Genomic DNA, 60,599 nt, shown 5'->3' with positions numbered 1-60,599 from the left:
CAGGATGCTGTAGTGAAAAATTTCCCCATGTTTATGAGTTTTTCAAGAGACCAAATGAAAGTACTTGAATCAAGATACTTGATGATGAAAGCACACCTTGATGAATCAAGATACTCCAGGTGATGAAAGCACACCTGGAGATGTGAGGTCCTGACCAGCAGCATGTGGTAGGCCTGCAGGAGAGAAATTAGCTAGAGAGGAGAGTGAAGGAGAGAGCCAGGCAGACTCACTCATGTTATGTAGGTGAGATTGGACATGGCGGTACTGGGGGGAAAACATCACAGTCCATCTTTTCCTGGTTCACACAAGATAGCGTGTGATTCTGACAAATGTCACTCAAGTCCTTCCCAGCTTTTTTCCACTGTCAGCAATCAGTGAAGAGATTGATGTATCATTAAATAGATATGAGCTATGAACTCATTGGAGATAATAAAAATAGAATGTAGAGAAAATCTGAGAGAGAAAACTGAGTTAGCAAGAGTGGGGTTGAAGCAATGAGCCCCATGAAACACGCCCTTTATCTCCCAGGGCCCTGGAGGTTCTCTGTCACTCGTGTTCTAAATCTATTTCAAAGGCAACATGGCTCAGACAGAATTACTAATTTCCTCCTGTCACACCGGAGGACCACCTGTCCCTCTGTTTCTGAAGAGTACTAAGGCCTTCAAATGCATTAAAATGTAGAATCCATCTGGTACATCAAATCATTACTCCCCTGTGTGGTTGGAAAATTGAAGTGAGGTTTACCAGGTGAGCTGCTTAGCCTGTGCTGGCCAGAGTGAATTGCATCAGGCCCTTTTGCTCTAGAAAGCATTATTGTGTTAATGAATTGACTAAGCATTTTTGAGATATAAGTAGCAATAAACAATACATTAAATTATAACCTTAGCATTTAATTAAAGTATAACCTTATCATTTGGGATACAAAGGAAGGAGATAAAAATCAAAGTCATCCTTGGCTTCAAAATAATTTTGAGGCCAGTGTGGGATACATGAGGCCTTGTCTTCAACAACAAACAAGCAATATCAAGCCAAGAACAAACAATCATAAACAAGAAGTTGTAAATTAAAAAAATTAAAAATAAAAGAGAGCATTAGAGCAGATACCAGTGAAATCCAGAGGATTACTGAATGGTATCCCAGCATGTAGAGGGGAAACAGGTATGGAAGTTCATCCCTACTTGTAGAGCTATTGGCAGCTTTCAACTTCTGAGAAAGGAAGGGTCAGTTTTCTCTAAGAGTATTGTCCTCTGTAATTTACTGTGCTCTTTTGGAAGGCTACATATCTAAGAATATGTGCAGCACAAAATATGGCTTAATGGGACACACACACACACACACACACACACACACACACACACACACACACACACAAATCATGAATGCATAAGTAAGTGAGTTTAGAGGATGACTGGTATTAGAAAGAATGGAGGAATATAGTTTCAGAGATGCATATGAGAAAAGGACAGTGAAATGTATGTATGAATATATCAAAGCCAAGCCACTTCTTTGTATGATACAAATTTGAAGTAAAAAGCATAAGAATAAAAGATTAAAATTATGTTGCTTTCATAAAAATGTATATAACATGGGCATCACCATCTTAAGCTAAATAATCTAGTCCTACATCAGTGCACATGCATATGAACTCAATATGTCTCAAGAAAGAGGATGTGGAATTATGAAAAAATATCAGTTGACTGGATAGCTAAGAAATTAGAGAGGAGCAGAAAAATGATGGTTTAGATCAAAACCCATTATATACATGTATGGACTTCTCAAACAACAAAAATAAATGATCCATAAATAAATAATTGTGCTAAATATTAAAAAATAACAACAAAACAAAATGTTTATAATGACTGACATGAAGCTGACACCTGCCCATTTCTTCATCCCCATCTTCCTCCCTGATAGCTTTGCTTGTGAGCTCTTCCGTAATCTGGTTTCATGGTGTCCATTGAGTTCTGAGGTGATATTTTTCTTTCATGATACATTACCCTCTTCACTCATTGCTGACAATGAAGAAGGTCAGGCAAGGGAGCTGAGCCGAGTGACATTTGGCAGAAGCTACTCCGTTTCAGGACACATCAAGCCAAGGTCAAGGCTGACTTTCCCCAGGACTTCTGCTTCCACAGTATGAGAAGTGCAGCCTGCTTCTTCCCCTGGCTGTTTCTCTCTACCTTTCCCACTTGAAGCTTTTTTAACCACCCTTTGAAGACCTCTCAGACCATTCTCACTTTCCATTTAGTATCTGGAGAAATAAGACAGTGTCCTGGCCTAAATATAAGGGATGCCAGGACTAATCACCTTCCCTTTCTCCATTAAAGCCAATCAGTCTAGGGCGAACTACAAAGTCATAACTGGAGTAGTTTTGCCAAGTCCTAGTATCTACTCTTTAGAATACACACCCACTAAAGCCTGAATAAATTATATTATCATTGTTGGTCTTTATGGGCTGCATCATCATTGGCTAACATAGTTTTTTTTAGGCCTACCTGTAATAATCTCTGTACCCTTTGCCCTTCATAGGCAGAGCCCCAGACTCCATGATTTACAATGGTTGAGGGAGACTTCTTAGAGATTTCTACCCATATGACCTTAGATGCCTTATCTCAATCCAAAGTCCCTCACATACCACCACCCTGCAATAATCCGAACATCATGCAATTCCCCATAGAGTGTTGAATGATACAGGCAGCTGTGCTTACTGACCAGTATGAATTTCCAAGTGAAATATGAACAAACAATGTTAGGTATAATAAAGCTAATAATAGGAGAGAAAAGAGCCATCAGACCATTCACCCAAAGAAGAGTCACTGCACACAGAATACCTTGTGTTCAAAATTAAGAATGAACATAATTTAGGAAAGGTAAAATTAGCAATATCATTAGAAGGCTAAATGCAGAGATTGTGCCAGAATAAATGTGATACATGTGGAAAATTAAATTAGTTCATGGCAGGAAATATCAATAATCTATTTTCACAAGGAAAATGTACAATAACAAGAATCAGTATTTGACAGAAAACCCTCTATTAAAAATCAACCAGAAAGCATCATAGAAGGAGGCTGTATACAGTGCAGGCATGACAGACACATAATTCCTACTTAGAAGCTGTGTATACCATCCTAAGCACAGGTTTAATGTGGTCAATCACATATCATGACTGATAATAAAACTACTCCTTAAGAGAAAGAAGAACACTCATATTCAGCCTCATGGAACATGATGGAGAAGGGAGTACTCTTACAAGAACTCTCACAACATGAAACACATATTAATTCTGGAAAATATATATTCACATCACTGTCTGAATTCCTTTGAAGGTCTTGGCCATTTTTACTTTACCAACCTTTAGAATTGGAATAAAAATGAGACTTTTTTAGACCATGTAATCTTTTGTTTTTTAATTTTTTATTCATTTTACATACCAACCACAGACCCCGTCTCAACCCTCCCTCCCTCGAACCCCCTTTTCCCCTCCTCTAAAATGGTAAGTTGGGCACGGACAGCTAAGCCTAGTATATACAGTAGAGGCAGGACCAAGCCCCTTCCCAGTGTATCAAACGTGAGCAAAGTGTCTGACCATAGGTAATGGGATCCAGAAAGCCAGCTCATGAACCAGGGATAGATCCTTATCACACACCAGGGGCCCCTCAAACAGACCCAGCTACACAACTGTCTCTCATATGCAGAGGATCTAGTCTGGTCCTATTCAGGTTCCACAGCTGTCATAGACCATGCAATCTTTATCAACAGGGCATCTCTGCCTAGAATCAGATGGTTTGAGATTGAGAAATGTTTTGTGGGCCTGCACAGACCGATGGTCAATCTTCTAAATCTAATATCAAAGTAATATCCTAACACATTAGAGGCTTGGGTAGGAATCACACCCATATCACCAAAACAATAGTTAAGTATCACACACAAATGGCACATTTATTATGATTGATGGAGATCTGGCTGTAGTCATGATGGGAGATGCAGTGCTTACTGTGTTCTTTGAATGCTATATCGTCTCTATTGGTACATCTCTACACCTCCTCCACTCCAGAACACACATGAACAACACTGAGTGTGATCAAGCACTGTCAACTAGACTGACATTAAAATAATGAAGAAAATTTAATTCAAATACCTAGGCTTGTTACAGAGAAAATATTCCTGTTTTAAAAATTTCTATGAGACTTTCATATGTGAGTATTTTAATTGCATAATTTTTATCCTTTCCTAACCTAAGTCTTTTTCTCCTCTCACATTTCCTCTTAAATCCATGACATCTGATTTAATGATTATTGATACACACATACTCACACATGCTTCTAAATATCACTGGCTGAACCTATCTAGTTTTGCCTGTATGTGTATGTGTTTAGGGCAGGCCACTTGAAATTGGATATACGCAGGCTCATCCTAGTAGAAGACTAAGATTCTCTGCCTCAGAAGTCATTAATTTACTGTATTTCTTTATCTATGAGTTTGGCCTTATGTGATTTCCACCGACTATGTGGGCATGCCAAATAGTGTGCACATTTTGCCAGTTGTCTTTAGGTAACGCTCATTGAGATTTCAGGGGTGCAGTTTCCTGTCATGTGTAAAAGACACTATCTTGCAGATGTCCTAGTCCTCTGTATTTTACAGTCATTCTGCTTCCTCTTCCATAATGTTTTCTGAGCCATATGTGTAGGGGTTGTGGTGTAGAAGTATAAAGTGTGGATGGGCACCATGAGGTTGTTTTTCTGGACTCTGACCAGGTGAACATTTCTGTATATTGTCTTCCTGCTACAGCAGAAGGTTTTTTTTTTTTTTTTTTTTTTTTTTTTTTTTTTTTTTTTTTATGAAAGTAAAGAGCTACAGTTGTCTGTGTTTATAAAGCTAAGTATTGAGAATATAGTTGGATTTCTCTAGGGACACTATTGACCTCTTTTCTTCCTTAGCAACACTCTCATAACTTTTGGGATGCTATGGAAGCTAGTCTTCAGGCAGGAAGCTTCCAGAATTTTCAAACCTGATTCCTCCAAGTCCTATTTCCAAAAGATGTAGTGTCATCTGTAATAGGCTCTTACCATCATGTTCTGGAAGGCAACCCAGTACAATGGAAATAGCTGATATTGTTTGGAGGTCTTTTGGACCCACTATTCTAAGGGAAGTTTCCCACGCTCTCCTTTCAGTTTTTGTTAGGTTGTCCATGCCTCTTGGTGGAGGCATTATCTACCAAGAGGTGTAACTTCATTTAAACTATGTATGTACTTGTTTGGATACATATACATTTATGTTTTCTGCATGTATTTTAAATAAAAATAGAATATATGCTTTCCATATCATTTTCCAATATATTTAGTGTTATTTACCCCTCTTTGGTCTCCGCATTTTTTCTGTTTCCCCTCATAGCACCATTATCCTACCATTGTCCTCTCTAGAACTCTTTCTCTTCCTTAATGCCTTTTGATCTTTTTACTTCCCTGGTTACTGTGGTAACTCCAGGTTCGGTTTATTTATATCTAAATATTCAGAGGTATGATCCACATACATAAGAGAATGTCTAGCATTTCTTTTTCTGTGTGTGGATTACCTCACTCAGTATAATATTTTGTAGACCTATGCATTTACCTGCTAAAACTTCTAGAAATCATCAGCACTTTCACCAAAGTGGCAGGATACAAAATCAACTTAGAACAAAATAACATCCTTCCTATATACTGTGAACAAAAAAACAAACAATCAATCAAACAAACAAACAATGAGAAATGGCAAACTAGAAATAATTCCATTTCCAGTAGCATCAAAAACTGTCTATGAAGAAACTTGACTAAAGTTTTGTGAATTTTCTACACTGAAAACTTCAAATCTCTGAAGAGAACACATTAAGGAATGCACTAGAAGATGGAAAGATTGTTCAGGATCATGGTTTGTTATAACTAATATTGTAAAAATGACTATCCTAATACAATTTAGAGATTCAATGTAATCCCATCCAAAATATTCTTGAGATTTTTATAGAAATAAAAAATAATCCTAAAATTTTTGTGGAACCATAGAAACACTCTGTATAGTCAATAACTTCTGAGAAAAAATAATTCTGGAGGGATTACATTACCACATTCAAAGCTGTGTTATACACCTATTCTAATAAAAACAGCATGATACTAGCAAAACCAGACACATGGTCAATGGAATGAAATAGGAATCCCACACAGGACTGTGTCTAGTTACAGCCTTGTGATATTTGATAAAGATCCTAAAAATACATAGTGGCTCGAACTGTTTGAGGGGCACCCAGGCAGGGTGATTGGGATCCTTCCCTGGTGCTTGGGCATGCTTTTGGGAATCCGGTAACTGTGGACGCCTTGTGCATCCTTGGTACAGTGGGAAGGAGCTTGGACCTGATTCTCCTGACTATCTGTGGGAGACCTTGATTTTGGGTATGCGGGGATGTGGAGTGACTTGGGAGAGAGGTCTGGGAAGTGGGAGGAGGGATGAAGGGGGTTCTGTGGGTGGTTTGTAGAGTAAGTAGAAAATTTCTTAATAAAGAAAAATGAAACCAAATAAAATAAAAAATACATAGTGGAGGGAAGACAGTATCTTCAACAAATAGCTGTCTAAACAATGTCTACATGTAGAAGAATGAAATTAGATCCGTATTTACCACCCTGTAGAGAAAATCAACTCCAAATGATTCAAAATCTTATGTGAACTCTGAAATCCTGAAACTTCCAGAAGAAAAAATAGGCAGCAATCTGCAGGATACAGTCATAGAAAAAGACTTTCTGAATAAGACTCCCTTCACACAGGATTAAGGATAATAACTGATGAATGGGATCTCATAAAACTAAATATCTGTACAACAAATGAAATAATAAAGTAAAGATGAAGGTCACATGTTGAGAGAGACTCTTTTCCAGCTATACTTTTGTGAGGAGATTAATATCCAGAATGCACAGGGAACTCAAAGCAAATGAACAATCAAATAACCAATCAAGAAAGCAAAAAGCTCAAATGAAAATGGGCAAGGGACCTACAGAAAGGGTTCAAAACAAAGAAATAAAATGGATAACAAGTACTGCAAAAATTGTCAATATTCTTAGGGTTATATAATTCCAAAATAAAAATTCTTTGATATTTTCTCTTACACCATTCAGAATGGCCAATATCAAGAAAGAAGTTGACAACAAAAGATTGGGGGGATGCTTGAAAAAGGAAACCCTCATGTATTGTGGGAATTATCTCTGCCAATGACCTTGGACCCATAGAGGTGTGTGTCTGTGGTTTTTTTTCTGGGTACATGACTGCTTAAATCTTAGGAGGAGGCAAACACTCATGCTCTCCCTTGGGTGGTGGAGAATGAGTCATGCAGTGTGAACTGACATGTGTCTATCTCCATCTTTCCTGGGCAAATTGAAGGGCTCTGCAACTAGATCTACCTGATCCTGTAACCATGATTCTTTTTTCTCATAGCATCCATTAATAAATTGATACATGCTCATATATATACCCTTTTGGCTCTCGTTTCACTCATCCACCTTTGGTGGGTGTGCAAACTAGAGTAATCAATATGGGAATAGAGGTGGAGAATTCTGACATCCTAAATATACATTAATCTTACGACCCAGCTATATCACATATACATATACCTCGGCATATGTTCAAAGGAGTCAACGTCCTAATTCACAGATACTGGCTCATCCATGTTCATTGCCATTCTCTTCACAATAGCCAGGTAGGGAAACAACATATATCGTACAACTACTGAATGGCCTGAAAATGTGGTACATACATAATGGAATATTAACTTTCTGTGAAGAGACAATGTTCCTTTAACCACATCACCACATTACATGTTATTCCTTCCAGATAGGATATGTTGACAATCTCCTCTACACTCCACCCTGCTGGGCTATAGTCCCAAAGAGAAATAATGGAGCTAGGTCTTCCAATTGTGGATCAAAGATTCCATTGTTATGCTCCTTTTTATAAAGGGAATGGCCTTGAATATCACAACACTTGAGAACAACTCCAGAGCCTCCTCCAAGATGCTGGCAGTTCTGTTCACAGCGGCCTTGCTGGTCCTGAGCTCAGCTCAGAGCCCCAATGAAGGTACAAAGCCTTATAGGGTGGGAGATGGAGACTTTCAAGAGAAAGAATGAAAAAAAGAGAGGATAAGGGGGGAGAGAAAGGACAGAATCAGGTGAGAAGAAAGACAGTCCAACAGAATATCTGTGATAAGGGTTAGAACAGTTATATCCTCAGCACACAACATACTCTTTTTACTTAATATTTAATCTGGAAGGCATAAAAGGCTTGAGCAGAGGAACAAGATGGCCCATTTGTGTTTAGAAAAGTGCTGTCCAGCTCTAAAGAGGCATGGAAAAATGTTGAGATTATTGAGCATCTTCTGATAATCAGAGTGAATATTGGGATCAGCTGTTCTTGCTGCACAGTGGATGCCAGACACATGATATAGATAAACACACCACGATGAGTTCAAGATCAAAAATTACAGAGTAAATTCAATGCTCTAGACACTTAAGTACAAGTATTGGAGCCCAATCTAAATATTTTACTCAGGCCTACATTCAGAGTTTTAGTATGCTTCAGGCAGTATGTGTTACTTTGTATCATGTGTACTCCTTGATTTACCTCTTGAGAGCTCTAAGAATTAATGAAGGAACAAACTGTGGGACATAGTCTTAAGGTGACTGAAATATGCAGCATACTTAGGGAAAGGGAGCTGTTTGTTTTGTAGATGTGCAGGGAGGATAAAAGGTTTTCTATTTAGAGCTAGTGGGTGGCAGCACAGGGAATCCGTACATGCTCTTGCATCCCAGATCCTTTCCAGGAGTGTCTCAGAGGTTGACTCATGAGCTCATTCATGCTCAGAAGCTTGATTCTGGAAAGTCACATTTTCTTGCAGGACATCTGTAAGCTCTGAAAGATTGTGATCTGAATTTTCAGTTCATCCTATGCCACATTTGTAGAGGATCCTTCTGTTGTTTCAGCTGGTAAAGCCCAATCCATCATCCTTCCATGTTGTTCAATGGTCTGTGTTTCAGTATGTTGTCTTACCATATTTGCTGTCTCTGGAATGAATAAATATTGGTTTCTCTAAAGATATAAACACATTCCCCGACCTTGATACTTGGAATGTGATTGAGTTCAGTTAGCTGAATGATAGAGAGACCAAGCTTCCATAATAGCAGAATGAATATGTCTGCTTTCCATCCAGAAATGATCTCTGTCAGATGAGGCAGAAACCAAAAGTGCCTTAACGCTGCCTCCCCTGGTAGTGGGAGGGTCTGTGGCTTCCCTCTTCCTCAGTGTTCCTGTCTATCATTACACAGTTCATGAACAAGATGGAGAAATACTTGGCTTTCCCTGTTTTCTCTCTGCTGTTTTCCCCATTCACCATGTAACTGTCTTTGATTTAAAAAGAAATGACAAATTGTCCCCAGACTTTTATTATTGAATTTGGTGGTGGCCATTTTGTTCTCTTCTCTCAGGGTTTCAGTGTGTAGATGTAAAAAAATTGAAAAGCTAAGTCAAATTTCATCCTAGGGTTCAGAAACCAGGGCTAGAAGCCCTTGCATATGCAGGGAGTTCGTAAAGTGTCCTTGATCACAATAGGAAACCTTCCTCATGTTAATGTATTCTTCTTTTGCATTACTGCCTTTTTGCCTTTGGGGACCTCTCATGTGATAAATAAGGGTCCCCAAACTTTCATGTTTTTCAGCTGTAGGGGCACATGCTTGTCCCAGGATACAAACACCAAATCTTCTGTCTCATTGGGATGTAGATTTAGAAAGCCAAGGACAAGGATGTGTGGAAGAAGAAGTTAGCAGTTGGCAGACAGGTTCTGGGAGAAAGGATTGTGTGATCAGGTCAGGGAAAGAAAACAAAAGGAAATTCTTTCACCAATGTGCTCTTCTCTTCTGTCCCCACCCATACAGATACTGAAAGCCAGAGCCCAGTCTCAGTGGACTCTGCTGCTCCTGAGGCTGAAAATGATCCACAGAGTGAATCTCCACCAGGAGAGGAACAAGTGTTCTCTGATGCTGTTGAGAATGAAGTAAATAATCCACAGTAGTAACCATCTACAGAAGGGCTTCAGGATCAATCTTCTACTCTTCCTGAAGACTCACAAGGACCAGTCCAACAAGAAGGCCAGAAGCATGACTTTCCTCCTCTTGAGTTTCAACATAGACCTCCTTCTCATGGTCCTTTTTCAGGCAACAAAAGGAATCCTTCCCATATTGGCCATGAAAAACAAAGACTACCTTTAGGTAGAGGACAAAATATGAAAAATCCATCCTGTCATCCTTATTTTAGACAGTTTCCTTTGGTGAGTTGCTTTTGAAACTTATCTTCCCAGTAATCCAGATGTCAGTGACATGTATTAGTCAAATTATTAAATAGAAATCCTTCCCATCTGTATTTCTCAAAGCATAGTGCAAAAAGTAGTTAACTGGAGAGACATCCTCCATGGGCCCATTTCTAATCTTTGCATTCAGATAGTATAAGATGGCATATGTGTGTTGTTATAGGCAGACCATGGACAAGCTCTCCAAGGTATTTCTGGCTTTGAGGAATATAGCTCCACAGCTCTTATTATCTCAGTGATTGTCTGTTGAATTTGGTTGGTTTTTAGAAGTACAGCAGCAACCTCTCTTTGGTTGCCTGTCTCCTGTGTTCAATATCACTGATCTCTCATCTCCAACCTGTACATTCTGCCCTACTCACACCAGGGATGTTCAGATCTATTGTCTCTAAGTGATACCTTAGAGATACCTCTGACCTTGTCCAGACTTTTAATACATTCTTCTAAATTTGTGTGTGCCCAAGTTCCTCATAACGTACCTTTCTAGGAGGGTGCAAGGTTGAATATTATGGTTATATATTTTTCTCAGTTCCCATGCTTTCTTTTTTCTGAGTTTCTGGGAGCCACTAGTTTTAATCCTATCGCAACCCTTTAGAAATATTACTTTTTGTATGTGTGCTATTATGTAAACGTAGCATTCAAATTTACATGAATGTCCTTCTGTGTAGTACTTTAGGTTATTTATCGAAATAACTACATTTCTTATAAAACTGCATTGCTTCATACAAGTATGTTACATGGATCTCCCTATAGCATGCTTCACTGATGTTCTTGGTTATATGTTGCTGTTTGTGTACTGAGAATTTTCTTGTGTTAACATTGTATACTACTGCATTGCATGGTCTGCCTTGATCTCCTTATTTGTCATTCTTTTAATAGACATTTAGGCTGGTTTCAGTTTTTCATCCAGTTAGGGTGCATTTCAGTGAACACCTTTCAAAATAAATCCTTGAATATTTTAAATCAGATCCAAAGGATGAACAAGCTAAGAAACATTATTCACTTCCATACTGTAAGAAACAGCTCAGTTCCATTGTATTGTCTGTGCCTGCCAAGAGTAAACCTGAGAAAATGAGGAAGGAGAGAGAGGAAGTAGTTGGGAGAAGAAGAGGGTTGGGCTCCCACCTTTCTCACTTCAGTGGTACCAGGAAGAGTTGAATCTCCAGCATGTCCCAAGTTTCCACTAACTTTCCTCCTTCCTTTTCTGTTTCAGAGAGTGCCTAAGAAGACTATGTACTTCCTGAAAAATAGGCCAAGAAGTCATTGTTGACTGACTACCTGACCCTAATAAAATTTTCAGCATTCGATTTCTGAGTGTTGTGTATAATTCTTAGCAATGGAGGGGCTAGAATTTGAGTGGTGTGGTTATAATATAAGAACATCCAGAAAAGCACCCCATGGAAATTGGGAAAATTATCCGTCTTTTTGTCCACAACACAGATAGCAAATGAAAACACTGCATGGCCCTGTATCTCCATGCTTTAATTTTAACACAATCTACAGTGAATAGATTTTTTTAATCATAAAAGTTAATATGATGGAATTATGGAAAGGCACTGGCAACTTAATTTTTTTTTTTTTTTTTTTTTTTTAGTATCTAAAAATATCACTGAAAACTGACTGAACAGCTAGACAGCAAACCCAGAACATCTTGGAAACATTTCCATCAACCTACACGTTATCATACTGAATCCAAAGTATAGCAGCAGCAGCTGGGAGTCAGAAACCCAGTTTGTTCCTGTAGCACGAATCCTAACTCGTCTTTTCTTTCTTTTTTCTTTCTTTACTTTTTTTTTCATTTTACATACCAATCCCCTCTCTTCCCTTCTCCTTCTACCCATCTTCTGCCAATCCACCCTTATCCACTCTTCCAAGAGGTTAAGTCCTCCCTTGGAGGATCTACAAAGTCTGACATAGTAAATTGAGGCAGAACCAACCCCCTTCCCCCCAGTGTCAAGGCTGAGCAAGGTGTCCCACCCTAGGGAAAGTGTTCCAAAAAGCCAATTCAGCCGGGCGGTGGTGGCGCACGCCTTTAATCCCAGCACTCGGGAGGCAGAGCCAGGCGGATCTCTGTGAGTTCGAGGCCAGCCTGGGCTACCAAGTGAGTTCCAGGAAAGGCGCAAAGCTGCACAGAGAAACCCTGTCTCGAAAAACCAAAAAAAAAAAAAAAAAAAAAGAAAAAAAAAAGCCAGTTCATGCACCTGGGATAAGTCCAGGTCTCACTGCCATGGCTCCCCAAACAGATCTAGCCACATAACTGTCACCCACATTCAGAGGGCCTAGTTCCATACCATGCATGTTCCCCAGCTGACAGGCCAGAGTCCATGAGCTCTTACCAGCTTGGATCAGCTGCCTCTGTGGTTTTTTCCATCATGATCTTGACCTCACTTGCTGCTGTGATCCCTCCTCCCTTTCTTCAACTGAAGTCCAGGAGCTCAGCCCAGTGCTTGGTTGTGGATCACTGCATCTGCTTCCATCAGTTACTTAATGTAGGTTCTATGATGGTAATTAGGGTAGTCATTAATCTGATTATAGGGGAAGGTTAAGTCCAGACACCCTCTCCATTACTGATAGGCATCTTAGCTGGAATCATCCTTGTGGATTCCTGGGGATTTTCCTAGCCCTAGGTTTCTCCCTAACCCCCTAATAGTTCCCTCTACCAAGATCTCTTTCATTGCTCTCCCTCTCCATCCCTCCCTCCACTTGGCCATCTCAGTCCCTTCTGTTCCCATCCCCCATCCCTTCCCTTCTACCCACCCCTCCCAGTTTACCCAGGAGATATTATCTATTTTCCCTTCCTGGGGCCCTCCATGTGTGTCCCTTTTAGGGTTCTCCTTTTTACCTGGCTTCTCTGAGGTTGTGGATTGTAGCCTGGTTATACTTTGCTTTGTGTCTAATATCCACTTAGAGTGAGTACTTACCATGTTTGCCTTTCTGGATCTGGGTTACCTCACTCAGGATGATTCTTTCTAGTTCCATCCATTTACCTATACATTTCATGATGTCATTTTTTTAAACCACTGAGTGTTTCTAATTGGTTTTAATAAAAACCCAGAGCCAGATATCGGGGTAAATGCTGAAAGATCAGAGAGACAAAAGAAATAGCCACAGCCAACTCTCACTTCATCAGTTCCTTAGCCAAAAATACTGTACTCCTGTCTCCTCCTGTATGTATTCCTTTCTCTGTCCAGCCATATCACTATCATTTCCTGTCTCAACTTCTCTAGTGCTGAGATTAAAGGCATGTGCCTCCCAAGTACTGGGAGCAAAGGCATGAGATCCCAAGTGCTGAGATTAAAGGTGTGTGCCACCACTGCCTGATCTCTATCACTAACTAGTGGCTGTTTTTCCCCTCTAATCTTCAGGCAAGCTTTATTTGTTAGAGCATACATAAAATATCACCACATGTTCCCAGCTGTGCACGAGAAGCAGTGGGAGCAACAGGAAATAATGAACAGCCTGTGAACAGGGACAACCTGTTCTCACTATGGCAAGTGAAAAATCGAAGGCAGCAGAAGTCAAACCTCAGAGGATTTTGTTCACTCCAGCTCCACCTAGCACAGGGTTTGAAGTGAGACCTTTGATACATGAGAGCAAAGCCCTAGGGCTTCATAGTGAAGAGGAACTACTCAATGAGTTATCAGAATGGATCACAGGCAGGAACAGAGGAACAGAGAAGAAAAAGTTCATGAGAAGAGTGGAGGCCAGAGTCACAGGCATGATGCACAGTGAAAATTTGTTGAAATTTAGTAGCAATTATTCCCATGCTTTTCAGGAGATGGATAGTATGTGGGAGGGGATTTGGAGTTGAGTGGTCTCAATTAGGGGAACATGGTAGATCTTCAGTTGTGAAATTAGCTAGAGAGAAGACTGAAGGAGAGTGACAGACAGACTTATTTGTGGTATGTGGATGACCTTGGACACGGCAGCACTGGGGGGAATCTACAAAGTCCATTGTTCACAAAAGATAGCTTGTGATTCTGCCAAATGTCACTCAGCTCAAGTCCTCCTCAGGTTTTTTCCCACAATCAACAATGAGTGAAGAGATTAAGGTCTCACGGAATAGAAATGTGAGCTATCTGCTCACTGGAGAAAATAAAAATAGAATCTAGAGAAAAGCTGACAGAAAAAACTGAGTAAGGAAAAGTGGATTTGAAGCATTGAACACCATAATGATAATGGACTAAACCTCGGAAACTGTAAGCCACCCAATTGAATCAGGTTCCTCTGCAATTAAATCTACAAAACAAATTTAATGCTGAATAGATCTAGCACAAGGATGAAGGAGTCACAATCAGATTTCTACTTTCAAATTGCAACTAGGAGTCACACTACTGAAGAAAATGTATGAATCTTCAGAAAATTTATAAAGTCACAACTAAAGGACAAATTTCAACCAGGTTGAACATCAAAAAAATTTGGAGGAAGCTTTATGGTTTTTTGCAAATAATTCACTGCTGCAAAGATATAATTTACTGAGCCAGGCACTGTGGCATACAACTGTAACTCCAGTACAAGGAAGATAGGGAGGAGATGGTTTAGGCATTCATAGCCCAGCCAAGGTCACACAGTGAAGGATTAATCTCTTGATTAGGTCAGGGCCTTAAGGACTCAATGGGTTCCCTAAGCCCCTTCAGTTAGGAACTCAGTCCCCAACTTTTCATATTCAAACTGTAGAATCAGATAATAGTGTTAATGTTATAATACTTAATGTGTAATATTTCTTTGAATAGAGAGCAAACAACTGGGAGAAAATCCTGTAGGTTTCTACAGGCCATCTTTACATTTGCATCCCACTGCTTACTTTGAAAGAACAATTCTTTCTCTCCCTTTTTCAATGGGCCTCAAGTTAAAAGCAGACCTTTTAAGCAATGCAGTCTTTATTTATTCTTCAATCCTCTACTCTGGAGCTTTTAAAAATTGTGGCCATCAGTTCTTTACAACTATCTGTACCACCCTTTGCGATGAACATACTGGTAATCTTTGAGTTTCCATGCTCATTTCTGTTTGCAGCTATTTATTAGCCCAAACATATTTATAAAATGTTTATAATTACTCTCCTCAACATATCCTTCCTTTCTGGTTGATAATCTGGTCAGTGTATTGTCTCTTAGGCACAATTATGATAAAAATTCCTCATATTCATCATTTAACTTCATGGCTACCAAAGGCCCTAGAGTCCACAACTCAGCATCAGAAGAGAAAGCAAACAGTTGAAGAACCAGATGCTCAAACATACAATGTTTTAATCATTCCCACTTTTCCCTCAGGGTCACCTCCTACTCCTCATTCAAACTAAACTTGGTGCTTCAAGGAAAGAAACATTGTTACATCTTCAGCTGTCTTTAGTCTATGTGTGCTCAGTTGTGTTTCTTTTCATGTTGACGCTCTTTCAATCCATACTCTGTACTAGCTACCTTTAGCAATTCTTCACAAATTCCTAGTCCTCAATTAAGTTCTTTCTGTTTTTTTCCATAAATATTATGAATTCTTACTTTTTTGTTTTTCGAGACAGGGTTTCTCTGTGTAGCTTTGCACCTTTCCTGGATCTCGCTCTGTAGACCAGGCTGGCCTCAAACTCAGAGAGATCTGCCTGCCTCTGCCTCCCGAGTGCTGGGATTAACGGCGTGTGCCACCACCTCCTGGCGAATTCTTAGTTTTAAAAGTGCTTGTTCAGAGACTTTGACTCAAAGGTCAATGTAAATCTTGTTAACTTTCATTTTCTTAGTCCAGTTTCATTTATACCATTTAATAATAGTTGCACTAAGAACTGAAGGTGATCTAGGCTATTTGAAATTTTTCATGATTTAAAATTCTTTTTTTTTTTTTTTTTTTTTTTGGTTTTTCGAGACAGGGTTTCTCTGTGTAGCTTTGCGCCTTTTCCTGGAACTCACTTGGTAGCCCAGGCTGGCCTCGAACTCACAGAGATCCGCCTGGCTCTGCCTCCCGAGTACTGGGATTAAAGGCGTGCGCCACCACCGCCCGGCGATTTAAAATTCTTAAAAATTGCACCTTTGCCATGTTTCTACGCCAAGTACTTCTACTTTTAATAAATATTTAATTGTTAGAATAATGACAAACTTAAGGAAATAGGTTTGAAATTCCCTGTTTTTTTTTTTTTGTGGTGCAAAAACAGTTTTTAAGACACACTACCTTCCTACTCTTTGAAGATTTAAAATGAGATTTAAAACAATGAAGAGAAATTATTTGCATTCATGATTATGAGTCTTTATGAATGTGATACATTTGTCAAGTAATTGCATTAATATATTAGTCAACAAACTAAATACTCATGAGCAAATCTTCAGTTATTTTTTCTTTCTCTCTCTCTTTCTTTCTTTCATCTGTTAATGTGTGTCGTGTGAGTGTGTGTGTGTGTGTGTGTGTGTGTGTGTGTGTGTGTGTGTGTGTGCATATGCCATAGGACACCTGTGGAGGTCAGGGAACAACTTTTAGAAATTGTTCTCTGTAGATGAATTTTAAAGGTCTTATTAAATAAAAAACAAGGAGCCAGATATAGGGGTGAAAACTTGAGAGATCAGGGAAATAGGAAAAGCCACAAGCTAACCTCATCTCACTAACACCTCAGTCTCCAAAAAGACCTACTTCCTGTATACCTATGCCTATATGCCTTTCTGTTCTGCTATCTCATTTGCTCTCTGTCCAGCTACATCACTTCCTCTTCCTGCCCAGCTCTGTCACTTCCTATCTGTTTGTACAGACCTCCACAGCTCCATGGTTAACTAGTGTTGGAATTAAGGCATTGCCACCATGCCTGGCTCTGTTCCCAGTATGGTCTTGAACTCACAGAGATCCAGACAGATCCCTGCCTCCTGAATGATAGGATTAAAGATGTGTGCTACCATTGCCTGACTTCTATGTTTATTATAGTGGCTGGTTTTTCCCTCTGATCCTCAGATAAATTTTATTGGGGGACACAGTATATTGGGAGATAAAGTACATCACCACATTTCTCCTTTTTGTCTAAAATAAAAAAGTTATAACTAATATAAAAAAACTATATACAATACATACAATAACTATACACAATATGTACAAGCAATAAATACATCAATAATGTCTAATCCATTTGCATTTGACAAATTCAGTGAAAATATTCCATTATTGTGGTGGTATTTTACTTATACTGAAATGTGATTTTAATTGCACGTTAATAAATAAAGTTGCCTGGGGGTCAGAGCTATTAGAGCCATAGCAAGTGCATGGCAGTGGTGGCGCATGCCTTTAAGGACCTGGAGGGCGGTACATACAGGCAGTGATGAGGCAGTCACGTGTTTGGGTTTACAACCAATGAGAAGGCAGAACAGCTAGACTATATAAAGACATACACACAGGAAGTAGGCCCCTTTTCGGAGAGCTCTCTTGGCTGAAGAGGATCGCTGAATCAGGAAGGGTGAGACTCTTAGCTCTGACCTCTTGGCTTTCTTCTCTGAATCGGCTCTGTGTTTCTTATTTAATAAGACGGTTGGTTACATCTACACATTATCTATACTATTTTGGTAAGTAATATACCTGAATCACTTTCTATCCTACCTTATATTACTAATAGAGAGCTATCTTATAATGTCTTTCAAATTTACACACTTTACATCTCTTAGTGAGTCTATTTTCTGAAATTTCTTAACAAGGAAAAACTGTAACTACAACTATCTAATCTTCAACTCCCTCAGAGACCTCAGAAGGAAATAATATTACCTAGTAAAGAATGAAATGTAAACAAGTAACTTCCAAAAAATGTGAGTTATGACAGAAACAGCCAGCTTCCTAGACAGTCACCCAAGTTTTTTCTGCAATGTTGGGGCATCATCTTCGGCCTACAGGCTTAGCCTATCTGACAGACTCATTTGTGAAGTAGGTTGTACGCAAGGCCTATAGCTCAACCCCACATTTGCTGCGAGTATCCCACGTATCAGAGAAACCTGAATTCCACCAGTGTCATGTCATGATTCAGGATTTTAAATTATGGAAATTGCTGGTATTTTTGGAATTTGGCTTTCCATTCTTCTTGGCTTGTGGGTGGCTTCATCTCTTTTATTAAATGCCAGTCTACCATTGAGAGGTTAGACTCTGTCAGCCTAGTTACTCCTCCAAGAATAACTGTTCCAGGTACTGTTCCACTGCACACCAGGAGCCATCAGCCTCCTGCCTGCTCAGCTGCCTTCAAAGGAAGGGGTACTGTACCTTTTCTGGATTGCAAAGCCACTTCAGTTATGGTGATATTTTAATTGTACTGAAACGTGATTTTATTTGTATGTTAATAAATAAAGTTGCTCAAGAGGTCAGAGTGATAGCAAAGAGCTGAAAACCTTACCCTTCACTGCTGCTGCTATCTTCCTCAGCAAGAGACCTACTTCCTGTGTGATTGTCTTTTTTATAGACTTTCTATTCTGCCTTCTCATTGGTTGTAAACCCAACCATATGACCTTCTCATCACTGCCTGTCTGTACAGACCTCCAGGTCTTCTATGGTTGGTATTGAGATTAAAGGCGTGTGTCTCCTTGCTGGCTGTATCCTTGAACACACAGAGATTCGCCTAGCTCTGCCTCCCAAGAGCTGGGATTAAAGGCGTGCACCACCAACACCCAGTTTCTGCTTTGGCTTGCTATTAACTCTGACCCCAGGCAACTTTATTTATTAACATACAAATAAAATCACATTTCAGTACTATTAAAATATTACCATATTCAGTGATGGCCTCAGAGGATGCCTGTTGCCAAAACCGCAACCACACTTGTCTTGGCAAGGATCACAGTTCTCCGTGTGTGTGTGTGTGTGTGTGTGTGTGTGTGTGTGTGTGTGCGCGCGTGTGCACTGTGTGTGTGTCATGCTTGTCCATTTTGGACAGCATACTGTAAGCAGTCGATGTGAGGGCACTTTCTTGCCCAGTGGCTAACTTTTGCCACAATGAAAGTAAATTCCATGTGCAGGTTCTTCAATGCCCATATCTTCTCTGAAGTAGATTGGTACTTCCAGGACCAGAAATGTCTCATAGTCATAAAAAAAGAAGAAAAAGAATCTATGTTATTAAAATACCTTAAATGTCATATTCTGTAGATCTCTGAAGGGTTTAAAGATGACTTATTTAAAATATGTCTCTGCTTGACCTTGAAAACATACCTAACATGACTACAAGTTCAATTGTAATGACTAACTACTAACCTGCATTTTTTTATATCCTAATTAGTTGGTAATAATAACTTTCAAGGATGAGCAAATTGCATTACATTGTTAAATGAACTATATAGGCACAATACCTTGAACAAGATTAGAAATATATGTACAGTATTTTCTAACAAAATCAATCTCAAATTTGTAACAATATACATAATTTGTATACAATAAACAAAACTCCAATCCATGTAAAATACTTAAAACTAGTAGTTGCTTTCTAAAAGTAGATTCAATAATCTACCTTTTTATTTATATTATATCTATATCCTCTCTTTTTTCTTTATTTTCACTGTAGATTCAATAATCTACCTCTTATCTATATCCTCTTTTTTCTTTTTCTTTTTTTGTTTAATAAAAATCTCCTTTGGTTAGCTTTTTTCCTGACCATTAAGAATAACAACTTGTAACCAACCATCCCAAACAAAGACAATTATCCAAAACCCATTGAAAGACCAAAAACCACCCACCCCACCTCTTGGGAATGTGGGCATTTTGTTCTTAATATTACTTTCTGCTGTTTGTGGGTGAAAGAATCTTTAGAAGATCCTGAAAAGAAAATTTTGAGTTAATTGTCAAGTCCTGGGGGAGGTAGCTGTATCATTTGTTGTCCAGTCTCTGCATAATGCAAAAGTGCAAGGTTTATCTCAAGTCTTTGCTCAAACAGTCTGTGAGGCTGGATCATCTCAGCTAGCCATCTCAAAATTATTCTGAACAGTTTGTAGTCCAAAACTGATCTTTGGGTAATGTTTGTCAGCTTAGTGGTATTATTATTGTTTATGTGGAATTGTCATTGTGGGGTCCTATCATCTTTTTGGAGACTTCAAATTTGTTGTCAGGCCTGGTCATGATTGCCTGCAGAAAACTGATAGAGACTCCAACACAAAAACATGTATAGGCAGCTAAATGAAGCCTTTTTTTCTAGAATTAGTTAGTAGTCTATATGACCATTAATATCATAACAAAAGTTTAAAATATATATTAATCTTATAAATTTTGTTATAAAATTCATACCTTAAGAAAAGCTTTAAAGAATCAAAATAGAACCAAAGAATTATGAGATTGGTGATAATAGAATAGTCCCTTAATTTTTGTTTTTCTTCTGTCCCATAACAGGTGGCTCTTCTGACATGATAGAGAGACTTTGCATTTTCCTTTTAATAAACATGCTTGGGTTTAGAGAAGGAGAGAGCCATTCTCCAACTCCAAAGCCAGCTGATAGGGGAATGTCTTTCTGTACACTGCAAATATGTTGCTCTCATTGGTTGATAAATAAAACCATTTAGCCTATGCAAGGCAGCTTAGAGGCAGGTGAGAAATTCAAAGAGAGTGATAGGAAGAAGGCTGGAAGAGATGCCAGTGAACTGCCCAAGGAGCAACATGTAATGGGATGCAGGTAAAGCCATGGAACATGTGGTGATATATAGATTGTTATGGGCTAACTTAAGATATAAAAGCTAGCTAGCAAAAGGCTTGAGCCATGTCAATTCAGTTTTAATTAATATAAGCCTCTGTGTGTTTACTTGGGTCTGAGCAGCTGTGGGCTGTGTAGGACACAGGAAAACGTTTAGCTACAGCCACCTTTAATTTTTAATTGAATTGGGACTATAAAAAGACCATTTGTGTTAAGTGTCTGTAGAGAAGAGCAGAAACAAACATTTAGGAAGACATGAAATTTTATATGTGATATATCAGTAGGCCAATTTACTCTTTTACTTGGGACATTTTTTTCTGGATGATTTGTCCGTTTTCTTCAGATGTCTCATTTGTCCAGTGTTCTTCAGATTCCTTAGCCTTCATTCTCCTGAAAGACAAAAACAAAAATTCTTACTCTAGCCTAAGTTTGGGGAGGTTCCCTTTTGGCAAGTTATATCTGATTAAATGAAAAGCATTTGTTAGTTGTAAACTAATTTAAATTGGATGATCATGCTGGTCAATGAACTGTCACCTCTTCTAATTAAGAGGTCTTTCTTGTTCAAATTGAACCTTTATCAATTTTGATGGTATCCATAGCTTTTCTTCTCCTGTAGAAACAAAAGCAAAACCTCATACCCAATGTAACATATATCCTGGTTTCCATTCTGAGGTCAGCACATCCTTAAAGTATAGGCTCATTAAACTCTGTAGTCTTTTTTCTATTATCCAATGTCTCTCTGTAGCTGTTGTTCCTTTCTCATTAGCATTAAGAAAATTCAATGTTAACAGGCATTATGTAATCTATTTCTGGGAGGTTTTGTTACCTCTTTCTGTTTATTTAGCATATCCTTTAGAGTTTATTTGATCTTTCTATAACTGCTTGACCTGTAGGATTATGTGTTATATCTGTAATATGCTTTATATTGTAATAAGCAAAAACTGTTTCATTTTACCAGAGACATATGCTGGAGCATTTTCAGTTTTAATTTGTGCAAGTATACACATGATGGCCATAACTTCTTGCAAATATGTGAATATAGAATCAGCTTTTTCAGAAATCAGAGCAGTTGCCCATTGAAATCCTGAATAAGTATCAATGGCATAGTGTACATATTTCAGTTTTTCAAATTCTACAAAATAAAACATGTTCATCTGCCAGATTTTATTCCTCTGAGTACATTTTGTGTTACATTTTGCTGGTAGTGGCATCTGATTGTAAAAAGAACAAGTAGGACATTTCCTTATAATTTCCTTGGCTTATTGCCAGGTTATGGAAAAATCCTTTTTTAAGCCCTTACTATTGACATGATTTTTTTAAAATAAAATTCTGAGGCCTCCAGCACATTTCCTATCAATAATTTATCAGTTTTATCATTACCTTGTGCTAGAGGGCCTCACAGACCCATATGGGATTAGATGTGTTATATATATATATATATATATATATATGGGATACTTCCTATTTCTGATTATATCTTGTAATTAAATAAATAACAAAGTTAATTATGACTCATCAGGGATAAATTCTGTACTCTAAATATGTAAGACCATTCTTTCAGCATACTGAGAGTCAGTAACCATGTTGAGGGGTTACAAAAAATCCATTAATACCATCAGAATAGCATACAATTCTGATTTTTGAATCAGAAATTTCTGTTTTCTTCAGATGTCTCATTTGTCCAGTGTTCTTCAGATGTCTCATTTGTCCAGATACCTATTCAGGATTTCAATGGGTAACTGCTCTGATTTCTGAGAAGGCTGATTCTATAAATATGTATTTTCAAGAAGTTATGGCCATCATGTGTATACTTGCACAAATTAAAACTGAAAATGCTCCAGCATATGTCTCTGGTAAAATGAAATTATAAGGACTTTGAATCACTTTACTTAAATTTTCTGATTTGTAACCTGACTTTCCTTGTTTGTTCGCATCTGTATAAAATGTATGGGCTCCAGATATTGGAGTATAAGAGGCAGGATCCCATCAGCTTTCTTTATAAGTTGAATTCTATCACTTTTGGGATATTTGTTGTTAATGTCTTCCAAAAAATTATTGCAAGCTCTTTGCCAAGGTTCACTTTCTGCCCATAAGTTGTCAATGTCATCCTTAGCTGAGTCTATTCCTGCTCATTGACAAAGTCTCAACTTTCCTTTTAAAATCAAGTCAGAGATCTTTTCCACATACGTTTTTAATTTTTTACTCTGTTTATTTGGTAGAAATATCCATTCCAATATAATATCTTCCCTCTGCATTACAATTTCTGTAGGAGAATGCTTAGAGGGTAAAATAACCAAAATGCAGTCAAGCTTTGGATCTACTGTCCATATGTGCATCCTGTATTTTCTTTTCCTCGAAAGCCAATTCTCATCTTCAGCTGATAATTCTCTTGGACTATTTATGTCCTTGTCACCTTCTAAGGTTTTGAACAAATTACTCATCATTTTTTTTTACCCCAACAACAGTTAGTAGATGGAAAGTATCTCTGAATAGTCTTTGAAATTCATTAAGAGTCTATAATTGATGTCTCCTAATTTGCACCTTTTGGAGTCTAATTTTTTGTAGAACTATTTTATATCCTAAATAATTAATAGAATCTCCCCTTTGTATCTTACCAGGAGCAATTTGTAATCCCCAACAAGGCAAAATTTTCTTTACTTCTTCAAACATTCTTTCTAAGGTATCTGCATTTGAATCAGCTAGTAAAATATCATCCATATAATGATAAACTATAGATTTAGGAAATTGTTTATGTATTACTTCCAACAGTCATCATAAAATATTGGCACAGGGTTGGGCTATTTAACATTTCCTTTGGGAGAACCCTTCATTGTATCTCTTAACTGGCTGAGAAGTTTTATAAGTAGGCACTGTGAAGGCAAATCTTTCTCTGTCTTTTTCTTGTAAGAGTATTAAGAAGAAACAGTCTTTCAAATCAATAACTATAAGAGGCCATCCTTTAGGTAACAGAGTAGGAAAGGAATTCCAGATTGTAGAGTGCCCATTGGCTGAATTAGTTTGTTAATTGCTCTTAGGTCTGTTACCATTCTCCATTTACCAGATTTCTATTTAACAAAACATACAGGAGAATTCCAGGGGCTGGTTGATTCTTCAATATGCTGAGCATTTAACTGCTCTTGTACCAGCTCTTTTTTTTTAATTTAATTTTATTTTACAATACAATTCAGTTCTACATATCAGCCACAGATTCCCTTATTCTCCCCCCTCCTGCCCCCCTCCCCTTCCCCCAGTCCACCCCCCATTCCCACCTCCTCCAGGGCAAAGACTCCCCCGAGGATTGAGATCAACCTGGTAGACTCAGTCCAGGCAGGTCCAGTCCCCTCCTCCCAGGCCGAGCCAAACGACCCTGCATAAGCCCCAGGCTTCAAACAGCCAACTCATGCACTGAGCACAGGACCTGGTCCCACTGCCTGGATGCCTCCCAAACAGATCAAGCCAATCAACTGTCTCACCTATTCAGAGGGCCTGATCCAGTTGGGGGCCCCTCAGCCATTGGTTCATAGTTCATGTGTTTCCATTCATTTGGCTATTTGTCCCTGTGCTTTATCCAACCTTGGTCTCAACAATTCTCGCTCATATAAACCCTCCTCTTTCTCGCCAATTGGACTCCCGGAGCTCCACCTGGGGCCTGGCTGTGGATCTCTGCATCCAGTTCCCTCAGTCATTGGATGGGGTTTCTAGCATGACAATTAGGGTGTTTGGCCATCCTATCACCAGTGTAGGTCAGTTCGGGCTGTCTCTCGACCATTGCCAGCAGTCTGTTGTGGGGCATCTTTGTGGATTTCTGTGGGCCTCTCTAGCACTTTGCTTCTTCCTATTCTCATGTGGTCTTCATTTACCATGGTCTCCTATTCCTTGTTCTCCCTCTCTGTTCTTGATCCAACTGGGATCTCCTGCTCCCCCAAGCTCTCTTTCCCTTGACCCTCACCCTTCATTACCCCCACTCATGTCCAGGCTGTTCATGTAGATCTCATCCTTTTCTCTGTCATTGGGTGATCCCTGTGTCTTTCTTGGGGTCCTGTTTTCCAGGTAGCCTCCCTGGTGTTGTGAGTAGCAGTCCAGTCATCCTTGTTCCACATCTAGCATCCTCCTATGAGTGAGTACATATCATGTTTGTCTTTCTGAGTCTGGGTTACCTCACTCAGGATGATTTTTTCTAGATCCATCCATTTGCCTGCAAACCTCATGATATCATTGTTTTTCTCTGCTGAGTAGTATTCCATTGTGTATATGTACCACATTTTATTTATCCATTCTTCAGTTGAAGGGCATCTAGGTTGTTTCCATGTTCTGGCTATTACAAACAATACTGATATGAACATAGCTGAGCAAGTGCCCTTGTGGTATGATTGAGCATTGGTATATGCCCAAGAGTGATATAGTTGGATCTTGGGGGATATTGATTCCCAATTTTCTAAGAAAGTGCCATATTGATTTCCAAAGTGGTTGTACAAGTTTGCATTCCCACCAGCAGTGGAGCAGAGTTCCCCTAGCTCCACATCCTCTCCAGCATAAGGTGTCTTCAGTGATTTTGATCTTAGCCATTCTGACAGGCATAAGGTGGTATCTCAGAGTTGTTTTGATTTGCATTTCCCTGATGATTAGGGATGTTGAGCAATTCCTTAAATGTCTTTCGGCCATTTGAGTTTCCTCTGTTGAGAATTCTCTGTTTAGTTCTATAGCCCATTTCTTAATTGGACTGTTGGGCATTTTGATGTCTAATTTCTTGAGTTCCTTATATATTCTGGATATCAGTCCTCTGTCAGATATGGGGTTTGTGAAGACCTTTTCCCATTCTGTAGGCTGTCGCTTTGCCTTGTTGACCATATCCTTTGCTCTACAAAAGTTTCTCAGTTTCAAGAGGCCCCATTGATTGATTGTTTCTCTTAGTGTCTGTGCTACTGGTGTTATATTTAGGAAGTGATCTCCTATGCCAATGTGTTCAAGACTTTATTTATAAAACCTGCTAATATTTCTCTCAGAAACATGTATTAGTTTATGGTTTGTTTCTGAGGTCAGAGGAGTGCCAGTCTGCATATTCCATGTTTGTAATAGATCACAGCCCCATAAATTCATAGCTATATTAGCCACATATGGCTTTAATTTTTCTCTCGTCCTTCTGGCCCTATACATTTGACCCATCTTGCACTCTGTTTCACTTGAGATAATGTTCCAATCTTTAACAGCTGAACATTTACCTCCTAAAGAGACCAATTTGGGTCACAAAATTCTTGTGCAATTATTATGATGTCCACACCTGTGTCTATAAGACCTTCCAAAAGAATGTCGTTTATTTGTATTTTTAATTTTGGTCTTTGTTCTTTATAGAAGTTTGCCAAAAAATTCTCTTTATGGTTTCTCCTGAAGTTTCTATTCTCTCTGCTGTAGCTGTTTTATCACCCTGAGCAGTATGGTTTTTTACAATAGGCATTTGGTTATTTAATTGCTCTGAGGAGTTTCTTCTATGATGCAGGAAAGGACTCAACTGAATTTGCCATGGCGGCTTGAGAGAGGCCCCTCATGGAGTTTCCTGATGGCAGAGGCAAAGGATTACCTTGTCGATATACATTCATTAGTCCAATGTTTACCTTTACCACACCTTCTGCATAACCCAGAAGGGAGGGACATTCTGTTGCCATTGTTCCTTGAAGAAACATTATTTCTAGAAATGTACTGTTTGCAGTCCTTTTTTAGTTGACCTTATTTACTGCAATTAAAGCATCTGACATTATTATTTTTCTACAAAGCTCTTGATATCACCATTCCTATTCATATATCATCATGGTTATGAGACTCAATATTAATTGTGTCCCTGATCCAATCCTCCAAGTGTGCTGATTTGCCATTTAACAGCCTGATTGCGCTCATGCATGCTTCATTAGCATTCTCAAAAGTCAAAGTTTCAATTGTTATCTGTCTAGCTTCTGAATTTGGTATCATTCTACTTACTGCTGAAGACAGACTTTGTAAGAAAGCTGTGAAGGATTTTTTTGGGCCCTGCATAACTTTGTAAATGATTCAATTTTCTTTCCTGCTTCTTCAGTTCTTTCCCACATGTTCATGACTGCCATGTGGCATAGAATTAAGGTTTTATTATCATATAAACACTGTCTTTGTATATCAGCATAATCACATTCTCCAAGAAGCTGATTCTAAGAAATTTCCACACCTCTAGTCCTACATCATTGTTCTATAGTTTTAGCCTCCTCTTTCTACCACATTCTCCACTGTAACTGTAGCCCAGCCTCTAGGACAGTTGTAATTAATTCTTTCCAGTCCCAAGGTATAATTCTATTACAAGTTGACCAGGAGTTTAACATCTGCTTTACAAATGAAGAATGCATGCCATATGATACTATAGCTTCTTTAAATCTCCTTAAGTCTAACATTTCCACTGGAGTCCAGGTAGCTCATACATTCCCTTGGGCATTTGTCAGTTCCTGTAAGGTTACTGGGTAGATTAATATTTGCTGTCTGATGACCCGAGGCTGTTTCTTTGTGACTGTATAATTCAATCCTGAGATAGATTCACCTTTAAATTCTTCTGTCTGGGTCTGAATTTCTCTATAGTTCATTTTAACAGTTTTTTCTAAAGTTTATATCTTGGTACTCAAATTGACCAATCTTTTTAATGCTAAAATAAAAATAACCAAACAAATAATATTCATAATTGATGTTGTGCACCTCCCATCAACATTAATTATCTTCTCATTTAATTGTTCCATTTTCAGTCTGCCTAATGTATTATCAAACAAAGACCAAATTCCTTCCATTGTAAAAATGTTTCACATTTCTTTTTAATGTGGGAAAATTTTTTTTAACTAATTTCTCTCTTTAAGATGTCTTAATTGACTTACCAAGTCTGTTGACTATGTAAAACAGAAGTCCAAAGGAATTTCAAAGAAGCTACCTAGTGTGGTGGCAGTCCAAGATGGGAATTCAGAGAGAGCCCACCACCCTCCAGGAGAAAAAAAAAAGCCAAAGAGATTCTGGTAACGTGCAGCTCCAGCCTGAGCCATGCAGCTGTGGCCTGATATGGGGGCCCTGTAAGGCCACAAACAGCTTTTTAGTGAATTCTTGCCACAATTATTGGAGTGCTAATTGTGGATGTATTTTAAACGGTCTTATTAAATAAAAAACAAGGAGCCAGATATAGGGGTGAAAACTTGAGAGATCAGGGAAATAGGAAAAGCCACAAGCTAACCTCATCTCACTAACACCTCAGTCTCCAAAAAGACCTACTTCCTGTATACCCACACCTATATGCCTTTCTGTTCTACTATCTCATTTGCTTTCGGTCCAGCTACATCACTTCCTCTACCTGCCCAGCTCAGTCACTTTCTGTCTGTCTATATGGACCTCCATACCTCCATGGTTAACTAGTAATGGAATTTAAAGCATGTGCCACCACACCTGGTTCTGTTCCCATTGTGGCCTTAAACTCACAGAGATCCAGACAGATCCCTACCTCCTGAATGATAGGATTAAAGGCATGTGCTACCATTGCCTGACTTCCATGTTTAATATAGTGGCTGGCTTTTTTCCTCTGATCACAGTCTATTGAGGGACACAATACATAATCACAGTTCTGACCTTCCACCTTATCTGAGACAGGGTATCTCTTGTTATCTCTGCTTCAGTGCTGTCTACTACAGCCTGTGCGGTCCATGAGCTTCCATACTGTCCTAAAGTCTCTTATTCTCACCTTCCTCTAGGAGTGCTGAGATCATAGCTTCTTGAGAGTGAATCCAGTTTTTGTGTGATTGAATTCAGGCTGACAGGGTTGTATGGAAAATACTTTCACATACTGAGACATCTCTCCAGTTCCTAGATATTGTTAATCCTTTTTAATCTTTAGTGAATTTTATTCATTCACTTATCATAAATAATATGCTTGGTTTTGATTGACTTCTATCTCAGAGATGTTGAAGACCACACCAGATTCATTATTCCATGCAAAGGCTATACTTGGTGTCAATTTGACTACAGCTGGAATTAACTAAAACCCAAGCAGCAGGGCAAAAACCTGTGAGGGATTTTTTCTTAATTAAATCACTTGTTCAGTGAAGACCTACTTTTAATCTGGATTTGAGGTGGGAAGATTTATTTTAATTAGGATATACTGAGGTAGGTAGATTCACTTTTAATCTGGGCCACATCTTCTGAGGGAAGCATTTTTATAAAGAACATGGAAGAAGGAAGCTTTCTTTCTTTGTATGCTTGTCCTCACTTTTAGGGGCAAGTAATTACTTCACTGTTATTGGAGCTTACTTCTTCAGGATTCAGGAATATACTGAACACCACCCAATACATCCAGACTTGTGGACTGAACAGCTACTGGATTCTTGTACTTTTTGTTAGTAAACAGTCATTGCTGGACTAGCAGAAACATGGCCTGTAAACTACTCTAATAAATCCCCTTTCTAGATAGATAGATAGATGATAGATTCATCCTTTTATTCATCCATTAATTCAATTCAGTAAATTCTGTTCCTCTAGAAAACCCTGACAGATACATTTCTCACCATTCAAATAATAATTTAAAGGATAGAAACAATATAATTAGAACAAAAATAAATAGGAAAAAATGTAATCTAAACCAATCAATCATTGCTTGAGTTAATGGTAATATGAGTCTGTGTCAATAGCTAAATTCTGCTAAAGTTCTTTTTTTCTGCTAAAGTTCTTAATGTTCATTAAACATCTCCATAACAATTAAAAGGGTTTCAGTTTTAAATTCCACATCTCCATTTGTATAGTGTTGCTTGCATTTATGTTTTCAGAGCTGACTGGTGTTGGATATCCAGTTGGTACCATCATACAGACTTAGGTTATATATAGGAATATATGTATATACATATATATGTATATATATGCACATACACATATGCATACATATATGTATACACACATATATAATATGTATATGTAACAATAATTAATGAAAAATTGGCCATAATTTTGATAGAGTACAAGGCAGAGTGTACAGAACGGTATGGAGCAGTGGTTTTCAGCTTGTAGGTTATGACACCTTTTATGGTTGAGTGACCCCTTTCCAGGGGTGCTACCAAGGAACCCAGCCCCTAGCAGATCAGAGAAATTGGAAAGGAGATGTAGAGGCGGTGAACTACTGGACAGATGCACAGATTCACGATGGAACTTTACCTGAGGGCCAAAGATTAATTCTTCATTTTATTTTTCTCTCTGCTGGTTCTTTGTCTGTTCTTTCACTCTGTTTTTTTTCTTCTACTTTTTCTTCCCAGTTGTTCTTCTTTTACATCTTTCCTGATGTTATCCTTTTATTTCTTCCTTGATGTTTCTCTTCTACTTCCTCCCTGTTCTTTTTCCTTCTACATCTTTCCTCTTATCTCTTATTTTTCTTATCCCTTTTACCACCTAAGACAAATATTTCTATGCAAGAAAAGATTACCTCACAACCAAAAACAAATTAAAATCTTTATATAAGTAGAAATCACATTAAGACCACTAGTTACATGTTTTCATTAGAAGACAATGAGTAATTAAATATTTTTGTTTGTATTAATTTTCCCAGGATAACATCTTTACCCCAAAGCAATGATTCTTTTATAATTGAAAGTTATAATTCAAAGTTTTAAGCAAGCCAAGTACATTTCAGTCAGTTCCTTTGTACTGGCAGGCAGCTGTTTGCGGTTTCAGTGTAGCAGATTCCTATCCTATTTCTATGCTAGAGAAACTTTAAACAAGTGGTCTAACTGTCAATTTTTCTTTATGTACAATAGGATCATTTAATTTCTTTTCACAACTTTGTTTGTTCAAGGTACACACAAGACACTGTGATTAATTTTGTAAGCTATATGATCAAGGAACTGAGCTCTGCCTTAGCTTTGGGTATATGGACATAATTGCTTTCTTTAATCATCAACCTGTTTTTCCACAGGAAGAATTCATGGGTCTCTAATGTATGAAATGTCCTTGTTCTTATTTTTCTTCTTCTGCAAATCTCATATTTAACAAAGGAAAAGATAACTTTTAGCTTATTTTTGCTTTTTTTATCTCTTATTGGAGCAATTGGCAGAACAACCTAAACCATTTTCCTAATCATATTTAATAACTGTCTTAACCACCTGTATCTTTTAGGCTAACTCAGAAAGTCCAAATAAATCATAGATCTAACTAATCATCATTGCTCTTATAAGAAATCATCTTCATTATGATCCGCAAGTAAATTGCACAGTGATATTGGACATTTTCCCAAGAAACAATCACACTACACTAGATATAGTGGGATCCTTTCATATAGTAATCACAACATGCCAAATTCAGCAGGAACACAGCAGCAGCCAACAGAAGGAAGGACAGCAAAAGCAAGGGGCATTCTGGGAACAATCCTCCTGGGACTTTGCCTCTCCAGGATGTACCCAGAGTAGCTTTATTATCTTCTGGGTGGTATTCCATAAGTTCCATTGCTGACTGCAGCTCTTCTGACATGGTCACTGGTACAGGGGTCTCATATTACATATCCTCATATCAAATATTTACATCATGATTCATAACAGTAGCAAAATTATAGTTAGGAAGTAGCAACAAAATAAGTTTATAGTTGGGGGTAGCTACAACATGAGGCACTGTATTAAAGGGTCACAGAATTAGGAAGGCTGAGAATTATTGGTTTAGAGGGAGGAAACGATGTAATTATATTTATGATCTCAAAAATAAAAAAAATTAATTCAAAATTTTAATGTGGAGTAATCCTTTTGTGCACTGTGAAGATATGTTGCTCTCATTGGTTTAATGAAGAGCCAACTGGCAAATAGCTAGGCAGGAAGAGGTTAGGCAGAAGCCACACTGAGGGAACACTGGGAGGAAGAACGTCAGAGCTGCAAGGAAACACAGAGGAAGCTGGAGATGAACTTGCCATGCTGAAAAAAGTTCCTGCCATGTGATAGAGCATAAATTAATAAATATGGGTTAATTTAAGTTGTAAGCGCTAATTAGTAACAAGCCTAAGCTATTGACTGAGTATTTATAATTAATAATAAGTCTCTATGTGGTTGTTTGGGAGATGGTTGGCAGGACAGAAAGTTACACTGACAAAGCTGATAAAGTTCTAGAACTTTGTCTCATAGATACCATCTAATAACTATTATTTAAGCTATAAGAAATCATGTTTCTAATATTTGATGACAAAGCAAGAGGATTGGATTACCACAGTAGAACAGTGGCTTAAATCCTGCACTTAGTGATGCTAAGCCATGGAGTATTCTTCACTTTCCTTTAACCTTGATCTTCGCCCTTGCCAAAAAGCTCGTATAATTCCTCTGTGCATGATTTTTTTGTTTATTTGTTTAAGCCAAGGAGAGTATTCCTGGCATTTACTCTGTTATGGTACGTTAAGTTAACAAGTTTTACTCAATTCCATTATTGAAAGAATTTGGGAAAATGACAGGATGAGATCACACTTTGGCAGTGGACAATAAAGCCAGTATTAAAAAGTGTGCACAAGAAATTTGTTCATTTCTTTTAGATTTTCCAATTTTGTGGAATACAGGTTTTTGAAGTATGACCTAATAATTTTCTGTGTTTTCTCAGTGTCTGTTGTTATGTCCTCTTTTTCATTTATAATTTTGTTAATTTTGATATTCTCTCTATTCCTTTTAGTTAGTTTGGATAAGGGTTTATCTATCTTGTTGATTTTCTTGAATAACCTGTAGCTAGAGTTTTCCTGCCTGGCCCACAGTCAGGACAAATCTCTATCACCCACCAGTCCCACAGCCACTCAGACCTGACCAAGTAAACACAGAGACTTATATTGGTTACAAACTGTATGGCCATGGCAGGCTTCTTGCTATCTACTTCTTCTATCTTGAATTAACCCATTTCTATAAATCTATACCTTGCCACATGGCTTGTGGCTTACCAGCATCTTCATGTGCTGTTTGTCATCATGGCGGCTGGCAGTGTCTCCCTGACTCAGCCTTCCACTTCCCAGCTTTATTCTCCTCCTTGTCCTGCCTACACTTCCTGCCTAGCCAATGGCCAATCAGTGTTTTATTTATTGACCAATCAGCAACACATTTGCCATACAGAACACCCCACAACCAACTCCTTGTTTCATTGATTTTTTGTGTTGTTCTCTTTGTCTCTATTTCATTGATTTTAGCCCTCAGTTTATTTCTGGCCACCTACTCCTCTTGGATGTGTTTGCTTCTTTTTGTTCTAGAGCTTTCAGGTGTGCTGTTAAGTTGTTAGTGTGAGATTTCTCCAAATATTCATGAAGTCACTTAGTGCTATGAACTTTCCTTGTAGCAACACTTTCATTATGTCCCATAAATTTGTGTATGTTGTGCATTCATTTTCATTGAATTCTAGGAAGTCTTTAATTTATTCCAAGACTCAGCTGTACACAATTCTTGGACATATACCCAAAGGATGCTCAATCATACCACAAGAACACTTGCTCCAATATGTTCACAGCAGCTTTACTTGTAGCAGCTGGAAACTGGAAACAACCCAGATGCCCATCAACTGAAGAATGGATAATGAAAATGTGGCACATTTACACAATTGAGTATTACTCAGCTGGTAAAAACAATGACATCAGGAATTTTTTTTTAAATTTATTTATTTATTATGTATACAGTGTTCTGCCTGCAGGCCAGAAGAGGACACCAGATCTCATTATAGATGGTTGTGAGCCACCATGTGGTTGCTGGGAATTGAACTCAGGACCTCTGGAAGAACAGCTAGTGCTCTTAACCTCTGAGCCAACCTTCCAGTCCCTGACATCAGGAAATTTGAAGGCAAATGGACAGAACTAGAAAAAAAATCATCCTGATGAGGTAACTGAGACACAGAAAGACAAACATGGTATGTTGCTGTGGGATGTTCTGTATGGCAAATGTGTTGCTGATTAGTCAATAAATAAAACACTGATTGGCCATTGGCTAGGCAGGAAGTGTAGGCGGGACAAGGAGGAGAATAAAGCTGGGAAGTGGAAGGCTGAGTCAGGAGAGACACTGCCAGCTGCCATGATGAGAAACAGCATGTGAAGATGCCGGTAAGCCATGAGCCATGTGGCAAGGTATAGATTAATGGAAATGGATTAATTTAAGCTGTAAGAACAGTTAGCAAGAAGCCTGCCATGGCCATACAGTTTGTAACCAATATAAGTCTCTGTGTTTACTTGGTCGGATCTGAGTGGCTGTGGGACTGGCAGGTGAGAGATTTGTCCTGACTGTGGGCCAGGCAGGAAAACTCTAGCTAAAGTATGTACTCACTCAGAACTGGATGTAAGCTGTAAAGTAAAGGATAACTATGCTACAATCCACAGACCCAGAGAGAGACTAAGTAACAAGATGGCCCAATTGGGGACACATGGATCTCGCTGGGAAGGGGAAATAGAAGAGATATTGTGGGTGGACTGGGGGCTGATAGGGATGGGAACATGAGATATTGGGATGGGGATGGGTGGAGGGGAAAATACTGAAGTAATGACAGGAAAGGAGGGTGCATTTCAGGGTAGAAACCTGGTGCAAGGGAAACTCCAAGGAATCTACAAGGATGACTCCACTAAGAATCTTAGCAATAGTGGATATGTAGACTGAACTGGATATCTCCTGTGATTAGATTGGTGACTTCCCCAATTGTCATCAGAGTCTTCATCCAATAACTGATGGAAAAAGATATGCAGACTCACAGCCAAACATTAGGCAGGTTTGGGGAATCCTGATGAAGAGAGAGAGGAAGGACTGTAGGAGCCAGGAGGGTCAAGGACATCACATGAAAACCCACAGAAACAGCTAACCTGGGATCATAAGAACTCACAGAGTATGAACCAACAACAAGGGAGCCTGCATTCCCTGGTAGAATTATTTTTCCAGGCTTAGGTGGGGTACCACCCCTATCTATTTCTTTTTTTTTTTTTGACTGTCTTAAAGAATTTATTAAGATCAAGATGCAATTTATAGGAATCCATGTTATCATGAACAATTTACAACATTATAAATATGAATTATATAACAAAGTAGAGGTTATAATCAATTGGAAAAAGCTACTTATACAAACAAATCACCTGTACATAGTGGTAACGTTACCTCTATATTTCCTAGTATGTTTTTATAGTATGTCGGGCACAATATTCTTTTTTTTTTTTTTTTTTAAGCAGCATGTCTTTATTGGTCATCTGTTCCTCTTTCTTTCTTTTTTTCTTTTTTTTTATTTTGCAATACAATTCAGTTCTACATATCAGCCACGGATTCCCTTGTTCTCCCCCCCTCCCGTCCCCCTCACCTTCCCCCCCCAGCCCCCCCCCCCCATTCCCATCTCCTCCAGGGCAAAGCCTTCCCCACAGACTGAGATCAACCTGGTAGACTCAGTCCAGGTAGGTCCAGTCCCCTCCTCCCAGGCCGAGCCAAGCAATCCTGCATAGGCCCCAGGTTTCAAACAGCCAACTCATGCAATGAGCACAGGACCCGGTCCCACTGCCTGGATGCCTCCCAAACAGATCAAGCCAATCAACTGTCTCACCCATTCAGAGGGCCTGATCCAGTGGGGACCCCTCAGCCATTGGTTCATAGTTCATGTGTTTCCATTCATTTGGCTATTTGTCCCTGTGCTTTATCCAACCTTGGTCTCAACAATTCTTGCTCATATAAACCCTCCTCATTCTCATTAATTGGACTCCCAGAGATCCACCCAGGGCCTAGTCATGGATCTCTGCATCCAGATCCCTCAGTAGTTGGATGAGGTTTCTAGCATGACAATTAGGGTGTTTGGCCATCCCATCACCAGAGTAGGTCAGTTAGGGCTGTCTCTCGACCATTGCCAGCAGTCTGTTGTGTGCGTATCTTTGTGGATTTCTGTGGGCCTCTCTAGCACTTTGCTTCTTCCTGTTCTCATGTGGTCTTCATTTACCATAGCAAAGGATACGGTCAACAAGGCAAAGCGACAGCCTACAGAATGGGAAAAGATCTTCACCAACCCCACATCTGACAGAGGACTGATATCCAGAATATATAAGGAACTCAAGAAATTAGACATCAAAATGCCCACCAGTCCAATTAAGAAATGGGCTATAGAACTAAACAGAGAATTCTCAACAGAGGAAACTCAAATGGCCGAAAGACATTTAAGGAATTGCTCAACATCCCTAATCATCAGGGAAATGCAAATCAAAACAACTCTGAGATACCACCTTATGCCTGTCAGAATGGCTAAGATCAAAATCACTGAAGATACCTTATGCTGGAGAGGATGTGGAGCTAGGGGAACTCTCCTCCACTGCTGGTGGGAATGCAAGCTTGTACAACCACTTTGGAAATCAATATGGCGCTTTCTTAGAAAATTGGGAATCCAGCCGGGCGGTGGTGGCGCACGCCTTTAATCCCAGCACTCGGGAGGCAGAGCCACGCGGATCTCTGTGAGTTCGAGGCCCGCCTGGTCTCCAAAGCGAGTTCCAGGAAAGGCGCAAAGCTACACAGAGAAACCCTGTCTCGAAAAAAAAAAAAAAAAAAAAAAAACCAGAAAATTGGGAATCCATCTCCCCCAAGATCCAGCTATACCACTCTTGGGCATATACCCAAGGAATGCTCAACCACACCATAAGAGCACTTGTTCAGCTATGTTCATATCAGTATTGTTTGTAATAGCCAGAACATGGAAACAACCTAGATGCCCTTCAACTGAAGAATGGATAAACAAAATGTGGTACTATTTCTTTTTTTAAAAATTATTAAGAAATTTTCTATTCACTTTACATACCAACCACAGATCCCCACCTCTTCCCTCTTCCCACCCCCAGCCTTCCTCCAACCCACTCCTCATCCCCACATTTCCTAAGTCAAGGTCTCCCAAGAGGAGTCAGCAGAGCCTGGCACACTGAGCTGAGGCAGGCCCAAGCCCCTCCCCCCTGCACCGAGGCTGTGCAAGGTGTCACACCCTAGGTACTGGGCTCCAAAAAGCATGCCCATGCACCAGTGATGAATCCCAATCCCTCTGCCTGGGGGCCCCCCAAACAGTTCAAGCTAAACAACTGTCTCCTATATCCAGAGGGTCTAGTCTAGTCCTATGGAGGCTCCATAACTATTAGTCCACAGTTCATGGGTTTCTACTAGTGTGGCTGGTCATCTCTGCACATTTTCCCATCATGATCTCAACGTCCTCTACCCACAGAATCCCTCCTCTCTCTCATTGATTGGATTCCCAGAGCTTAGCCTGTTGCCCGGCCTTGGATCTCTGTATCTGCTCCCATCAGTCACTGGATGAAGGCTCTATGATGACAGTTATGGTATTCACTAGTCTGGTCACTAGAGTAGACCAGCCCAGGCACCTTCTCTACCAATGCCAGTATTCCAAGGTGGGGTCATCCTTGTGGATTCCTGAGAACTTCCTAGGCACCCTGCCTCTTCCTATTCTCATGATGTCTTCATTTATCATGGTATCTCTTTCCTTGCTCTCCCACTCTGCCCCTGTTCCAGCTTGAACCTCCCATTTCCTTATATTCTCATTCCCCATGCTTTGCCCTCCATTACCCCACCCCTACCCCCAATTTGCTCATGTAGATCTCATCTACTTTTCCTTTGCTGGGCTATCTATGTGTCCCTCCTAGGGTCTTCCTTGTTAGCTAGCTTCTCTGGAGCTGTGGGTTGTAGTCTGGTTTTCCTTTGCCTTACATCTAGTATCCACTTATGAGTGAGTACATACCATGTTTGTCCTTCTGGGTCTGTGTTACCTCACTCAGGATGATATTTTCTAGTTCCATCCATTTGCCTAGAAATTTCATGATGTCATTGTTTTTTATTGTTGAGTAGTACTCCATTGTGTATATGTGCCACATTTTCTTTATCCATTCTTTGGTTATTTTGGGCATCTAGGTTGTTTCCAGGTTCTGGCTATTATGAATAATGCTGCTATGAACATAGTTGAGCATGTGTCCTTGTGATAAGATTGAGCATTCCTTGGGTATATGCCCAAGAATGGTATAGCTTGGTCCACATACCTATGGACATCTGATTTTTGACAAAGAAGCCAAAACTGTACAATGGAAAAAAGAAAGCATCTTCAACAAATGGTGCTGGCATAACTGAATGTCAACATGTAGAAGATTGCAAATAGATCCATATCTGTCACCATTCACAAAATTCAAGTCCAAGTGGATCAAAGACCTCAACATAAATCCAGTTACACTGAACTTGATAGAAGGGAAAGTAGGAAGTAGTCTTGAATGCATTGGCATGGGAGACCACTTCCTAAATATAACACCAGTAGCACAGACACTGAGGGCAACAATTAATAAATGGGAACTCCTGAAACTGAGAAGCTTTTGTAGGGCAAAGGACATGGTCAATAAGACAAAGCAACAGCCGAAGAATGGGAAAAGATCTTCACCAACCCCACATCTGACAGAGGGCTGATATCCAAAATATATAAAGAACTCAAAAAGCTAGACATGAAAATACCGAACAATCCAATTAAAAAAATGGGCTACAGAGCTTAACAGAGAATTCTCAACAGAAGAATCTCAAATGGCTGAAAGACATTTAAGGAATTGCTCAACATCCTTTGCATCAGAAATGCAAATCAAAACAACTCTGAGATACCATCTTACACCTGTCAGAATGGCTAAGGTCAAAAACACTGAAGACAGCTTATGTTGCAGAGGATGTGGAGCAAGAGGAACACTCCTCCACTGTTGGTGGGAATGCAAACTTGTACAGCCACTCTGGAAATCAGTATGGCAGTTTCTCAGAAAATTGGAAATAAGTCTACTTGGTAGAATATTTTGGGGTCACTTATGTAGACTACCATATCATCTGTAAATAGTGAAAGTTTGACTTCTTCCTTTGCAATTTGTATCCCCTTGATCTTCTTTGGTTCTCTTCTTGTTCTAGCTAGAACTTTGAGTACTATATTGAATAGACATGAGGAAAGTGGACAGTGGGATTGCTTTGAGTTTCTCTCCATTTAATTTGATGTTGGCTGTCGACTTGCTCTAAATTGCCTTTATTATGTTTAGGTATGGTCCTTGTATTCCTGATCTCTCCAGGACCTTTTTCATGAAAGGGGTGTTGGATTTTGTCAAAGGCTTTTTCAGCATCTAATAAGATGATCATGTGGTTTTTTTCTTTCAGTTTGTTTATATGATAGATTACATTGACAGATTTTTCATATGATGAACCATCCCTGCATCTCTGGGATGAAACCTACTTGATCATGATGGATGGTTTTTTTGATGTGTTCTTGGATTTGGTTTGCCAGTATTTTATTATTTTTGCATCAATTTTTGTGAGGGAGATTGGTCTGTAATTCTCTTTGTTGCATCTTTGTGTGGTTTGTGTATAAGGATAACTATAGCCTCATAGAAACAGTTGGGGAATGTTCCTTCTGTTCCTATTGTGTGGAACAATTTGAGGAGTATTGGTATTAACACTTCTCTGAAATTCTGGTAGAATTCTGCACCGAAACCATCTGTCCCTGGGCTTTTTTTTTTTTTTTTTTTGGTTTGGGAGTCTTTCAATGACTGCTTCTGTTTCAGTAGCAGTTATAGGTCTATTTAAATTGTTTATCTGATCTTGATTTAATTTGGGTATATGGTACCTATCCAGAAAATAATCCATTTCTTTTAGATTTTCCAATTTTGTGGAGTAAAGGTTTTTGAGGTATGACCTGATGATTCTCTGGATTTCCTCACTGTCAGTTGTTAATGTCTCCCTTTTCATTTCTGATTTTGTCAATTTGGATATTCACTCTCTGCCTTTTGGTTAGTTTGGATAAGGGCTTGTCTATATTGTTGATTTTCTCAAGGAACCAAACTTTGTTTCATTGATTCTTTATATTGTTCTCTTTGTGTCTATTTTATTGATTTCAGCCCTGAATTTGATTATTTCCTGGCATCTACTCCACTTGGATGAGCTTGTTTCTTTTTGTTCTAGAGCTTTCAGGTGTGCTGCTAAGTCGTCAGTGTGAAATTTCTCCAACTTTTTTATGTAGGCATTTAGTGCTATGAATTTCCTCTTAGTACTGCTTTCATAGTATCCCTAAGTTTGGGTATATTGTACATTCATTTTCATTGAATTCCAGGAAGTTTTAATTTCTTTATTTCTTCCTTGTCTCAGTGGTGATTCAGTTGAGCATTGCTCAGTTTCCATGAGTTTGTAGGCTTTTTGTAATTTGTATTGTTGTTGAATTCTAACTTTAAGGCATGGTGGTCTCATAAAATACAGGAGGCTATTCCATTTTTTTTTTTTTAGCTGTTGAGATTTGCTTTGTGACTGAGTATGTGGTCAATAGAGAAGGTTCCATGGGGTGCTGAGAAGAAGATATATTCTGTTGTGTTTGGGTGGAATGTTTTGTAGATGTCTATTAAGTCCATTTGAGTCATAATGTCTATCAGTTCCCTTATTTCTCTGTTACGTTTCTCTTTGGCAGACCTGTCCATTGGTGAGAGTGGGGAGTTAAGTCTCCCACTATTAGTGTGTGGGGTTTGATGCATGATTTAAGCTTTAGTAATGTTTCTTTTACAAATGTGGGTGCCCTTGTATTTGGAACGTAAATGTTCAGAATAAATGTTCAGACTTCATCTTGATGGATTTTTCCTGTGATGAATATGTAATGTCCTTCTTGATATCTTTTGATTAATTTTTGTTTGAAGTCTATTTTGTTAGATATTAGTATAGCTACACCAGCTTGCATCTTAAGTCCATTTGACTGGAAAGACTTCCCAGCTCTTTACTCTGAGGTAATGTTTGTCTTTGAAGTTGAGGTGTGTTTCTTGTATTCAGTAGAAAGACAGATTCTGTTTTCTTATCTATCCTGTTAGCCTGTGTCTTTTTAGTGCATTGATATTAAGGGATATTAATGACCAGCGATTGTTAATTCCTGTTATTTTTTGGTGGCAGTGTTGTGTGTTTCTCTTCTTTGGGATTTGTTAGTATTGGATTATCTATTGCCTGTGTTTTCATGGGTGCATCTTACTTCCTTGGGTTGGATTTTTTCCTTCTAGTGCTTTCTGTGGGGCTGGATTTGTGGATAGGTATTGTTTAAATCTGGTTTTATCATGGAATATTTTTTTCTACTCTGTCTATAGTGATTGGGAATTTTGCTGTGTATAATAGTCTGGGCTGGCATCCATGGTCTCTTAGTGTCTGAATCATGTCTGTTCAGGACCTTTTGGCTTTCAGAGTCTCCACTGAAGTCAGGTGTTATTCTGCCTTTAAATGTTACTTGGCCTTTTCCCTTTGCTGCTCTTAGTATTTTTCTTTATTCTGTATGTTTAGTGGTTTGATTATTATGTGGCAAGGGGGCCTTCATTTTTTTTTTTGTCCAGTCTATTTGCTGTTCTGTAACCTTCTTGTATCTTCATAGGGATTTCCTTCTTTAGGTTGGGAAAGATTTTTTTTTTTGAGACAGGGTTTCTCTGTGTTTGTGCCTTTCCTGGAACTCACTTGGTAGTCCAGGCTGGCCTCGAACTCACAGAGATCCACCTGGCTCTGCCTCCCAAGTGCTGGGCTTAAAGGCGTGTGCCACCACCACCCAGCTGGGAAAGTTTTCTTATATGATTTTGTTGAATATATTTTCTGTGCCTTTGAGTTGATATTCTTCTCCTTCTTCTATCCCTATTATTCTTAGGTTTGACTTTTTTTATGGTGTCCCAAATTTCCTGGATGTTTTGTGTTATGACTTTTTTGGCTTTAGTGTTTTCTTTGACTGATGAATCTATTTCCTCTATTGTATCCTCTACACCAGAGATTCTTTCTTCAATCTCTTGTATTCTGTTAGTTATGCTTGCATCCGTAGTTCCTGTTCATTTGCTCAGATTTTCTATTTCCAGCATTCCCTCAGTTTGTGTCTTTTTCATTGTTTCTATTTCAATTTTTAGGTCTTGAACTGTTTCCTTCACCTGTTTAATTGCTTTTTCTTGGTTTTCTTGGCTTTTTTAAAACAAAGATTTATTGATTTTTTCAATTTTTTGTTTGTCTTTTCCTCAATTTCTTTAAGGGAATTTTTCATTTCCCCTTTAAAGGTCTTTATCAGCTTCTTAAAGTCATTTTAAAGGTTGTTTTCCTTTGCTTCTTCTATGTTGGGATGTTCAGGTCTTGCAGATGTAGAACAACTAGCTTCTGGTGGTGCCATATTGCTCTTTATGTTGTTGAATGTATTCTTGCACTGGCAAGTACCCATCTCTCCCTCCAATTGGTGCAAATGGTATCTGTGCCTCAGGGAGTCACTTTTGGTCCAATCAGAACTCTGTGTTCAATGCTGGAAGGCTCTGTGTTTGCAGGGAGCACCTGCAGCCTCTTGGTCCAATTGGAGCTGGCAGAGTCTACTTCTCAGGGAGCAATTTTGGTCTTGGAGGATGGGTGGGTTTGGGGGGTGGATTGGGGATTATAGGTTACAGGGTCCAGTGTGGAGGGGTGGTCAGGCCTGCCTGCGGGAGTCCTTCCTGCTGGCCTGCAACTGGGGATGCAATGGGTGGGGTATAGGGGCACTGGTTTTGCCTCTTCATAGGTTCAATTTAAAATTACATTTTGAAGGCCGGGCGGTGGTGGCGCACGCCTTTAATCCCAGCACTCGGGAGGCAGAGCCAGGTGGATCTCTGTGAGTTCGTGGCCAGCCTGGTCTCCAAAGCGAGTTCCAGGAAAGGCGCAAAGCTACACAGAGAAACCCTGTCTCGAAAAACCAAAAAAAGAAAAAAAATTACATTTTGAGATTGTGATTTTATCATTTCTCCCTTCCCTTTCCATCCTTCCAACCTTACCATTTTTTTTAAAATCTTCTACATCTTCTTGCTTTACTGCAACTAGTGAAACATTGAAAACAATAGATACAGTAAGACAGTTTATCACAGACTTTGCCCCAAACTCAAGGGAAACAATTTCAGTGTATCATAGGTAGGCATCATAGTTACTCTCGGCTTTTGTAGACAACTTTTTATCAGAGAAAAAAGTATTTCTATTCTCTGCTTGCTAAGAATGTTATAAAAAGACACTGTAGACTTGATCAACATAGATTCTTTCATGAATCTTTATTTTCTTGGTGTTACTCCTTTAATAAGTTAATGTGTTGCATAATGTTCAGTTTCTCTATTGGGACATGACTGACTGTTTAAACATATCATTTGGCTACTAGAAAATAAACTGCTCTGGTTAAATTAAGGACATGTTGTTCCATGATCTGGTTTGTAAAAGTGATCTTCACTGACATTGAGGCATATTAGAAAGACTGGGGCAATTCTGGAGACATCTGAAGGAAAATGAGTCACTTATCACAGAGTGGTTGAAGCCTCTCAGAGATAGCTGAGAACCAAAAATTTCAACACAATGAATAGTGTCTGATTTGGAGCTTTCTCTGCTCTCAGATGCAAACCTTCAGTTTTCTAGAAATCTAACCAGAATGTCCTTGTACAATGTCAGTGGCTCCTGGTTTTATTATATCACATTCTAAGCCCACCCAGGGTATCTTTCGAGACACCTCATACTCTCACTTGTCAGAGCTAAGGCAGAAAAAAAACCACAAGAAAACAAAAAACCAAGAGGCTTCTTAACACCTCTTTGAGATGTAGCTCAAGGGCAATGAAAATGGCATAAATGCTAATGCTAAGACAATTGTGATTTCCCATGAGAAGCCCCTACGAAACTTGAGTATGTTTTATTCTTTCCCTGAGTGCTTTTGTAATTTAGTAAACCACCAACTGTAGTTCTGAAATTCTTTTCTCCATCAAAGCCACTAATCCCAGGACTGTCTAAATGTAGAGCCCAGAAGGCAAAGGAAACTCCTCACATAGCAGGAAGTGACAGTGTGTGTGGAGCAGGGTGTCTTGTCTTCTTATTCCTGACAATGCCTGAGATATTGATTAGTTTCCTCATCATAGTGATTACCCTTGGTAACTCTGAAACCCTAGCCTCTTGATTTCATTTGATGACTTCCAAGTGTTTCCATCTCTTGATGTTCTTTAGGATCCTTGGAGATCACTTTTAGCAGTACCAAGTATGTACTAATGACTCCTCAGTTGACTCAGACAAATTCCTTTTCTGAAAGGTAGTAACAGGTACCTAAGTGCGTATTCTAGATTTCCATGTAGATGGCTTACTGAGATGTGAATGCTTACACCAGACCTCACCATCCTGTACCTTTTCTTCTTTCTCTTACTACTTTTTTTTTCTCTCTCAAAGATGCTCCTTATTTCATGATTTGTTGGGATAGGAAAACGCCATGGCTTCAGGAACACAAGAAGAAGCCCGAGCACCATGGCTGGTTCTGCCACTAATCCTGCATCTGTTATTAAGTTTCATTGATTCTTCCTTCAGAAGCTGTCGCCACTATGAGTTCTGTCTCTAGATGTGAATCTGGCCCAAACTATTATTCTCCTTTTAAAAAGTGGAACTACTTCTTTATTTTCATTTAGCCTTGCTCTAATACATTTCCCCTCCACCCTGTGTTTGTATCCCTTCTTTCCTTTTAAAAATCTCACCTAAAACAATGTCCTAGCTGTCATTTAAGGATAAACCTATACTGTCATACCTCAGGCCAAAACAAACACAATATGTAAAATGGTAAAGAGCAAAACCTGGGAGTTTACTTGTGAACACCACTTAGAGATATCTGAGAAACATTTGAAGGAAACTACAGCGAATTATCAGTTACAAGGCTTTACTCTTAGAAAAGTAGTTTCATTTGGATATCTCCAAGATCAAAATGCCTTGTCTCTCTTATTTCCTCTAGAAGGATGCTTGCAGTTTGTAATGACTTTTTCTGTGTTTATACATTTTAAATTACATTTTTATACAGTACATTCTCTCATTCTTTCTGTTGTCACTACTCTATGTGTTTCTTAATGCTTTCTTTTTTAAAAGTTGCTTTTCTAAAATGTCAAACACATAGCAAATAGCAACACAAGTTTATGGAATCCATAACCAAATTATTTAGAACTCTTTTAGTGCCTTCTTTGAATAATATCAAAGATATCTAGCTCCAGAGAGTGTATTTCAGATGAGGAGAGCATTACACAAATAAGTGGGAAAAAATCTGATTCAAATTTGTATTTTAATATATTTGACTTTAACCTTTCAAACATTACTTCAGGGGGAAATTTAAGGCCACACCAGCGATTATGTGGGCATAGAAACTGTTTGGATTAGAATTTAATAATTCTTTTAAAAAACTTTAGAATAAAAATATGAGACTGTATTCATAAACAGATCTTTATGGATTGAGTGGGATTAAAGTCAAATAAGATGAAATACCCAGAATTTAGAATTTTCTCAAGTATGTGTGAAGTGCTATCCAATGGAAGGAAGTTCTGATCAAAGCTGAAATTATAATAAAAAGAAAGAAGATGAATATGTAAAAGGATGATGTTCTGTGGAAGTTTCATTGAGAACTGATCACCAAGGCAAAGTGGTAGAAGGGTGGATCCCTTTTTTCTGTAAGACCTCTTACCAGATTGGATCAATGTATATGATATTGGTAACAGCAGGATTTACCACTGGAATGCTGGGGAATATGTTTATTGGACTGGTGAACTGCTTTGACTGGGTCAAGAACCAGAAAATCACGTTCATCAACTTCATCATGATGTTTGGCAGCTTCCAGAATCAGCTGTCTGACTGTAGTATTTATTGATGCAACCTTACTAGAACTAGCCCCTCATTTCTATGATTCTTATGTTCAAGTAAAATGCTCCGATATATTCTGGGTTGTGACTGATCAACTGTCTACATGGTTTGCCACCTACCTCAGCATTTTCTACTTCCTCAAAATTGCCCACTTCTCCCATCCCCCTTTCCTCTGGTTGAAGTGGAGAATGAGAAGAGCGGTTCGGTTGTTGTTTTTCTTGTATTTTCTATGTGCTTACTGATTTTTTATTTTCTACTGCTTGAAACACTTCCTATTTTGAGGTATAAGAACATGATCTCTAAAAGCAATCTGACTTTATTTTCAGATACAAGTAAGACTATTGTTGTTCAAAAGTTAATTGTTTTTGACCTGATGTACTTGGTCCCATTTCTTGTGTCCCTAGTATCATTGTTCCTTTTATTTTTGTCCTTGGTGAACCACGCCAGAAACCTCAACCTCATTTCTACCAGCTCTGAAGATTCCCACAAGCTGGCCATGAAAATGCTGTTGTCTTTCCTCATTCTCTTTATAATTCACAGTTTTTTCATGCAGGTGGCACGTTGGTTATTTTTTTATTTTCCATCAAACAGGTCAATTAAGTTTGTTCTGTTAACATTAATTATCTTTCCTTTAAGTCACTCATTTATTCTGATCCTGGGAAATAGTAAGCTTCAGCAGACAGCAATGAGGGCCCTTCAACATTTTAAAAGCCAACTGCAAGAGATGATCCTCTCCCTTCACAGATTCTCCCAAGTCTTTACTAAGTGAATAACTTAATGAGGAGCCTTGGAAGGTCACTGTTCTTCTGCTGGGGTCTTTTAAGTACTGCTAAACATATATGAATAGTTCCTTGAACATACTGCATTTTGTGACAATTTGCACACAGTCAGGCTATAAAACACAAACCTATCTTTTTTGTTGTCTGTTTACAGCATTGGTAATAAAAACTAATAGTCTCAAACATTTTAAAGGAAATCAAATAGTTAATTTTACAGGCAAAAGGTATGTAATTATAATTCACAGGGAAGGTTCATAATATCCAGGTAACTTGTAAACCCGAACAGGCAGAAGATGGGCAAAATGTTGATAAGAGATTAAGAAAACCTAAAGAGAAAAAACATCATCTCACAGCTTAAATTATTTTAAAAAGCTTTCCTTTTGTTTTTCAGATTTATTTATGTGTATGAGTATTTTGTCTGCATGCATGTCTGTGTCTGGTGTCCACATAGGTCAGAAGATGGTATCTGAATTCCCTGGAACTAGAGTTACAGGTCATTGTGAGTGACTATATGGGTCCCGGGAACTAAACCTAGGTCCTCTGCCAGAGAAGTGCTCTTAATTGCTGAGCCATCTTTCCAGCTCCCACAGCTTAAATTCTTAAGTGTTATTTTCCTTTTGATATAGGAACTTAATGGCCTGGAACTTGCTATGTAGACCAGGCTGGCTTTGATCTCATAGAGATCCACCTGCCTTACACATTCTAGAATTGAAGTCTTGCACCACCATGTCTCACTTCTCATTTTTCTTAAACGAAAAGACAAGTATATCTTTGTTATTAAATCATTTGTTGATACTTAAGGAATAAGATGCTCCTACGAAAATAGGGATGACCTTATGTTTACAGTGGGAAACATTAATCTTAATGTGAATTCCCAAGTTATAAATATTTTTGCTGTTTCTACAAACTTGCTAATTTTTCTAAATTCTAGAGCAGCATATACACTGGCAGTATGTTCACAGTGGCAGAAGTCAGTATGTCTATCATGTTATGGTCTTGTTATGGTCTATCTAAAAATAAATTAACCTTTACTTCAGAATCACATTTATGTTGCTACTACAAGGTAACATGTCCTGAGAATGAAATGTATTTGTGTACACACTTCATTGCAATCTGATTACCAGAGTTCTTAGCACAAGACACCGATATTATATGAAGAGAGAAGATGAAGAAGGCAAAGTTTATAATAAATGGCAAGTTTAAAGGGTACTGCGGATGTGTAGATGTATTTATAATGCTGCAATTTAAGTGTAGAAACAATAGCTGTAAACTCCAAACAAGACAGTGGGGGAAATTTCCTGTAACATTTTCACTGTGACAGTAGGAATTATAACATTATACAGATAAGACATTACACACAGTATACTTTTGTTTAGTCTATATAGTCTTAAGGTAAAACAACAAGCTGCAATGAAATGATGATACACACGTCAGTTTGGCTTGGTGGAGTTATCAAAAAGGTAATGGTAGAACTATTCACATTTTCCACCCAACTACATCTGAGCTGTGTAGTTCTTCTATATATAGGTGATAAGAATGATGATGATTGCTTTAATAATATATAGGTGATAAGAATGATGACGATTGCTTTAATAATAATATAGCACATATTTATTGGTAATCTGTACTTTATAAAACATGTTATTTCATGAATTATATTTTAATTATCTTGCCTTGGAAAACGTAATGTGCAAATTCAGTTGAGTGCAGGTTAGCCTTAGATGTTGACCTCATTTTTATTTTGAAGAATTTATTTTTATTTTATTTAGTATTTAGTGTTACTGAAATTTGGTAATTAAGAGAAGCTAATTAAGTACACTTGTGAGCAACTTTTGATTCTAATGAAATGGTTTTTGGGGTAAGTGAGCTAACGTATAGCTAGCAGTCACCTACACTTAAGCAAACTTTAGGAGAGAGGAGAATAAAGAACAGGTCTTGTTCCTGACAATAGAAGAATGGCAAAATACTAGTAAATGAATCCCAGGTCATAGGCTATGTCATTGCAATGAATGGTTTGTTATCCACATGTTTGAATGGCAAGTGAGCTCTAGCCCTGTGCCTCCTCTATCTCCATCTGTCACCTTCCTGACAGCCTCAGCAGCATCAGACCCTCTGTCAATATATGTAACCCCAGGCCAATGCATGCAACCTGGAATGATTGACCAAAATGTTGGGGAATAGAGGGAAATCATTACTTATTTTTTACTACTAACCTCTTACCTGACAAATAAATGTTCATTTTGAGATTTTTTTTGTGATGATTTCTTCTTTCCATCCACAGAGTTAGGCAGTTGACAGGAGAAGAATACCTTGAGTATGCTGATGGAATTGGGTATACTCTGATACCAAGTTCTAAAGGTATCAGGGACACAAAGGCATGTTTTCTTGAGCATTTCTGGATACATATACCAGATAAAAACCTGTATCTGTACTGACGTCTAAGAATGGTTTACAGATTTGTTTCAAGTAAGTCATGAGCTACTTTTTAGGTGACTTTTCCTTGCAAAACCTCACTAGACCCTTTTAACGGTTGTTGACATTATGACAAAGGCCTTCCAAATTCTCCCATTTTTAGACAACAGGTAATATGTTGTCCATGTATTTCTTAAGAATAATATTCACAAGAAAAATTATCTGAAATTTTGTTAAATGCATTTGAGAAACACACAAGCAATCCTTTTTGACTCCTTATACACCAAATCTCATTTTACAGTTTTTCTCTCTCTCTCTGTGAGTGTGTGTGTATTATGACAAAACTAATGTATTATCTGAGACTAAGAAGATGCCTAGTTGTTCTCATTCTAACCCTAAACTCCCTGCCATTGGGGAGCGGGCACTGTTGGCCACTGAGAACATTGGGAGTCTTAAAGATGTGTGCTGAGGTGTTGAGGGAGACAGAAAGGGGCAACCATGAAGTTCATCAAACCACTTTACTGGAATATCACACACGGGGAGAGAGAGAGAGAGAGAGAGAGAGAGAGAGAGAGAGAGAGAGAGAGAGAGAGAGAGAGAGAGAGAGAGAGAGAGACCGAGCGCTAGGAGTGATTTAAAAGGCTGTGTAATTCAAATGGAATATTGAGATGTGTGAGAAAAGGTGATAAGATCATTCACAGATGAAGTAGTTCTTTGTTACATTTTTTTTAACTTCCCATTATGTTTTGTATTAATTAGGTCAGAGTGGATTTCCACAAGTGCTTTATCACTATTCCTTGGTGAGAATGCTATTTGTTTTTTAGCTCAGTACATCATGAAGTCAATGATCATCTGTTTTCTGATTTTTAATTTGCCTGCATGTGTGTATGTGCAACATGTGTATTCCTGGTCCTCTGGAGGCTAGAAGAGGGTTATCAGATCCACCGCAACTGGGGTTACAGATTGTTGTAAACCACTATGTGATACTGAGATCAGAACCTGAGTCCTCTATAAGAGTAGCAAGTGCTCTTAACAGCTGAGCCATCTCTCCAGCCAAGTTTTCTGATTTTAACTATAGCTATCATTAGATGCTTAGACTAATTATTTTGACTGCAACTATAGGATAAAGATTAATCAAGTTACCTTTACAAACATTTTATAATAATACACATTATACTTAGATATATAGTAACAATTTCTCCATCATACATAGCTCAACCATTTGATATTTTAAAGTATAAAAGGTAGTTCATCACAGGATTATAAATAATATCTGTAGTTATATAGACTTTTAAAAAAATGTAAATATTCACTTGGATTTTTATTTACTCAGCATATGATAGACATGATTTTATAATTCTCAATGTTTTCTTCATAGAGTTCATCTTTAATGTAATTATGAACATAAATGTTTTTCAGTTTTTCACCGGACTTGTTTTCTTATTTTTTAGAAAAAATTAAATCTCATGTTTTGGTCACTTTTAAACCATGCCTTCAAATGATGACTCTTTTTCTGGTGGCCTTCAGAGTATTTCTAAAGCATCAGTAACTTCTAGGTCTCTTAATTTCCATACCATGAAATCTAGGCTTGTCTTGCCCTTTCCAAATCCTGGAACTAGAATAATTCTATGCATGTAGGCCTGACAGGTTCTGTGAGGCATTCATCAATAAACTCTCAGAATTTTGGCAGTGTACTCCACATTAATGAAATAAAAATGTCTTGAGGAAGTTCACAGGAAATGCATATTGAGATGGGTTCTTATCATGTGGCTCAGGGTAGCCCAATATTCACTAAATAATTTCAGCTGGGCTCAAACTCATAATCTTGACTCAGCCTCTTGAGTATTAGAATTACAGGTATATAATGCCATGCCTAATATTTTTTTCTAAAGCTCTCAACTTAATTACAGTGTAGAGTCAAGACAGAAGCTGATTATATTAGAATTATAAAATAATACAATCTATTTTTATAATTAGCTTTTATGATAACAAGATCAAAATGAATAAAAAGAATATCACTGTTATTCTCCACCTCAACTTGACAGATAAGTTTAAAAAAATCATCATGGACGAGAAGGAAAGAATATAAAAGGTAGGATGAGGAAGAATACAAACTTTTAGGTATCACATGGTATAGCAGGAATCTTGGAAGGTCTTATTAATAAAAATCAAACCTGAGGCCAGTTATTGGGGTGAACACTGGAAGATCAGAGAGACAGAACAAGCCACAGCTAACTTCACCTGGCCAACTTATCAGCTGATCTTGTTTCCTCAGACTGGAAGCCTCTGTGTCCTTATATCCGAATGGCTCTCAGCTGAACTGTACTTCTTAAAACCTAAAGGTTAACTAGCCAAATGCTTCTAGTTTCTGGTTCTCACACCTTATATACCTTTCTGCTTTCTACCACGACTCCCTGGGATTAAAAGCTCACTTTCTGGGATTAAAGGCATGTGTCACCATGCCTGGCTGTTTCCAATGTGGCCTTGAACTCAGAGAGGGATTTCTACCTCTGGGATGCTAGGATTAAAGGTGTGAGTGCCACCATTTTCTAGCCTTTGTATTTAGTGGCTGTTCTGTCTCTGACCCCAGATAAGTTTATTAGGGTGTACAATATTTTGGGGAACACAATACCACCACAACATGGCTATTGCACATATGAGCTACGATTAATTACATTAGACTAGCACAAGATCGAGCCAGTTCAAAGATTCCATCATGGAATAAAGAGGGAATCCTAAGGCCCACTCCCCAGCTCAGGAGCTATAGGCAGATAGCTATGGTCACTTTTCTTATGAATGTGGATGAATGACCCAACATCCATGAATATATAGGTAACATGAATTGGACTCAGTGGATTTAAAAAAAATAAATAAAAGGAGGATATCAAGTAGGAAGATCTAGGAGGCAGCTAAAGGTTCAACACTGAGTACAACTCTTCAGGCACTGTCCACCTTATTGTTAAAGACAGTGACTTTCCATGTTCTGGAACTTGCCAAGTAGGCTAGGCTGGCTGGCTAGAGAGCCCCAAGGATCCATTTCCGCCTCTCCTTGGCACTGTAACTGCAAGCATACTACCAAGCCTGGCTTACTTGTGAAGCTTCTGGGGATCAAACTTAGGTCTTCAAGCTTTTACAGAAAGTACTTTACTGACTAAACTATGTCTCCAGCTCTTTCTCTCTGGGGTCACTCTTATCTGTCCTATTACAGTTGGATTTTTCTGATACTTTAAAACATCAGGTACATTTCTTTATCAATTAAACACTGACTACTTTCCCTTCAAGCACTCATTTGGATTAAAATTTTAGCAACAGAAATCTTTGGCATACAGCCTTGGGACTCCTGTGACATTTAAAATGTCACTTGGCAAGAGTAAAGCCTGTTGGCACATGTCAGGGGATCATGAGTTCTCAGCTAGCCTGGGCTACACAGCAAATTCCTGAGCAATCCTGTTAAACAAAACAAAATAAAATCAAAGAAAAAGTAAAAAAAGAAAAAAAACAAAATACAATAACAAAAGTGAAGCCTTTAGGTTCACAGGCTTTTCTAGAATTAGAGTAATGAAGAGATACTGAATTTTCTTCTAAAATTTTGTTTATCACTGGATTCTTCTGCTTTTGTTTTTTTTGGGGCAGATTTTTCATCATGTGGCCCAGGCTGTCCTTGAACACATGATGTCTCAACTCAACCTCTTGAGTACTGGGATAACAGATGTGGTCCATTATGACCGGCTCTCACTGGATCCTTTCAGTTATCTTTGAGCACCATGAGATTTTCCTAGAAAAGCCTGGAAACTAGCAATCTGCTGACGAAGGCAGCAGAGGGGTTTTAAAATAGCACGCACTATCTTCACATGTGCTCACAGTGAGGAAATAACTCAGACAGTTACACTTCCACGTCGAGCCTGTAACAGTATATATTCATCTTACATGAGTTTTGAAAGAATACAATTACATTTATATGTAAGAAAAAAAATCACAAGTAGAAATGAAAATTATTTCCAAGCTTGAGTAGACAGAATACTTCTATATTAATATTATCAAGCACTAACAGTGTCCTGTATGATTTAGAATTTCAATCCCATGAGCTTTCTGTGTCATTTAACCTGTGGGAGATATTACCTGGGGAAATTTTTAAAGTGAAATATTTTAAATTAGATTTTAATTGAAGAAAATCATATACATGGTTAAAAATGAATCACACAATAGTGTTAGATTAACAACAAAAAAGAACGAACTCTTGCTTTTCCTCTACCTATTTTCATTTCTTTTCTTCAGAAATAACTCTTTTAACTCTTACGTGTTTCTGCATTGGTTTTCCTAATTGTAGTTTATGCTGCTTTTTATATATTAGATCTTTTTTGTAGTGTTGGGGATCAAATACAGAGCCTTGTGCATGCTAGGCAATACTCTCCAACTGAACCAAATCTCCAGCCCTCTGTAATAGTTCTTGATGGACTTTCCATCATTATATTACATCCTTTTCCTCTTCAAGCCCCCCCAGTGTTACATAATCATTTCTTGTTAAGCAAGTACTTATATTACAGGTACAGTATCAGTCACATGAGGTAGGGCAGCATAATTTATGACTGTATTTTATTTCTCATGGGGTTTATAATGACTTCAGTTTTAATTTTAAAATAAAATGTAAGTACTAACTCACCCCAGACTTGGAAAAATCTCTAGCACACATTCAGGTATTTGCTTTTTTTTTGGACATTCAGAACACTCCATCTTTGGGCATTTCCTGCTTACTTCATGTGGTTACCCCCCTCTATTTAGCAGTTAGAAACTTTCGGGTTGTCCATAATCCACGAAACGTCCCAGTCACTCTCCATAGTACCGTCCCACTCCACAAGGACTCCGCCATTCCATTTATTTTTCCACTTGTCAACTGTATTTTCACAACAAGGTTTGTAACATCTGCATTTCACTCTGTAACCAAAATTAAGTATTCCCTTTAAAGGAAAAAGCCATATGTGGTCCACTTGCATTACTATGAGAGAACAGTCCTTTTTTTCTGCCATGACTGAACTTCCTTTTCTTTGGCTCCAATTGTCTCTCTGACAGGGATATCCTCCCACTCTGCCACCATTTGTTCAAAATCCTGCCGTTGTATTTGCACTGGGAACATGGCTTTGACCCCCAGCTTCAATGTATCCTCTTGTGGGAGGAAGAGAGAACATACTTTTCAGATCACATTCATGTAACAGGCCTCTGACTCCATGACTAGCTCACAGTCCAGTATTCCCAAAGATCAATTCAGATCGTAAGTTTGTTGTAAATCTGGGTTCTTGAGAAACTTAGTTTTCCTTTCTCAGACCGCGGCCTGTGCCCGTCGTCAGATCCTAAGATTCCCCAGGGGTTTACGGATGTGCGCTCCTTAGGTACTTCCTTGGGTCTCAGTGTCTCCGCTTCTGGAACATCTCGGCTCTTAACAGACTCAGCAGGCCTTCCCCACCTCCACATCCCGGGAAGGGGAGGCCCGGGGCGGATCGCGCGTGAGCGCGCTCTCGCGAGTCTGCCCGCTCTTCTCGCGCACCTCGGCGGTGCCGCGGGGCGGCCTGGGAGGCGGCCATCTTGCGGGTCCCCGGAGGCCCGGCCACGCAGGCGCGGCTCTAAATGTGTACCTGCAGGCGGATGTTGAGGATCACCGAGCCCGCGATGTAGAAGTACGGGAAGTTCATGCGCAGCTGCCAGGCCAGCTCGAAGAAGGCGAGCAGGGTCCGGGAGAGCCCCTTGCAGAAGACACCGTACGGGGTGGCGGCCGCGGGGCCCACAGCCCTGAGCGCCAGGGCGGACGGGACGTCGGCGGGGACCATGGCGTTGTCCCACCCGGCCGAGGGTCTCCGCAGCTCCGCGCACTCCCGAGCAAGGTCGGGCCGTGCCGGGACGACGTGCCCACCGGCTCCCTCCTGCCCTGCCAGCGGCCTCCCGGCTGCCGCTGCCGCTCCCTCCCTGGCGGCGCGGGGCTGCGTGGGCTCCGCCCCTTCCTGTCAGCTTCCTGAGGAAGGTCTGCTGCCGGGAGTTATGTAATTTTTCAGGACAGCGGCGCAGAGATCTGCTGTCACTTTAAAGGAAAGAGCTCAGTGAGCCGATGTAATTTAGCCAACAGGACACATTTTGCAAGGATCAAAGGTGGATTAAAATGTGTTCGTCTGCTCCGTGATCCTGTAACATTCACTCTGATACTAAGACAAGATGATCACCTTACAAACGCTTATACAGGCAGAGTCTGCATTTGTAACACACTATAACTGTGAAAAGTCACCTTATTAGGTTATGGATTTACCTGTGTATTAGGACTATTTAGATTGCAAGTGACAAACAAAAATACATACCTCCTTTTTTTCAGTGTGTGTGTGTGTGTATTGTATGGGTGTATCCCCACTTAATGTAAACCCATAAAAAGTTCAGATTAGGTAGTGCAAAAACCTAAGGTAGTCTCTAAGGGTGAGAGTACTACTATTATCTATTTTCATATCCTTGGTTCCCTTATAGAAATAGGAGTCTCCATTAATCACAATGCTTTTTTGGCATTTATGTGATGCACTTTCATTCCCCCCCCCCCCCCAGTAATCTCCCCTGTTTAGCTACACGCATGTATAATGCATGTATGTTAGTTGCTGATCATGACTTTCAGAATACAGTGTAGTTTTACATACCACTGTTAAAATGCTCCATATCTAACCCTTAACTGCATATATGTGTTACATATTCAAAGCATCCTTGTGAATTAAAAGTGCCGGGTCAAAAAGACACACCGATCCCCCAAACTTCAAAGGGAAGTCCAAATGTCCAAAAGTGAACTCAACCTGGACTGTAGGAGGATTTCTGGCTGTTTGATAAAAGCCAGAATTCCTCCAGAAACTTGTGAAGTGGGTTCCTTTCTGCCAAAAGGTGTTATTGCCCTTACTTCTGGCCAATAGGACATATGGCTCTCTTGTTAACACATACTCGTGGGCCCTATCAGCGTATCAGGGTCCTTAGCCTCCAGAATCCCCAGTCCCTACTCACAGTAATTACTATACATTTCAAAGCCCACACGCCCATCTCCTGGCTCTTCCCTCCCTCCATCTACTTACTCTCTGTAGCTATTGCTGTTCTCACTATACCTTATAACCAATACTTCTTAAATTGTTAAGAAAAAGAGAAAAACACAGTAACACTTTCAAACTTTTTCTACAAAGCCAGTATTCTAATACAAAACCAGATAAAGATACATCAAAAAAAGAAAATTATCCACGATGAATATAGATGCTACTTACAACCAGGTTTGATATATCAAAAAGGCCATCTACCAAAACCAAGTTGGGTATATTCTGGAGATGCATGGATAGTTCAATATATATATATATATATATATATATATATATATATATATATATGTCAATAATGTAATAAATCATATCAATGGACATAAAGACAACCATAAAATCCTCCCAATAGATACAGAAAAGGTCCTTGACAAAATCCAACATATTTTCATGATAACAGTCCTGGAGAGAACAGGCCTGGAGAGAATTGCAAAGGAAGGAAGCACCTGTGCATATAGCAATGTGGATAAATTCCATCAACAAAATGCTGGTCAAGATGCTAAAGTGAGAAGAACATAAACATTATTATTATACAAGCCAGGCACAGTAGTACACACCTGTAACCACAGCTCTTGGGAGGCAGAGGCAGGAGGATTGCCTCAAGTTTGGGTTAGAAATATTTGCCTATTAGAAAGTTGTTATAAAGTTATATAAGGATATTTTCTCATTTGTCTAGAATTATTATTACTCTTTTGTATTTTGGTTTGTGACCAACTCAAATTAACATTTTGTTTGGTTTGGAATTTGAGTTGAAGTTCATTTTTCATTATTGTGATTTAGTTTTTCCAGTGTGATTTATTGAATACAATTTTGTTTTCAGTTTAATATGTTTGGTGTTTTCCTTGAAATTGTGTGGAGTGCATAAGTGAGTGTGTCACTAGACACTTTATTCTATTTCTTGATTCATTTGTATAAGCAAGTTTAACTACTGTGTTTCTACAGTGTTGAAACCACAGGAAAAGTTTAAATCTTGATGCTGTGAATTGCAGATTATTTAAAAAAATTAATTATTTTAAAACTGAATGGACCCAAACCAGTAACTTTATCAAAGCTCTAAACATGAGGAATATTTGTGACAAACATTGATAAATGACTGAAAAGCCCGAAGGGCATGAAAGGTGCTTTGAATTTTGATTATCTATAAGAGACACACATTTGAGGTGATAGAACAATAATTTTCCTATGAGACATGTGTGCACCTGTGTATAACTAATACTTCTTCAACAGCTAGTTACTATGTGTAACTTTGTTTAAATGTGTGTACTCATGTACACATAGAAACTAGCTCTTGAAGGAGTATTAGTTTTTCTGGGTGCCCAAAAAAACTGAATAATCTACATATTGAAGCTAGAATTTTATTAACAGAAAACTAAAATTGTTTAACACAAATAATGGGGAAATTAAACAAAAGTGATTACAACTGTTGAAACAGAGTATGTATCTACTTTCATGATAGCAAACAAGAATGCAGCTTCAATCCAAAGTCAACTGTGATGTCCATTGGTTTATAGGAGGAACATAGACTATATGAACAAGAGTTCATTTGAGCAGTTATGGGGATGTACTGTTTGTAGAAAGACAAGATTGAGTTCACCTACTAACACACTGTGGTGCTGTTTGCTTGACATTGGTCATGGAATTATAAAGAATAACTTTACATCAACAATCCAGGGGCACATATAAAGTAGATATATTATAGGAGAGGCAGGGAAGATGACTTAGCTGATAAGAGCATCTACACAACCATGGGGATCTAAGTTCAAGTCCACAGAACTGATAAAAAGCAAGTATGATCATGTGTGTCTGTAATACCAGTGGTGGGTGCATGGGAAGTGGAGAAGAGAGAATTACTGAAGCTTGCTGGTCACCAGTTCTGCTCAGTGAGAGATCCTAGCTCAAGGAAATAGAACAGAGTGATAGATAAAGACACCCGATATCCTCCTCTGGTCTTTGCTTTGTGGGGCATGTACATGATCACACACAAGTATGTATAGACCACACACATACATCCACCATACACAAATTTTGCTGGTTTTGATTTTATTTTTATGGTTGTGAACATAGAAAAGACTGCTCTGGTGAGTATGAGAGCAATATGACTTAAAAGACAAAATGAAGGGCATAACAGCTTTTCACATGTGACTATTGTGGGGTCCACAGAAGTTCTCTAGTGAGGCCTTGTGGCTAGAGTTTTCCCCAGTCCTGCTTGGCCCAAGGTCAGGACAAATCTCTCTCACCCACCAGGCTCGCAGCTGCTCAAACCCAACCAAGTAAACACACAGAGACTTATATTTCTTATAAACTGTATGGCCATGGCAGGCTTCTTGCTAACTGTTCTTATATCTTAAATCAACCCATTTCTATAAATCTATAAGTTGCCACGTAGCTCGTGGCTTACCGGTATCTTAACATCTTCTCATGGCGGCGGCTGGCTGCGTCTCTCTGCCTCAGCCTTCCACTTCCCAGATACTCTTCTCTGCTTGTCCCGCCTATACTCCCTGTCTGGCTACTGGCCAATCAGCATTTTATTTATACAGAGCAATATCCACAGCAAGGCCTTACTCAGGGTCAGAGAATCTGAACTTGCTTTACCCAGCAGGGTTGCATAATGGGATGATTTGGTCACAGGTGTGGTTGCCAGGTGTTTGGACTACACTTGGCTGTACATTGTGCTTTGATCTTGCAAAGGGAAAGTCTTTTGCCTCTCCCCTTAGTATTGTTTAAAAAACCCTTTTGGATAAACAAAGGAGGCTGGATATTGACCCAGGGCACTCCTGAAGATATCCTGTGCCTCTGTCTTTCTTCTAGGTCTATCTTTCTATCTGATATTTCCTCATTCCTCTCTCCTCCACCTAAGAACTCTTTGAAATGTCAAGACAGGTCCTCCCACAGACTTCCCCACAACTGTCCTCACTGTAAACACTTCACACTCTGCACTGCATCCCTGCTCTGTGCTCTGGGGTTAATCTACTTCCTGTGCAAGAAGCCCAGGAAGATGTGAGTCCACACAAAGGATGACAAGATCCAAGCATCATAGTCCACATGAAGGGCCTGAAAACTGTGAGCTCCTGTCTCTTTGAATAGGAGTGCTATGAAATCCTATCATTATTATGTAAAAATAAAGGCAGATGATCTCAGAAACAGAATTATTCATGTTCACCATTCATCTCCTCAAATACATAAAAAGCATCTTGGGAGGGGAAGTCATGTCAGTTGTTTGCTGATTACTCTTAGCACCTAAAAATCAAAACAAAATAGTTGTCAAAATATTTTACAGAATTAATAAATGAATGAATGAATGAGTGAATTATGTGGAGGCTATCAAGATGACAACAAATAAAACACATTATGAAATCTGCATGTAGAATAAATTTTTTGATTCTGTTTTCATTTTTAGGTTGCAAGCTTATACAGACAGAAACATTTCTCAGGGCAATAGACTGGCTATTGTACAATTTTAAGTGAAATATTAGTAGATTATTAAATTGCCAGAACTATGAACTGCAGCATGTTGGAATACCAAAGTAGATGGCATTTGTGACAATATGGTAGTTTTTGAAAATGATGTAAAAGATTTTAATAAAATCTAATATATTTTTCAACTGTGAGAGATGTTACTATCATTCTATTTTCTTATTATTTATTTTATATGCAAAATGCCATTTAACATTCTAAAATCTAGCTAGTAAGCAGATTCCTTTCCTTATTATTTTTTTTTTGTATTTTTATGGCAGTTGAATTAAACCCAGGGTCTCATACATGACTGACAAGTATTCTTCCACTGAGCTATACTGAAGGCCTACCTTCAGTAGTGATATATTGTGTACCCCAATAAAGCTTACCTGGGGATCAGAGGACAGGGCCAGCCACTAAATTAGACATAGAGGTCAGGCACTGGTGACACACACCTTTAATCCTATCACTTGGGAGACAGAGATCCGTCTGGATCTCTTTGAGTTCAAGGCCATACTGGGCTACATGAGAGAAACAGAACCAGGTAGTGGTGACACACACCTTTAATCTCAGGAAGTAATATGGCAGGACACAGAAAAGTATATAAGGTGTGAAGAAACAGGAACCTGTCTCTTGAGGCTGAGGATTTTGTAGAGGTAAGTTAGTGGCTGACTGTTCTGCTTCTCTGATCTTTCAGCTTTCACCCCCGCCCCCATCCAAAAGAAAAAAAGAAAAAGAAAAAAGAGGATATAGATAAGAGGTAGATTATTGAATCTACTCTTTAAAAAAGGATATAGAAATGATAGAATAAAAAGGTAGATTATTGAATCTACTCTAAAAAGAAAAAGAGGAGGATATAGATACAAGATAAAAAGGTAGATTATGGAATGGCTGTGTAAGTGGCTACAAGCATCCTTTCTCAATTGTTGCTTTTGTACATTTTCCCCTCTAACATTTCTAAACTGTTTTCAGGTGTGCATATCATAAGCTCATCGAAGCCAAGTAACAAAATCTGTAATTCAGTGGATATTTCCCCTGCCACCATTATAGCCCCTTAATGATCATTTACAAAATCAGATCTCATGCTCACAGTGTTCCATTATAGTTCAAAAATGGAAGGATATCCTTGATGATACAGTTTAGAAAATAGAAAACAAGATATTTGAGGGCTCACACAGATTCATGTCCAAAATATTCAATGGACTGTGCCACTCAAACAGTGGCAGAATTTATAAATACATGACTTATGATGCCTTTGCTGAGTGCCCTGTG

General features: G+C 38.7%; 2 protein-coding genes and 1 long non-coding RNA gene across 3 annotated transcripts; 1 reads left to right on the top strand and 2 right to left on the bottom strand.

Annotated features, from left to right (window-relative positions):
• Window positions 1–4,851: 4,851 nt before the first annotated feature.
• On the bottom strand, window positions 4,852–21,366 carry LOC128099379 (uncharacterized). Its single transcript, XR_008214507.1, has 3 exons — window positions 21,278–21,366; window positions 12,709–12,868; window positions 4,852–11,612 (listed from the first exon to the last, which is right to left on the bottom strand). It is a non-coding gene; the product is annotated as an uncharacterized LOC128099379 (long non-coding RNA).
• Window positions 21,367–36,783: 15,417 nt separating this feature from the next.
• Window positions 36,784–52,560, top strand: Tas2r42 (taste 2 receptor member 42). The gene is given in 3 exon segments (XM_052720230.1): window positions 36,784–45,547; window positions 45,549–45,783; window positions 45,786–52,560. Coding segments are annotated over 3 exon segments (930 nt in total). The 5' UTR covers window positions 36,784–45,425; the 3' UTR covers window positions 46,359–52,560.
• A 116-nt stretch (window positions 52,561–52,676) lies between these two features.
• Smim10l1 (small integral membrane protein 10 like 1) lies at window positions 52,677–54,766 on the bottom strand. The gene has a single exon (XM_052720231.1). It carries the CDS (start codon window positions 54,597–54,599, stop codon window positions 54,396–54,398), a length of 204 nt encoding a protein of 67 aa, XP_052576191.1. The 5' UTR covers window positions 54,600–54,766; the 3' UTR covers window positions 52,677–54,395.
• Between the last annotated feature and the right edge of the window lie 5,833 nt (window positions 54,767–60,599).

Source organism: Peromyscus californicus, unplaced genomic scaffold (genome assembly GCF_007827085.1).
Source record: "Peromyscus californicus insignis strain IS unplaced genomic scaffold, ASM782708v3 Scaffold_6__1_contigs__length_162567912, whole genome shotgun sequence".
Classification (NCBI taxonomy): domain Eukaryota; kingdom Metazoa; phylum Chordata; class Mammalia; order Rodentia; family Cricetidae; genus Peromyscus; species Peromyscus californicus.
Note: the sequence above shows the minus strand (reverse complement) of the source record. Positions and strands in the feature narration are given on the sequence as shown.

Excerpts from the sequence above, each read along its gene's own strand:
- Smim10l1 (XM_052720231.1), bottom strand. The coding sequence starts at position 54,599 with ATGGTCCCCGCCGACGTCCCGTCCGCCCTGGCGCTCAGGGCTGTGGGC.